We start from the raw sequence: 72089 nt of genomic DNA, 5'->3' as shown, positions 1-72089 counted from the left end.
ATATGTTTTCCCAACTCTTAAAGTTATTTTTGGTAGAAGATTTAGCTCAATATAAGTTACCTGTTGAATTTAGGGCTTGACAATTTATCCAGTGAAATTTAACTTGATCAATTTTATAATTTCTTTTTGTTGTTATAGTTGTTTTTGTTGGAGTCTCACTCTCTTGCCCAGGCTGGAGAGCAGTGGCATACTCACAGCCACCCCAGCGTTGACCTGGGGTGATCCTTCGGCTATCCTTCCGCCTCAATCTTCCAAGCAGCCAGTACTACAGAGCGCTACCCCAGCTAATTTTTGATTTATTGTAGATACGAGGTCTTGCCAAGTTACCCAGGCTGGTCTCGAACCCGCGGGCTAAGGCAATGCACCCACCTTGGCCTCTCAAAGTGCTGGGATTACAGGCTGAGCAGCCGAACCCTGCCAATTTTATAATTTCTGAATGTTATTTTTAATTTATTCTAATATGTACCCAATTATTTTTAATCCCTTCTTGTTGTAAGCTCACTTTGTCTTCCTTTAAACAGTTTATATGTATATATATTTATGTTTGGATTCTGTTAATTCTAAAAATTCTCTCTAATTTTTTTCTTTGTATGCTTGTAATTTCTTATATTCACCTCATATAAGCTGATATCAATTTGTGGAAGTTTTAAATTTCTTTCATTTTTAGAACTTAAAATCATTTTTAGAATCTTTCGTTTTTAGAAAACTTGTAGACAATGGATTATATACATTTCCCTTATTTATTCTGGGTCTGAGTTTAAAGTAAGAGGGACTTGGAGAGTTTCTAGCCTGACATGCTGCTTAAAGCAGAAAGTTATATATTTTAATTTTGAATTGTGGCTCTCTGGAAAACTTGAAAAACAATAACAATATTTAGGAATGAACTTAGATTCACTAGGCTTCTCAGACACTTACAAGCTTTAGTTGAAGAAATTTCAAACCTATCGTATTAAACTTTTAAAATTTATTTTATTTATTTTTTATTTTTTAAAAATTTGTTATAAAAAGGTATATATTTTAGAGGGAAAGCTGTCTACCTGTTAGTTGAAATTCAATTGATTTTAAAAGATTTTTTTTAATTTGGGGAAAAAGAGAATGACTTCCCCCTCACCCCAGGATGCAATAATTGAATAAGTGAAAATAAACTTTTTTTCAGTTTGAAACTTATGACAGATCGGTAGGTGAATCATTTATGAACTAAAATGAATTATCAGTAAAACTACATAAACCAGTCCAGAACTGTCACTTGGCAGATGACAAATTTGGCATGATTAAAATTGACATATTTAAGGCTGTATGTAGGCATGATCTACTTAATTATATCAAGACAAGGTAGAATAGGAAGAATTGAGATCTGAAATTCGGCATTTCTGTTAGGTTTAGGCAGGTTCTAAGAACTGAAAGTTTGAAAAAGAGTCCAGTCTAGAAGTCTATAGCCCCTTGACTGCTAGGCCATTTTTTTCGTTTTCATTGCTACCTCCAAAGTGACTGCATAGTGCCTATCATATAGAAGTTCTAAAAATATCTTAAATGAACAAAAAAAGAGAAATCTAAAGATATGACCATAATCACCTCAGTCTCTGATAAATAAGTTTCTCCATAAAAGGAGATATCTGCCAGGAGTACTGGCTATTTAAATTGACCCAATAAGTGGGCAGTCTCTCCCTTGATCAGTGTATGAGTCTGACAGGTTTGTGAACCATCTTAGAAAAAGTACTACATGGCCATTAGAACTGTCATTGTTATTTGTTGAGGTCTCACAACTAAGTTTGTGAGCTTGCCACCATGTGCTTACGTTGGCAGCACTGTACATATAACTGTATTGGAGCACCCTTCCTACTTGCCTGATCTGGCCCCTAATGACTTTTTTCTATACCCCAAGATAAAGGAAATGTTGAAAGGAAGACATCTGATGACATTCAGGACATCAGGGTAATATGATTACAGCTCTGATGGTCATTCTAAAAAAAGAGTCCTAAAATTGCTTTGATGGGTAGACTAGGCACTGGTGTCAGTACATAGCTCCCAATGGAGTACTTTGAAGGTAACTGTAGTGATATTCAGCAATGAGGTAGTTAGCAATTTTTCTAGAATGCGTTCGCAAACCTAATTGTCGGACCTCATACAAATGGGCATGTCCAACTTTGAATCTCTTTTGGCTGTAATAAATTAATATTTATAAGATCTATTTTTCCCCACCATAGTATCCCAATAATGGCAAAGTTAACTTTTTTTTCCTTTGGTTTGGTAAGAGCTTTCATGTATTAATTCATCTAGACTTCACATCAACCATACAATTTAGGTGTTATTATTACGAATGGTAAAAATAATATTTGACTATTTTTTTTTTTTTTTTTGAGTTGGAGTCTCACTCCATCACCCAGACTGGGAGTGCAGTGGCTGCTCCCGGCCACCGCAGCCTCGACCTGCTGGGCTCCGGCGATCCTTCTGCCTCAGCCTTCCGAGTAGATGGAACTACAGGCACGAACTACCACGCCCGGCTAATTTTTGATTTATTGTAGAGATGAGGTCTCGCCAAGTTGCCCAGGCGGGTCTCGAACCCATGGGCTCACGCAATCCACTCACCTCAGCCTCCCGAAGCACGAGATTACAGGCTGAGCCACCGAGCCCGGCCAATATTTGACTATTATACTAATTTGTTAGGCCTCGTGGAAGTGTGTCTGACCAGCCAGAAGATGCCAAATTACCTGAGAGGAAATTCTTCAAAGTCTGACCTATACTTAATACCCTTTTGACAAATGTCCCTGATTTCATTTATACTTCCAGACCCACCTTATTATAGCCTCATGTAGGTCACTATAAACTAGTTCTAAATTTCAAAGGCAAAAATGGCCAGAGATTTAATCTATAGTAGCATGAGAATATATTTCTGATTGTCTTTTGAGTTTTTTTGTTAAGATTAGAAGGAGATAGTGAAACAAATTCTGGATAATTTACTGCACTGGTAACCCTAGTAAGATTGACAATTATTTCTTGAACTGAAATCGTGTGTTGATCAATGAGTTTTATCATCGGTGTCTTCTTAATGGTCTCTTGAGAGCGTGCTTATCCATTAGTTTTGTCCTTGCCAGAAAAGAGGAACAAATGAATTAACAATTACTTCTTATCGTACATCAAGCACTATGCTAAGTGCTTTACATACAAAATGTGATGTAATGATTAGAACCACCCTGTAAAGTAGATATAATGATCCTAGTTTATTAGATGAGGAAACTGAGTAAAACTAACTAGCTTGTCAAAAGCACCCAGCTAAGATAAGAATTTTTTAAAAATAAATTCTTAAACTCAATTTAAATGCATATTTATTGTCATAAACTATGTTTTCTGGCTGTTTCTTTATTACGAGCAATTAGTGCGAAGATAAAACAAGGATCGCCTCTGAGCTGGTAATTACCTCAGTCAAGGATGGCTTTATTCCCCAGAACTGCAATATAATGTGCCTTCTTAACTAAAGCTTTGGTCATTTCCTGTGGAAAAATAATTGGAGTGTGTTATATTTAGAGAAACGACATATCCATGCTTATAAAAATATTTAATTTTCTTCTCTGTTATACTCCCTTGTATCTTTTCATCTTTTTTATTTCAGAACCCATTCCAGCTTCTAACCAAAAGCTTTTAGGCTTATAATTTTTGGCTATGCTACATATTGCATGACCATGGGAACCTGATGACTGCCTTTTGGAAAACAGTGTGATATTACTATAAAAGGCGTCTTTAAGAGAATACATAACCAGTGATGGCCTGTAGAGGATTGATTTCTTCTGGCATTTTTCCTTAGATAGTCCCTCCACACCCAACCCTGAGTTCTGCTTTTCATTCCATGGGCTGTGAATTGTAGTCTCTCTCAAATTCCTTCTTTTTCCAGTATGTACATGCTGTGAACTTACTTTGCGAAAGGGGCTTGACTCTATAGGGCTGGACAGGTAAGGATGGGGTGCTGGGCAGGGTAGGTAAGATGAACTCATTCTGTCTTTTCCAATTCAGTGGAGAAACTATCAGGAAGGAAAGGGCACTTCCATAAAGAGGGGAAAGGCACAGGACAACATGAGGTGAACTGTAAATGTTGTTTTGAATCTTCTCACAGTTTTTTACTTTTTCTGTCCTTCTTTTGGCATCTTCTTATCTTCTTCCTGACCTGCCCAATTCTTTTTGGGGTTTCTCATCCAGGGCAATCACTGGAGGGCTTGTTGTAATACAAATGGCAGAGCCTCTTCCCTCCTTCCAATTCAACAGTTCTGGGGTGGGTTTCAAGGATTTTCATTTCTAACAACTTCCAGGTGAAGCTGAGGCTGCCAGTCCAGGGCCACACTTTTGAGAACCACTTGTCTAGGGATTGTGCTTCACCATATTTATATTTTCATTCATGCAGTCACACATTCAATCAATATTTCTGAACATTCCTGAGCCTTAGACACTGCACACTGACACTGGCTTTAGTGACTGGCATTGGGTAGGTCTTTAATAAAATTTAAATTGCTGTACAGACCCAAGTCTCACAGTCTATGGGTACCAAGCATTCTTTGGCGGGAGTGACTCAAATTGCATCAACTTTTATCATTTCCTGAATAAAACAAGACCTCTAGCACCTTTCCAAAAAGCACTCAATTGTGTCTTAGAGAGTTGCCTGGACTTGCCATTCTTCTACTTATAATCCAGTCAGTTCTGGTTACCACACAAGCCTCTCTCTCATGTATGTCTTCTCTTTATGCAGCTACTTAAGGGCAACTCGCTGCCATGCCTGCCTGTGTCTGCTTTCTGTTGGAACCATGAGGTTCATGCCACTGGAGCTGCCTGCCAGTGCTGCAAAAGTTGCCAGTCTCTGAGGGGTAGTGGAGAGAATTAGATGCTCCCTGGCCCAGCATCCCACTTCCTGGCAGGCCAAGCCAATGGCTGCTGGCTCTTTGATATCTCACAGACTAATATATAAATACATCCCTGTCTATGCTTTCCTGTAATCCTTCTTCCTTGTGCTTGAATCTGTGCAGTTGGGGAAGTGGACATGGGTGGCTGACAGGGTATGTGATATTAATACACTCTGCCTTTTCCCGTTTCTCTACCAATTCATAAAACATGTATGTGTAGTTACACACCCCAGCAGCATATCAGATATACCACACATCTGACTCACAGTGGGTGACACAACTTAGTCTCAAAACTACCAGCTACAATTGAATAAAGGAGTCCAAATTTCTTTCTGCTTTTTTCACCTGCACTTTAAAGATGTTTACTTAAAATCCCAATGCATTTCTAATGTTCCAAATTTAATCTAGTATAGCTAGGGTCCTTCCTTCCTTTAAATGCACTCTGTAGTTTATTTTCTTTTACATAAACTGCATTAGGTGAGGAGAGAAGAGAGAATTCATAGCTCCGCACTAGTTTCTGGCAAGGAACCCAATTTTTACTCCTCTACAAAGGCAGAAAACTACTGCTGCATAGGTTGTTCTGTTGTTCTGTCTACCAAGAATGACCAAGGGCCAGCGTGTCATCCTGTTTTCTCCTCTATGCATGTGGGCTGGGGGTGGGGTGGGGGCATGTGGGCTGGGGGTGGGGTGGGGGCAGAGTATTGAGGCCTTCAGTGCCTACTTCTGAAATAGAGAAGCTTAGTTGTCTAGATTGTCGGGGGCTTTTTGAGGAAATTCAGGGTAGCTTCCAATTTACCTAATTCTGTTTTTACTCCATGAATTTATTAGGAAGTATAGGACAAATGCTAATTATTCTAATATGCATAAATCATCTAATTATTAAGAAGTGAAATAACCTTATAAATATTTATCATTTCAAATATGTCAAATTGGCTGTCACACCTTTTATCTGTTTACTATATTATGGTCTGTTCATGCACACATTGTTCAGTTTCTGGTCATGTGGCAGAATCTTCCTAACACACACACACAGCTATAAATAATGGAACAAACATTCTCAGGCAAAATGGATTATTGCAGGAGATTTCCATACTAGGAAATGGCAGTGTGGAACATACTGCTCTGACCAGGCATATTATTAGAAAGAGAACACCCAACGTGGTAAAATGGCAGGCATTTAATCAGCTGGAAATATGCTTACTTGGTGTACTCTTGGTCGTACATGAGACATGAAGCTATGGCAATTAGAGTTACTTCATAGATTTGTAAGGCCAGTACTGAGGAGACAGGTGGTTTTCTCCAAAAAGTGCTTCTCCTACTGCAAGTAGTTGAAGCTCTTTGCACTTAGCGACATCTCACAGATCACCTACTAGCAACACGTTCGCATTTTTTAACAAAATTGTGAAAAACAAATCACTTCATATTAAATAGTATAGCATTGGAACCAATTATTTTATTGTAATGATATTTAGGTTATAATGGAATTTTGGACATCGAGGAGCTTATTTATGACAAAAAAATCAAAATTTAATATCATATTTTTCTAACATGAGAAACAGTCACTAACATGCATTGCAGGTTCATTAATACATATTGTGCAATAGTAATTAGTTTGATGTCTTTCACCTGGCGTTTTTCTATTTGAGCAGACAATGCAATCTTGTTTTTTGCCTCTCACATTAATAATATGTAATTTATTGTCCAGTGTGTACACTACTGAAAGCACTTCACACATTCTCTTTCTATATAACACTGGCTGATTTTTTTTTTACGTTTACCTCAGTATATATTCCATCTCTTTATTTGCTTTTTTTGTGCAATTTGAATGGAAAATTTCAAGAAAGCGTGCATTTTTGAAAAATTTGCGCTAGCTTAAGTTTGTCCTGTATCACCACCAACAGGCTCTTTATGTCCCCTGAGAGGGGGACATCAGAGTAGTTTACTGGATTTACGATGACCTCTCAGAGAGGACATCCGAGTGCGAAGGGTTAGTATAATACTATAATAGGTCAACAGGAAAATTGTCCTTAAGGATGAGCAACCAAGTGTCAGAAAGAAGTGCACATATTTCTATAAAATATAACACAAAAATTACAGCTTCTCTTGCCTACAGTTTAAGAGACAGATACAACATAGAGTACTGTTTGAAGAACTACAAGCTCCTTTCTGCCAGTTAAACAATTTATGACAAAAATTCCAGGATTATCAGGCTAAGAGTTTTTTGGTGGCTGGATAGGAAAGGTTGGTGCTATCCAGGCCTCATATTAGAATGGAGAACAAAAGTATCAGCAAATTTCATATGATAAGCAGAGCAGAGTGTATATCCATGAACCTAGGATAAAGCCAGGATTCTTGTTCTAGAAAAACTATGGGTCCTTGAGGCTAGGAGAGTGGGGAACAATGAACAGGGACTCAGTGGAAGGATCTGGAAGGCAAAGAACCAGGAACAAGGTGTCCACCTGCAGGTCTGTGCAACAAGCGTGGGTCAACAACAGCAAGGGGAAGTTTAATACTTAGCTTTTCAGTGCATGGGGTCCTTAGATATTCCTCTTTCTGAAGGGCTCTCAGGAGGTGACATGCTACTATACAGCTGCAGCTAGTGACACACACCTGACAGGAGTGGGGACATGAGAGTGCTGTGGGTGGGACTTTTGAGGCTTCTTCATCATTTAATCTGTATCTGCTGAAGGCAAACTGCTTTACCACATTTGGATCTTACCATTGGAAGCCTTGAAGGATTTGCAGAACATTTAACTGTAAAATGGTGTTGATTTGTTTCTAGAACTAGCCATTTAACTCTTAGAGCAGAGTATCAGGGTTAGGGTTAGAGTTAGTATTAGGGTTAGGGTTAGGGTTAGGGTTAGAAGATTTTAAAGCCATAGATTCCTGGACTCTACTCCAATCATTAAATGAGAATCTCTGGGAAGATGGATGGGGCCTAGGCATCTACATATTTTAAAAAATTTTCAGTGTTTTTTTTGTCATTTTCAAATTTAATTTTTAAATGATTAAAGTCTTATTCTTCATTTTAAATAAAGGAGATGCAAAGAAATAATTAGTGTTCTACCTTCTTTCTATATAGATTTATAGTATATACAAAGTATAAAGAATATAAAATGAATAGCTACTTACCTACCACCTTTTCCACTTTTGTTGAAGGATAAGATATTTATATAGAAAAGTACACAAATCACTAATGTACAGTCAATGAACTATCTCAAAATAAACATCCTTTTGTAAATAGTATCTAAATAAAGAATTACAACATTACCACAATCCCCATTCCACTTGTGGTTTCTCCATCATACTCTTCCCTCTTCTGTCAAGGTATAAAAAGGTCCCAGGTAATTTAATGGGCCATGCCATTGTCTTATTGTCTACTTTTTCACTTTGTTTCCCTGATGGATTTTTTTTTTTAGTGGAAAGAAAATTCTTCAGGATGAGGATTATTTGTTTTTCTGATCTAATAATATTAACAACTGATATTTTGAGTTCTATATGTACATTCACAGGTTATATTATAAGACATATGTGAATGTTATATTATGGCAACACATTTTCAAATCAACACTCATTCAAATAATTTAGCTCAATTTTTCTAAAACTAAATTAAACTTCTCTTGAATCCCATACTACCTGTTGACAGAAAATATCTTTCTACTCTTTGTCAGCAGAGACCCTGAGCAATGGATAGAAATTGTTTCCATGTTCCAAAATGAGTTGTAGGTCCACTGTGCTAAGGAAGTGTTGCTGCCTTGGGAAGCCTGAGGTCTCTGGGGCAAAGGATGGTGACTGCGTCTAATGGGCCATTTGTGGCGTAATACATACAGGCCCAAGTGAGAAAGCCAACCTGTGGGTCACCTTAAATGCTGCACAGGAGAAGAGCCTAGAGGGATGAGGTGACCCAACAAAACAGTGGGCTTCCAGGTTCCAAGGGGTTGGGGGCCATCAACAGATAGCCAGACAGGGGCTTTGGTAGTGATGTCTTTGAAGTGACTGTAAAATACTCATCAGAGGATGAGCTGTACACACCCCTGCCAAGCTTGGGAAGTGTACACCAACTCACAGCAATATTAATGAGTAGCAAGGACGTCTCTGCCATTACCACTTGTCTCTCTCCACTACCCTTCAACACTGGAACAGCCAGATCCAGCCTCAAAGTGGAGTGAGTGGGTGGTTAAGGAATGGAAATCCCTAGACAGAAAAAAGAGAATCCTAACTGGCTCTCCTCTCCCCATTTTCAGCAGATTTTGGCCATGATTTTTTGAGGGACAGCTAGCTTCTGGAGAAATTCTAGAAAATTTTTACAAAAGAAATTCAAAAATTTTTGGAACTTGACAAGAATCAAACATTTAAATTAATTTGTGTGTATGGATGCGTGTTTGTGTCTATGATTGACTGGAGAACTTTACAAAAAAAATCTACGCATGACTAGAAAAGTCATGGACCTTCCTGAGTTTTTATCTAAGAGGTAACAAGAGTTACCAGGCCAAAGAACAGGTTTGAATGGGCAATGGGGGAAGTGATTAAAATTGTTCTCTAGCTGGGCTCGGTGGCTCAGCCTGTAATCCCGTGCCTTTGGGAGGCTGAGGCGAGTGGATTCCCTGAGTCCGCGAGTTCGAGACCCGCCTGGGCAGCGAGACCTCATCTCTACAATAAATCCAAAAATCAGCCGGGCGTGGTAGTGCATGCCTGTAATTCTGGCTACTTGGAAAGCTGAGGCGGAAGGATCGCCGGAGCCCAGCAGGTCGAGGCTGCGGTGGCCGGGTACGGCCACTGCACTCCAGTCTGGGCGACAGAGTGAGACTCCAACTCAAAAAAAAAAAAAAAAAAAGAAAAAAAAAATTGTTCTCTGACTCCATCTGATGAGCCTGTTTATCTACTGTATTAGTTAAACCAGTATCTTGGATACACTAATAATTCAATGTTCTTGTCCCCCAATTTTGCCATGATAGGTTTGCCATGGCACAGTGGTGATTCTGTTGAGGCCTGGACTGAGAGAGGTACCTTTCAGAAGTTTAATAAAGCATTAGGAGAGATAAAAAAACAAACACATGAGTATTTGAAATTGTCATTCCACCTCCACTATGTCATTTAGTCTTCACAAGAAACCGATGGGGTAAGTGCTATTATTATTTTTCTCTTATAGATGAGGAATACCAAGGCTTAGAGAGTTAGGATGACTTGCCACAGGTGACCACAGCTAAGAGCTGAATGAGGAGAACTCAAAGTCAGGCCTCCCCTCTTCACAGCCCATTCTCAGTATATCACCCACTATAGCCTCTGCTTATCCCTACTGTGACCATAAGAGGTGACAATGTTTTATTGGTCATTTCTAATAAGAGACATTTTCAGAGAGAGGCTTGGGAAAGTTGATCACTAACTGGCACAGCACTTACCTACTTTCTAGGCATTTCTCCAGTAACAAAGTTGCTTTAAAAACAGCTAGAGGAGGCTTCTGCTTATTATAACCTGGCCTCTGCCAAAGACTTACTTTTAACTTTTAAAGAGCCAGGTCAGTTATTCTTCTGACTGTATGAAAATAATCCGATAGGTATAAAAGACAGCCGTTCCATGGATTCCTATCAAGAAGTTCACAGTTACTATCCAAAAAAATATTCTGTGCTTATGAAGGCGGGTGCTTAAAGAGTTTTGGAGCACAATGAATATTACTTTGATGCCTAAATTCTCACGAAGTTTAGCCAAAACTTACAGGCACTTCTAGGCTACTGTCAATATTGGGATTGTTTCTTCTCTTTCCTCCATGTGGTAGGACTTTTAGAGAGGAGGAAGGGACTGAGTTTAAGAGTACTGAAATAATAGTCCTATTAGAATTTTTGGCATTTTACCACTTTGAAGTTTATTCTTTCCTTTATATATTCCAATTCCTTGCTGTTTTTACATTGTAAATGTAGTATTTTAAAGATTATATGTCATATGCTAATCTCTTACTCCCAAGTATCCCAACCTTCTTTCTCAGTAGGGAGAAAAAAAAATCCTTATCCTTTTCCACCTCTTTCTTTTGATTCTATTTGCTATGGAAGCCTATGTGAGACCCCAAGGTCATCAGCCCTGGTCTTTGTGCCAGGACATGCAAACTACATAGACCAATCACTAACCTGTTTTTTAAAAAAACCTCCAATCAGGGAGAGTCCACGACTTCTTTTTGTGAACTGTTGCACTGTGCAATAGCACACTATAAAAGTCTTTCCCTATCTCTGTGCACGCTTATCTCATTGTTCTATTTTTTCCCCCGTTTCTGTTAACTCTTTCTTACCTTTTTCCCCCCTGAACTTCTAGGTTTTTTCTTCTCAGAATTGGTGGGAGACAAATAGGAGTCTGTAAATGGCTAGGATGGTAAGGTGAGTCGTTCCTGGGAATGCTGGTGTTCTAATCCCGAGCTCTGTGGTATGGATATCTGAAGGTTGATGGCATTCCTCATTTCACAAGTCATTTATTTGGTGGCTGCTGCCCCACCAAGCCTAGCAAACACTCTCAGTCTTTTTAACTTCATGAGACTGACATTTCTTTTTTTTTTCCATCACGCCCGGCTTGGAGTACAACTTTTTTTTTTTTGAGACTGACATTTTAAGTCTGTTTGCAAACAGGACGCTAGAGGGCTCCCAGGGGTTAAAAATAAGTGGAAAGTTATTTGAATGAAAACTGATTCTGTACGGCATTTCTTTTTTCAGAATTTAAAATTAAAGTTTATTTTTTAACTATTGTTTTTTAAAACCTCATACATATTAAAACTCTGCAGTATTCAGCTTACAAGTAACCATTTTGCTTTTCAATCAGTGGTTTTTCAAGGGAGCTTTTAAAGCTGAACTGAAATGTTTGAGATGTAGAACACCCTTGACCATGAAATATGTTCTACTTACATGCCTCAGCCTTTAAAAGTTCTTTGCATTAGAGTCAGGGATTACATTCTTCCTGGAGCCAAGCATGGGGCCAGCTGTGTAAGTAAGGTTGCTTACGAGTTTCTTTTTCTTTTTAATAGTGAAAAAAATAGAACTAGAGATCCTTTTATTTTCTTTCAGCTGACTTTGGTGGAAAGAAAAGGAATAAAAAGCAGTCAGATTTGTGTTGTGTGTGTGTATGTGTGTGTGTATTACAGGATAAATGTAACTGCTTCCAAGTTATGGCTTTATATTATATTAACACTCCATGTATAATGAACATGTTATAAAGAAAAATGTGTACAGTTAGATTAAGAAAATATGTTTCTGAATTTGAATGTTAATAGTTGGTGCTTCTGTCCAATTAGTTAGTGCAGGATTTGTAAAAATAAATATGTGATAGCTGTAGGTTTTTAAAAACCATCTATTACTTGTCTTAAGTTATTTCTGAACTTCAAAAAGGAAAAGCACAGGTTTGTGACATTTTAATGCTTTTGCTTCATAATCAACTTAAATGAGTCTAGCTACAAGTTATAAAATATTCTTGGATTTTTGTGGCTTGTTTTCACTACTTAAAACTGAATATCAAATCTATGCAGCTATCGTATTTCCATTTCTTAAATTTGATTTTTAAAAAAAATTGCTGGTGATATTTATGAAAGGAAAGGGTTACTTTTTTCAGCACTCGGCAGAGGAACTGAAATGGTTTGAGATTGTGACTCAGTTAACTCTGTTTCCATTCATTCCCAGAAACAAGCTACATTACTCCTTGGAGAGGCTGGTAGTTTAAAAGGTCTGTTGTAGCGAGTGTCAAAATATTCCCAACTCCATCACCAGCCCTTTCCTGCCACCTCTACCCACGGGAGACCACTTAGATCCCGAAGCGGGCGCGACAGCTGAATCCAGGAAACCATGCATCATGTCAGCAGGAGCCAAGTGCAGGCTTTAAACTCTGTTCAACATGTGGATGCGGCAGAGAAATGACCTGTCCAGACAAGCCAGGGCAACTTATAAACTGGTTCATCTGCTCCCTGTGCGTCCCGCGCGTGTGGAAACTCTGGAGCAGCCGGCGTCCAAGGACCCGCAGGAATCTCCTGCTGGGCACTGCCTGCGCCATCTACCTGGGCTTCCTGGTGAGCCAGGTGGGGCGGGCCTCTCTCCAGCACGGACAGGCGGCCGAGAAGGGGCCACGCCGCAGCCGTGACACTGCCGAAGGACCCTTCCCTGAGATACCCCTGGATGGTACTCTGGCCCCTCCCGAGTCCCAGGGCAACGGGACCACCCTGCAGCCCAATGTGGTGTACATCACTTTACGCTCCAAGCGCAGCAAGCCTGCCAACATCCGTGGCACCGTGAAACCCAAGCGCAGGAAAAAGTATGCAGTGGCATCTGTGGTCCCGGGACAGGAGGCCTTGGTCGGACCATCCCTTCAGCCGCAGGAAGCTGTGAGGGCAGCTGATGCTGCAGTGCCTGGGCACGCTCGGGGAGGAAACCTGGCCAAGGCTGGAGAGCAACCCTGGAGGCTGCTGCGGGGTCCGGGAGTGAGAGCTGGGGGCTTCGACTTACTGCAGCCCAGGGCCAGGGAGAGCAACATCAGGATCTACAGCGAGAGCGCCCCCTCCTGGCTGAGCAAAGATGACATCCGAAGAATGCGACTCCTGGCGGACAGCGCAGTGGCCGGTCTCCGGCCAGTGTCCTCAAGGAGCGGCGCCCGCTTGCTGTTGCTGGAGGGGAGTGCACCTGGCTCTGTGCCACGCTGTGACTCCAGCCCCTGTGGGCTGCTGAAGCAGCCCCTGGACATGAGTGAGGTGTTTGCCTTCCACCTAGACAGGATCCTGGGGCTCAACAGGACCCTGCCTTCTGTGAGCAGGAAATCAGAGTTCATTCAAGGTAACAGAGTTGCAGCCTTCGTTATTTGCAGCTGTTGGGGATTCGCGTTCCTTTTCTCTTTTCCCTCACTCTCTTTTTTTAAATGATTTTTCTCCACCCACGTTTCACATTTGGACAGCAGCAGCAGCCTGTCTTTCCATACGCTTGGCATTCCTCATTTTCTCAGCCTGGGAGGATATGAGAGTTCTAGGGAAACACTGCACTGGACATGCAAGAGTAGGCCCACGCTGTGCAATCTTTGCTCTCCATTTCCCTGGCTGCCCTTCCCCGTGGCTTATTAAATCTAATTAAAGCCAACGGCAATTTGCATGATGAGGAGAGGAAGCTGGGTGGAGGCAAAGAACTTGCTGGCAGTCAGGCATGCTATTAAAGAAGTTACTATGGGAGGGAGGTTTGGAAGTTTTGAAAAGTAAGGAGGAAATGGGTTATCTTTCATGAGCAGATGGAGTCCTTTTAGCAAGCACAGAGCCAGACCATGTAAGAGTCAACTCCTGACTTTTTAAATAATACAATGGATTTAATCCCTATATTTGACAAATAAAGAGAATGAGGCCATAAAAGATGTTTTGTTCAGTACAGATACTAACTAGCCATGTGGTTTTTTCAAGCCTGTGACAATGAATCTGATTTCCAAAATTCTTTCTTCCTGGGTGTCAGATTCTAGGATATGTAGCCAGTTACTGAAGTTGCAGACAAATAGGGTGGGCTGTGGTCATGCCCATGCCATATTAAGGATATTCCCTGAATATCAAGGCTACTTGAGTGTTTGAATACAAAGTACACGGAATACAAAGTACAGTATGGGCTTGTGTTTGAATGCAGAATGATCCCAGCAGTTATAGTTATGAACCAGACTGGCTCAAGAGGCTAAAAAAGTGTCTGCAAAGAGATTATAAACTCAAAAGATACCACCTCCTTTTTCCCTGACACCATAAAATATAGCATTTCAGAGATGTTACCACAGGGAGCTTGGAATAAAATAGATTAAAACCCCTGGGAGTGGCTGAGAACTAAACTGCATTTTCAGTACCTTTAGTATTACAATTTAGTCTTAGAATGGATGCTCCTTGAAGGACCAGTGATTGTCTTAGAAAGTCTGGCATTCCTTACTCCTAGTTCATGACTAGGTGGTGTAGATTCACAGTTATGTTTTGATATCTCAAGTTCACACAGTCTACCACAATTATGCTGATGTAATAAAGCCTATCAAACATTTACTTAAGGTTGGTGAAAGTGAATTTTTATTGAGTGCTAACTCTTTGCTAAGGTTTATACTAATTGATTCATATAGTTCACATATGCATTGATTCCTGTAGTTCTCACAGCAGTGCAATAAGGTAGGTACTATTATTATTTCCATTTAGCAAGTCTGAAAATTGAGACTTATTCAGGCAAAATAATTGGCCTCAACTTCTACAGCTAGTAAATAACCAATTTGGTTTTTGAATGTAGTTTCAGCAAACTTCAGAACATAACTTCTTAACTACTGGAGTTAGGTGAATATGTAACTTGTTTTCCAAACTGGAACACTCAGGAGTGAAAGAAGATACTGATGGTTGTTGGGAGCATAGGCATACACCAAGACCATTCTGGGTAAAGTAGGGCACAGGATCACCCTCGCCATGCTTTATTGCCATTCATTTTCATGTCATAAAACCCAGACAAGAGAAGGTGAATTCTTAGATACATCCTAAAGTGGGGTTCTCTGATATGTCATTTGAATGCTCTTAGATGGAAGTCAGTAGAATAAAGTAGTGGCTGAGAGCCTGGACTCTGGAGCTGGACTGCCTGGGTTTGAACTTACCTGCCATATGACCTGGAAATGTTACAGTACCTCTTTATGCCTCAGTTTCCTTAGCTGTAAAATAATAATACTACCTACCTCATGAGGATGTTGTTGATACCTGAAAACACTTAGGACCGGTACCTGGCACAAGGCAAACCTTAAAAAAGTACTGACAATTATTGCTACACCAAGCAACATGAGGTAGTACCAAGTTCATTGAGTTACTCGCATGGTCTCCAAGTCTCATATATTATTTCTTTTTTGTTGTTGTTTTTTGAATTGAAGTCTCACTCTTGTCAACAGCCTGGAGTACAGTGGCATACTCATGGCCACCGCGGCCTGGACCTGCTAGGTTTAGGCGATCCTTCTGCCTCAGCCTTCCAAGTAGCTGGAACTCCGGATGCATGTCACCACACCTGGCAATTTTTTTTTTTTTAAAATTTATTGTAGAGACAGATCTCACCAAGTTGCCCAGGCTGGTCTCAAACCCCTAGGCTCAGGCAATCCTCTTGCCTCGGCCTCATATATTATTTCATTATGTATTGGGACTACGACTAAAACTGTTCATTTAAACTTTTTGTAGACAGAATTCCTCTTAGATATTTAATTCTTTACTCTCTAAATTTCCAGCATCTTTGAGAATAAAAATTCAATTTGAAGGAGGGATTTATAATCTCAATATGGCCTACATATTTCTGTCTCCATTCATAGTGAGTGATGACAGAAATAAACTAATAAGGTTTTGCTGATGTGACTCAATTTAATTAATTAAATTTCTAAGGTCATATCTCAAACAGCACTGGACCTTTCTTTGTTCTTTTTTTGATACCTTCTCCTCTTTAGCCATTTTGAGTCACAAAGTCAGCTAGTTTCCTCGGGGGCCCGTGAAAGCATTTACAGATAGTTATGAACACTCTGCACAATATAATTTTACTCAAGTAGACTGTCATAGTGATACACAGTACATGAATAGACCAGTTCTGGTCATGCTAGGTTCTCAGGATTTCTCTCCATTTACCTATTTTTAGTCTTTTCCTTACCTGTATCTTTCTTCCCCTGCTTTCCACAGAAGTGTATGTTTTTCTTCAGGCCCTTTTATTACTTTGCCTGAATAAAACCTCAGTTTTATCACCTGCTAAATGGAAACAACAGTGCCTACCTCATAGCATTGTTGTGAGAAATATAATCTGCTTCTCTTGGTCAAAGCTTAGATTTATTTGAGACTCTGCCCACTCAAGGGGGTAACAGATCTTACCTAGTTACCCAGAACCTTTTCCTGATGCACTTTATATTATCATATTATGTAATACATAGCTGTTTGTTTATATAACACATATGACCAATTGTTTAATAATCTGTTCCTTCTCACTAGTCTCAGGTCTGTGAAGGCAGAGATATTTTTTTTACTACTGCATTTCTGGTTCCTAGTGAAGAGTCTGCCACATGGTAGGTGCTCAATAAATATTTTGAATGAATGCAGGAATGCATTCTTAGCTTGTTCCAGTGACTAAATAGTAAATCTACATTGGAAGCTTCTAATATTCAGAACAAGTACTACCATTTTTAGTCCTATATCTAAGCTGGCCTTTCTCCTGGAAAATCTCATAAAGAGTTCATTGTGGAAGTAATGAAAAATGTTTTTGACAGTCTCTTTATAATGCAAATAATAAGTTTTACTGAGATTATTCTTGTAAAGACTATCAATATGGTCTGCTGGCAGCACATACCAGTGTAATTAGGTAATGAGTTTTCTGAGGGAGGAACAATAGGATTTAATTTAGGTATATGTTTCTCTGATGATCTGGCTTGGTCTAGAAGTAGATATTTTAATGTTCAGGAGAGTGGACAGCTAGCAAATCCTGTAACTAATCTTCCCGAAATGTTGTTTCTGTTCTCTGACTTTTGATTAATGTTTATGAAAATCAGTTTGTATCAGATACTAAGAAAACAATTTATTCATATTGCAAATTGAATGTAGATATTCAGGGTCTTTTAGTTATTATTTCCAAAAATCCTATGCAGTAGACCTTTTTAACTTCAATTTAGAGATGAAAGTAAGGTGGGAAGACTGTTCAAGATCATACAATGAGCTAGTTGTCAAACAAGGCATTTTGTTCTAACTTCCAAGTCTTTCCTTTTTCATTAATTTGTTTCTTTTAACAAATTATTTAACACACACTGAAGTATGTCTTCTTTCTGCATCACCACAGCTACTAGTATATTTAGTTATTTAATATAGTGAACCAAATGACATACACAGAGATACATCAGTGGGAACGTCTTTTTTCTCAAGGAAACAAGACTACCTTAAGCATAGCTAAGAGTTATGGAATGTTCCTATATACCAGGTACTCTTCTAAGTACTGTGCTTGCATTATTATATTAACTCCTTCTAAAAGTTCTCCCAGCTGTACCCAGGTGTCATAGAGGCTGGGCACTCCATGACAGAGATTTAACAGACATGGAAATTGAGGCCCAGAGCAATTAAGTACCTTGCTCAATGTCGTATAAATTTCCTGGATATAAATGGATATATGACATGCAAAGAAATATAGAAAAGAGGATCAAATGATGTGATTTAAATGATCTGCCTACCCCCAGCCTCTCTGATGAAGCTCTCTGTTGATTCAGTCCAAAGATAAAGAGTTCCAATTATAAAACTCATCTCCAGGGATTTCTAAATTGGTAAAACTGGTGTGGGTGAGCCACAAGCTCAGGTTAGGCCAGGACAAGTTCATGGTTGTATAACTAGATGAGTTCTCGAAGATTCTCCTTGAACACAAAAATATATATGTGAAATTAGTGGACATACTGCTTGTGTACTGTATAATAGACCTTGTGACAGGTGCTACTCCAAAGGTATCCTAGAAAATGAGAAACATGTACTTGGGAAGGCAAGGCTATACCTAAGTAGCAAGTGGCAGCAGTGCATTACAATATAAAACCCAGCAGTTATTGCTCAAGCAGATTCTCATCCCATATGTGCCTATGCGGGAAATAAAAAAATAAGTAGAAATACGACATCAAAGGACCCTTTAAAACTCTTTTTTTAAATAGTAATGAAGTCTTTTTCAATTGTGATAAATAATCTATAGTTATGCATTACTCAGCACCTATACTGTATTTGGTGTCTTCTGTCTGTTATACCACTTAATGATTCTACATAGCAGATGTTACTGCTATTTTAAAAAGAGAATCCTCAGGCTTTGGGAGGTTATGCAATTTTTTCTAAATCACCTGGCCAGTGTGCGGTGGAACTGGAATTTGTACCCAATTATCTCTGACATGGAAGCCTTCTCGTGCTGCTTCTGCTAACCCATACCACCTCTCAAATCAGGCTGGCTACAATTATGGGATAATGACAAAGATGTGCACATCTTAGCATGATGGTTTCTGATTTTACCACTGTGCCAACATTTCTATTTAATTTCTCCTTTTTAGTTCAATAATCTAACATTGATAATATTTTTACTCAAGGGTAGTATTGATATGCTATTCTGAACATTACTACAAGTTTTTTCTTTAATGCAAACCAAAGTGCCAATGCTTACCAGAGTTTTTGTTTACCACAATCATATATATGTTAATGTGACTGAACATATTAGTTTGTTTTCTGCCAAACTGTCATTGTAAGAGTCTCAAATCATTACAAAAGTCACCAGATTCTGTGTGGCACTGTGATATTTAGATAACTTTTTAAAACAAAATATTCTGGAGTATTTATCTAGGATTAGACAAAACAAATTACATTCATGTAAAAATCAAGAACATAAAAAAGAAAACGCAGCACCCTTCTGTGATATTTGATTTAGCAGCTTTGCCAGAGCTTCCCCTGTAGAATGCACAGTAATGTGAATGGATCTCAAGGGACGCCATTTTGGTGGCATTTAAGCATTGTACCATTTTTCATGCCCAGCATGAAAGATGCATTTTGTATGCTTTATTTTTAGGATGCTGCTTTATTGCCACAGAGCTGTCAGGCTGAATTAAGGTAGCCTGGTTCCAGGAATTCTGTATGTCAGGGCTGCTTAGATGACAAACTGCAGGCACCCCACAAACTTCCATTTAAATTCATTGTAGATCCCAAGTTGCTCACTGTTCTCCAACTTGTATTGCCTCTTCTTATTATAAAGTAGGAGAAATATATTGTGTATTTTTCATGCTCTTTTCAAGTCCATGCGAGCAGCACTGTGAGCTCTGGTGACAGTGTGGTTGCCAAGGCAGAGGGATGGCCATTCTGCCTTTCACATTGTTTCAGGTCTCAGGTAGGCACCAAAGCATTTTGCAGGAAGTATTGAGGATGACCCAGATGCCCCCGCAACTTGGAAACATGCTGGCTTCTGAATTCTGGAAGTCTTTGACATATCTGCAAGCTTTCTGAAAAATATTTATTTGGAAGTATATAATCCTATTTTGTTTTTAAAAATGGGGACTGAAAGCATATTGTGTTCTTCATCAGAAAAGCCCTAAGGCTCTTTCTTTATCAATCAAATTGAGCTGGTCAGCTTAATGCATTCATTCATCAGCGAACAAAAGTTTACTGAGCCTCGGCTCTAAGCAGCACTGTGCTCCAGCGTCCTTCTGTTTGCTCACTACATACCTTCATCTGCTAGTGGGGAACCCAGCAACCTCCTGTGCTGTGCTTCTGGAATTTGTCCTTTGATCCCATACATGGCTGGGATAAAAGGGCAATGAATGGTTGCCGCAGTACTAACAGAGTAAAAGATGCATGTGCTTTAACCCCATGGGATCTGCTTCCTTCTGTAGGATCACATTTATCTTTTCTTCCTTTCACGCATATTTTTTGAGCACCTGCTATGTGCCAGCCACTTTTCTGGCCACTGGGCTACATCAGTGAACACAACAGTCAAGAACCCCTACCTGTCAGTGTGGAGCGGACACTAGTGGCCATGTGTGAGTTCAGTGGCCTGGAGGAAATCTTATTGTTGCTGACGCCAGGATTCACTCGGCACCTTCCCGAGCTCACAGTCACATGACCTCTTCAATGAGATTGAATCCACTGTTGTCACTGAGTTGATCGAGGACCATACTGTTGCAGTAGAGCTAGCCAATCCTCCCTACATCAGTTGATGGGCAGACATTACATTTCAGTCCAATTCAGTTGTAATAAATTCAAGTTATGTGTGAGGCACTGTCCTAGGTACTAGGAAAAAGCAGTGTAGTTTCCAATTCAAATAGCTTTATGGTTAAGGGAGAGACTGGCAGAGTAGACTCCTTGAGTTTGAATATTGAATCTGCTATTTACTGCTGCATGACCTTGGGTAAGTTACTTAATCTCTTTGGACTTTATATTTAACTAGAAGAATAAGAATGATAATAAAAATAATGATGATAGCATTATGTAACTTAGAGTTGTCATGAGAATTAACTGAGTTGATATGTATAAAATACAACATTGACCAATACATAGTGACACTTTTAAATGTTACCTTTCATTTAATAAGCGAGTATTATAGTATTAGTCCAATTCAGTTGTAATCAGTTCAATTCGATGGCATTTATAATTACAAGCGAGGCACTGTCCTAGGTATTAGGGAAAAGCAGTAGTCTCCAATTCAAATAGCTTTGTAGTCAGGGTGCACACTGGCATTGTAGACTCTCTGTTCTTTGAGATATGTTTCTTAAGATTTTCCTAGTTTATCTAGGTGGATGTTTACTTGCATAAAATAAATGGGTTACCTAAGATGTTCATGTAAAGAAAGTCCTTGGAGTCTATAGTGGATATTAGCAACCTCTCTCATTTGTAAAGTGCTAAGCACTATACCTTCATCATCTCATTAAATTTCACAGCAGTCCCATACATCAGATATTCTTGTACAGATCTTCTGAGAGGAAACTGAGGCTGAAATAATGACACATACCCCCAAAGGCCCATAGGTAGTATGCAGGAGACCTGGGATACAGGTATCGGTCAGGAAGACTCTGTTACCTAGTTCATAAAAGCTGCACTTCCTGCCTCCTGATTTCCCTTCATATCATATCATGTGTTTGCCTCCAAGATCACAGCCTGGGGGGTCTCCCAGTTAATCACACATCCAGATCGCGTCCTGCTTTTACTGCCTTGTAGTCTCATTCCCAAATGTATCCATGATGCCTAATGCTCCGCTTCCCATGACAGCAATCTGGGGTAAGCAGGAGAGAAGCAATGGTGTTTCCACCATCCCTGTTTTCATCATCCTAGTGTCTCAGAGACTGATGGTTACCTAGGAGTGGATAGTTGAGAACAAGCTGGACTGACAAGGGCATGGAAACCTCTGCACATCCCTGGCTTTTGTTTCTCTAATGCTTCTCAATCCATTTAAGGTGAACACAATAAAACCACAGCTTACTAAGATGTTACATCTACCATTTAAAAATTCTGGTTTCATTGACACTAGAACCTAAGGGCTATACATGAACATTGGGAGATTCTGAAAATTTATTCACTCTTTCATTCATCAACATTTTTGAGTGCTTGCTTTGGTTTAGATACTGCATCAGGAGTTGGAGATCCAGAGTTCTAAGAAGTAGTCCCTGGTCTCCAGAGCTCTCATTTTGGAAGACAGGACGCTAAGCAAACCTACCTTACAAAAAGAGTCTGATTAAAAACTGCAATGGAGCTGTTTTTAGGAGGCCCTGCTGGTACAGAGAAGGAGAAGTTATCCTAGAATGTGTGTGTAGGAGCACGGGTGGAGAAACTATAAAGACTTTTGGGAGACATAATGCCAGAGCTGGTTCTCAAAAGTCACTGTGGGTGGAGTTGAGATGTAGTGGGTGAAGAAAGGGTAGAGAGAGGAGATGCAAGAAAACTTGTGACAGCAGAGTGTGCTCAGGAAACTGCAAATAGTCCTGAAAAATGAGAAATTAGGGTGTCGGGGGGAGGAAGTGAGTTAGGCTGTGGTGAATGGAGAATGAGTGTGTTTTGTGTCATGTGAGGAGCATGGACTTAATCTTATGGATAGTGGAAACTCACAGAAGGGTTTGAAGAAGGGCAATGATGTCATGGGCTCTACGTTGTAAGAAGGTCACTCTACTCAGGAATTCATGGATCCTTTAACTGTGTTCATAAACACTAAATTACCCAAGACTGGGTCACCCGATTTGACCAAGACTTCATCTGCAAAATGTGGTTGTGCAGCCTGGCACAGTGACCACATTATCACTACCCTCTGAAGTCAAATTCCATTCCTGTGTGTTTTTTTTTTTTTTTAATGGAATATTGAGATAGGAAGAGTCTGGGAGTTTCCACTTATATAGCAGAAGTCAGAGCAGACCTAGAAAGCAGAAGTTCCTGCTCATTAGTCAGAACAGAGAAGGACACTTTGCCTTTAAAGGAGAACTGGTGATTTAGATCATTTAAGCGGTTTGTGATGGAGAAAGTCACAAGACATTCTCTTTTCCTGCTTCCTCAGCTTCATACTTAGCTAACCTTGAGGAAATATGGGGGTTATTTTAACTCAGCTGAACCTAGAGAAAACAAGCTATGATATGGCAGACAGTTATATAGTAAATAGTAAATTTAAAAAAATAGCTCAATGCAGCATCAAACTCTTGGGCATAAGTGATCCTCCCACCTCAGCCTCCCAAAGTTCTGGAACTGCAAGCATGAGCCACCACACCCAGCCCTGTGATTTTTTTTTTTTTTGTTTGAAGGAAAGTATTCTATATCACCCAGAAATCTATTTTTTTGTGATTTAATTTATTTGTCATTGAAAGATAGTAACTATATATTTATGGGGTACAGTGTAATGTTTTGATATATGATTGCAATGTGGAATGATTAAATTGGGTTAATTAGCAGATCTATCACTTCATTTACTTAGCATTTTTTGTGGCAAGAACATTGTAAGTGTAATTTACAATGAGTACTACAATGAGTATTTACTAAAATACTCTTTTAGTAATTTTGAAATATGCAATGCATTCTTATTTGTTATGGTCACCATTTTGTGCAGTAGACCTTAAAGCTTATTCCATCTGTCTAACCAAACTCTGTACCTTTTGGTCAGCCCTTTCTCCATCCAACCCCTTCCTCCAGCCTCTGGTAGCTATTATTCTACTCCCTCCTTTTATGAGTTAAACTTTTTTGGGTTCACATATAAGTGAGATCATGTGGCATTTGTCTTTCTCTGCTTGACTTATTTAACTTAATCCATTGTCTCCCGGGTTTATCCATGTTGTTGCAAATGACAGGATTTCCTCCTTTTAGAGACTGAATAGTGTCCCACTGTGTATATATACATTTCCTCTCTCCCTTCATCCTTTGATGGACACCTAAGTTGCTTTCGGATCTTGGCTACTCTGAGCAATGCTACAGTGAACAGGGGAGTGCAGGTCACTCTTCAGTGTACTGATTTCAGTGCCTTTGGATATACACACAGAAGTGGGATTGCTGGATGGTACAGTGATTCTATTTTTGCTTTTTTAGGAACCTCCATGCTGTTTTTCCCAATGGCTGTTTAATTTAGATTTCTACCATTAGTGCTAAGGCTTCCCTTTTCTCCACTTCCTTGCCAACACTTATTATCATTCATCTTTTTGATAATAGCTATTGTGGCAGGTGTGGAATGATATCTCATTGTGGTTTTAATTTTTTTTTTTTTGAGTTGGAGTCTCACTCCGTCGTCCAGACTGGAGTGCAGTGGCCGCTCCCGGCCGCCGCAGCCTCGACGTGCTGGGCTCCGGCGATCCTTCCGCCTCAGCCTTCCAAGTAGCCGGAATTACAGGCACGCGCTACCACGCCCGGTTGATTTTTTGATTTATTGTAGAGATGAGGTCTCGCTGCTCAGGCGGGTCTCGAACCCGCGGGCTCAGGCAATCCGCTCACCTCAGCCTCCCAAAGGCGCGGGATTACAGGCTGAGCCACCGAGCCCGGCTTGTGGTTTTAATTTAAATCTATTTCTGAAACAAACCCTTGTATCCAGGGCTTGGTTGGCCATATAAAATTTGTACATTAGAATCTACAGAATCCTGCCTTTCCAACCCATCCCCCTTTTAAAAAAAGTCATACAAAGCCTACGTAAGTTCATTTATTTTTGCATTAAGGTTTTCTTTCGATACATGTTGACAGTTGTGGTGGATTCCAACAGAATTTGTCTCCTATAACCAAGTTATCCCTCAAGTTTTGACTGGTCTTTGTTTTCCTTAATGGATTTTGTGGAGTTGTTTTTAATGAAGGGCTCTGAGCTAGACTGTCACTTGCTTTTTGTCTTTTTCACAAGAAGTCTTGGAATTTGGCCCATGTAGTAGAAAGAACTTTTGATTTCAGAGCTCAGGATATTTTTTTCTTACATTTGCTCAGCGATAAATGCAGGCAGACATTCACAACTCCACCCAACATGCTTAGCATTCACCTGTAGTTCAACAAAACCAGTCAGCCAGTGGTTGAAGTGAAGGGCATTTAATACATCTAGACAAAGGAGATTGTGTATAGCATTTGTTCTCAGTGAATTTTCATGTTCATCTTCTCAGAAGAATGTCTTCTTTATGCTTTTGAATAAAAAAATGACTTGGGAGAATATAAAAATTCAAGGAAAATATTCATATTTTAGAAAAAAGAAGCTGTACAAGCAAGTCTCATTTTTTAGGACAGCTGTATAACCTTTAATTCACATGAACACCCACATATCTTTTAAAACCTGCTTCCTCACCACTCTGACAGAATTTTATCTCTTCACTGTGGAGATTTCTCTAGAGAGTACAGTACTGCATCATTTTGACAAACCTGAATAGGAAGAGATGAATGTTCCTCATCTCTGAAACACTTAAGGGTAAGTTGCTTTAACCAGTTTCCTGTTTTTGGAGGCTATTTTTCTGTCATCCCTTCAAATTTATCAAGGTTCATTTAATTCTCTTAAAAGCCATATTTTATAAGAAGTGGAATTCTCCTTGCAGTAGTACTCATTGCTGTGTTGTTGGAGTCACCCTCATTGCTGTTATTATCCACGAGGGCCACAGGGCCTCTTACGTAGCAAGAAGAACTGTGTATGGAAGGGAACCACAGCCGTACACGACTCCATCTGAGTTTGACTGCTGTCATTCAGAAGATTTGGTGATCTAAAGTAGAGGCATGGTAAACAAAATACAGGATTCTTGTGAACTAGATTAGGGGTTAACATACAGCAGGTGAGGCAAAAGCAGCCCACTGTCTGTTTTTATTTTGTGAACTGAAAATGGTTTCTACAATTTTAAATGGTTGAAAAAAATCAAGATTAATAACATTACTATGACATTTGAAAATCATATGAAATTTAAATTTCAGTGTACATAATATAATTTTACTGAAGTAGTCACAACCGATTGTGCATATGTTGTCTATGACTGCTCTCGTGCTGTAACAACAGAGTAGAGTAGTTGCCTGGTTGAATAGTTTCTGTGGAAACCACGTGACTCTCAAAACCCCAAATGTTTACTTTCTGCCCTTTAGAAAGTTTACTGGTCACTGGGCTAGATTATTACATCACAATCAAAGCGGTGCTATATAAAAATATTTAATTTTAAGACAAATGTTTATGATATAATATCTAATGAAACAATTACAACAAATAGTATATACAAGATTATTTCAAATAGTTTTTCTCTCTTTGCGTAATTTTTGCCTCTTTCCCCTTGATAAAATGCAAGTGCCATGAAAGCAAAAGGAAAAAAAAAGAAAAAAAAGACATTTATTAATTTATGTGTTTAGATTCAGGTTCTAGAACAGTGAGTGCTTGGCCTATAGTAAATATTAAAGAAACAATAAAGATCAGTTGAAGACTGATGAATTATGTGATTGTGTAATGTATATATGTACTAATAGTCACAGCAAAATATTTCTGGGGCATGCATCTATGATAGGCACAGTGTTGACAATTTTAAATGCATGTATCTCATTTCATCCTAAGAAAGTCAATTTGGGAAGGTACATTATTGACCTCATTTTGCAGAAGAGGAAAGCAAGATTTAGAGAGGTTACATAATTTGTCTAGTATCACAAAGCTAAGAAGTAATAAGCAGATTTCAAAAGGTCTGTTGGGTTCCAGAATCTGAACTCTAACCATAACCCCTCATTCCCCTGCAACTTAAAAAAAAAAAAAATTTCTAAAAGCAATTTATATATTCAGGTGAGAAAAAAAGAGATAGGAAAACACTGGAGGTAAATGTCCAAATAACAGAGCCAATTGTTGGGATATTAAAATTATAGATGATTTTTTTTCTTAGCTATGTATTTTTGTTTTTCTGCATTTCATAAAATGAGTGGATTTACTTTTAATTACTTTTACAATAAGAAACAAATATTTCTAAAGGGAAGAAAAAACAGCCCAGCAGGTAAACAGTTGTTTATGTAGATCAGTTCCTTGTTGCTCTGAGGGCCTTGCATGAATTGCTGAGGAAACTGCTGTCTGTCTGCCCCACACATTGATTTGTGTTGCTGAAGTTTAGTATTAAGTTTCAACTCCCTCTGAATACCTCTTTGCCGTGAGCATGCAAATGCTACTTGTGTATGTTTAACTTTGGTTCAAAGACACTGACAGATAGAGCTTCTTGGTGTTTGTCTTTAGACGCCTGAAATATGCATCTGTGAAAGCTGTGTGTTTTCTATTCATATCGACACTGGTCCAGGCCTGTCTTCTACCATGGGATGGACTGCTTTTACCTGGAATTTATACTTAAAAAAAATAGGTATTGTATTTGGGATATACACATATAAAATTATATCTAAGGAGATAATTGGGTCCTAGTAGCTCCAAATCATTCAGTAAAGTTAAAAGAAAAAGAAAGGAGAGAGAATATTACAAGTGAAGCTTTTCATTTATGACTGATGTTTCTTTCTCTACTTTTCTTATAATTCTGTGTCAATGATGGGGCATCTTTTCTGCAACCCAAGGACTTTTAACATGCCCTGACTTAAATTTCAAGGATAAAGGAATAAAGTTTTTTCTTTTGAACAATTATAAAGATTTAAGTGAACACTATTAAAACTATTGAGTTTAGTGTAACACCAAATTCAGGAGCAGTTATTAAGAGGTCTGTTACCTGTTGAAGACTGGAAATAAGAACGCTATAAGAAAGCAAGAAGGCAAGCAACACAGGCAGCAAAATAGATGTTTCTAGTAGACAATGAATAAAGTTATAGATTGAGAACATTCAAAACTATTTAAGAGGGGTTTTTTAAATTCCTGTGACATGTCTGAGCATTCCAGTCATAACTTCAGAGGCCTCTGTTGTTCCGGCGTGTTAAGAATGAGATAAGTGGCCTTATTCAGATTTTTGTAATTTAGTTGTTTTTATCAAGAGCATCATTTCAGATTTTTGACTTACAGGCAAAGCTGCTCAATGCCATCTCTTTGTAACTTTATTTGGCAGAAATGGGGGCTTGGAAGTGGTGTCACTGTTTTAAAGCCTGAAGTGCTGTTTAATATGCCCCAATTATGGTTTTCTTTGTTTATGAGGACATCACTCATCCTTCTTTATACAGTTTAGCAATGAAAGAAATTGCATTTCTAAACTATCAAGAATGAGACAAAAACAATTTGAATGATAGATTTAAAAAAATCATCTATGCACATGCAGTTGAAGAACTGACATTTGCTTACATACACTGTGAGGTTATGTGTGAATAAATGGTCCCTCACTAAGAGCACTGTTGGGCTTGCACAGTTTCTATCAGCAGAGAAAAATACTTCTTGCTTCTCCCCCCCCCCCCTTTGGAGATTATAGTGATTGGTGTGAACCATACAATTTCACTTTTAAATTTGCGACTTCTAAAAATTCTTTTTCTTCCTGACATCATAATGTGGCCTCAGAAAATCAGACAGTTGTTATTACAAATAGAGAGCAGCTCCACTCAGACATTCAATAGACAATTATAAATGTCTGGATTCTTTCCCTTTTTGTGGTGGCTGCTTTTAGATGTGGAATAAAACCACATTAACCAGAGGGTGTTGTTATAGGTGGCTAGTAGCCTATTCCTGCCACATGTATAAAGTATCTTGTTTTAAAAAAGTTTTTCACTGTCTAACAACAACTTTCTGCTTTATAAGACTTCTAAGAGGAAGCATTGAGGTATGAAAGTATTAAAACTTCAGAAAACAAAGGTACCACATAATGTAGTCTGATCAAACTCTCACATTTGACAGGTAAGCGAGTCAGACTATGAAAGAATGAATGACCTGTTCAACACACACACTGAGTCAATAGTGTGCTGAAAACCTGTTTGTTTTTCTGGTTCTATAGATGGCCGCCCTTATCCCATCATTCTCTGGGATGCATCTTTATCTCCAGCAAGTAATGATACCCATTCTTCTGTTAAACTCACCTGGGGAACTTATCAGCAGCTGCTGAAACAGAAGTGCTGGCAGAATGGGCGAGTACCCAAACCTGAATGGGGTTGTACTGACATACATCACCATGAATGGTCCAAGATGGCTCTCTTTGATTTTTTGTTACAGGTAAGTTTTTCAAATCAAGTAAGTGGTTATCTAAAACTGGAAGTGAGTTATATTAGCTTGACACTAAGGAATTTTCAGTACCTGGAGTTTTTATGAAGCCAGAGTTTACATTCTGTAATGCTGCATTTGACAAGTGTAGTCTCCACATGGAATTATGTATTATTTTGGGAAATAATAATAAATGTTTCTCAGCTCTATTATTAGTTTCTGAAGAAGTAATCTACTAATCATCCTACATAATTATACTCAATTTATTGAGCTACTTAAAGCTGGAGCTGGGATTTCTGGGACTTATTGATGGTTTATTTGTCTTCTTTTCATCATTCTGCACTGGATTTCAGTGGTTACTTGGCCATACAGCTTATAGTCACCATTTTATTTATTGCAAATTAAGATTCTACACTGGAGAATAATAAATATTGACCATTTACATAATTGCATGACTTCTGACATTTTATGTTTTTAAATAACTCTTTTCTCCTTTTGATAAAAATTTCATGACTCTTCCCAATTCCTTATTTTGATTACTGGCTTTCTTTTCCCCCAACTTAGAAAAACTAGTTTTCTGTTGTTATACTGTTAATTAGTATCTTGTGGAAATTTAGAACTGCCTTAGGACATTTGCAAAACATTCTCCTTTTGTTAGTTCCTCTGTGTGTGTGTGTGTGTGTGTGTGTGTGTGTGTGAGAGAGAGAGAGAGAGAGAGAGAGAGAGAGAGAGACTCAAAGAAAGAAACTGGAAAGAGACAAAAATGTAGGAAGAGACCCAGTTTAGAACAGTCACAGAACAGAGTCGCAGTCTAGGTAGGGAACAGGAACTTTGATGGAAAGAAGGATCTTTGGCATTAGTGATGTATAGCCACCAGTAAGGACTGAACTAGAAAGCAAGCCATTTGATTTGGCAAGGAGGCATTCAATAGTCACCAAATGTTTTCTCCATAAAGAATATTGATGAGTCTAGATATAAGGCTCTAACAGGTTTTAAGTGTAGTGTATGCATTATCTTATTTTGTTTAATTAACATACTAGTTCTATGAAATAGGCACCCATTTTCCATTTTATAGGTAGCAAAATTGAGGCATAGAGAGATTATGATCAGGAATTATGCAGAATCTGAGATTTTACTTTACTTGGGTCAGAGACAAATAACTTTATTACTTGTAATATAGAAGATAACATGTTCTTCATGCTATCTTGCCCTTCAAGTTCCACAGAGCTAATACAGAGTGGCCCTGGTGAATGCTTCAGATAGTGTATCTGTGTCATTGTTGAGGAACCTAAGCTTAGGAAACCGCCAATCCTATAAGGGACTGCTAGCAATTCTGCCTCACATTTGACATGGAAGGATATTTTGTCTGTACTATTCTTGTCAGAATTCAATTCTGCTTTCCATCTCAGAAGGAGACACTCTCTGTATCTTCCAAAGTTGTTTTTTATACTAACATTCTAAAAAATAAATGTAGTCGGTGAACTTTGGACATTTCTTTACTCTGTGGCAGAAGGGACATGGACTCTTCCTGTTGCTGCATTTAAAAAAATTGTCAGTGTAAACTTCTTGCACTTTGTTTGTTAAATTTATTTTTGGAGCTAGAGTGTGTTTCTCCTATGGTGTAAACTGAGATAGAGTTTGCTCAGTACACAAAGAGGAATAGGACTAGCAGCATGCCCCATGACTCATCAAAGAATTGATAATAGTGCAAAGAAGAGAAAAAGTAAGTGGCCTGGGCTGGAACTAGCCAGACTCTCCTCTGCCGTATGGCACAGACTACTGGCAGCTTCCAGATGGAGTAAGAAAGGTGTGAGAGAATTCAGGACTTCTGGGCTCCTGCCCATGGACTCGGAGGGCCTCTAAGTCTTGCAGGACTCCAGTCCCTCACAGGAGACTGTATTATCCATAGCCATGCTCTGTGCTCTGTGAGAGCCCACCTTGGAGTGGTGCAGAAAAAAAGCAAGCTTTGAGCAACTCCAACTGCCATATCCCAGGCACTTAACCCTTGCAGGCAGCTGCTTTCTAGCAAGCCTGGGAGGGAATGACCCCCAAGGGTAAACTCTCTGGCAGTAGACAGTTCCTGGCTGGGAAAGGATGCAGTGAGAACAATTGAAGCCCCAAGGCTGCACTTTGACATTCAGAAGACAGAGTGCCTGAGGCTAATGTGGGGAGTCAGATGGGACTCGTTGCCCTAACAACCTCTTACTCCTCTTATAAATTCTTCTGTGCCCACCCTGCACAACAAGGTTACCCCAGTGGCCTGTGATTCCCTCCTAATTGCTACTGGGGTAGTCAAGAATGCACGTAGGGGGGATGCTTCAGATCCTTCCCCCCCAATGCCCTTGAGGGCTCAGAGCAGAGAACTTGGGTATTCCCAGAACCCCAGGTTGGCTGAGCACTTCCTTGGAGCAACACTCTCCAAGAAACCCCACAGCCACCATCAAATTGGCTCCCTTCCACAAGTTCCGCCTCATTACTGGAGGTCAATAGCACAGCCTATCACATCTGATATAATACCTCAGTTTTGGGGAAGACCCGACCCCAGACAGGATCAGCAATAGACAGATCATCAAGGCAGTAGATTGGATCAGCAATAGACAGGATCAGCAATAGATCATCAAGGCAGAAAATCAACAAAGAAACGTTGGAATTAAACTGTACCCTAGAAAAAATGGAGCTAACAGAGATCTACAGAATATTCTACCCCAAAACTATAGAATTTATAGTTTTTCTCATCAGTACATGGAATATTCTCTCAGTGAGACCATATGATAGGCCACAAATCAAGTCTCAATAAATTTTTTTAAAAAGAAAGTATATAAAGCACACAGTGGAATAAACCTAGAAATTAACTCCAAGAAGAACTCATGAAGACAAACAGAAACATGGAAGTTAAGCAATCTGCTCCTGAATGATCCTTGGCTCAATAGTGAAATCAAGATGGAAATTTAAAACTTCCTCAGAACAAATGACAACAATGAAATAAGTTACCAAAACCTCTGTTACACAGTCAAGCTATGCTCAGAGCAACATTTATAGTGATTAGGGCCTGCATTAATAAAACTTAAAGATCATATATTAACAACCTAATGTTGCACCTCAAGGAACTAGAAAAATTCAAACAAACCAAACCCGAAGCTAGCAGAAAAAATAACAATTATTCAGAGCAGAACTAAATGAAATAGAAATAAAAAAAAAATACAAAGGATCAGTGAAACAAAAAGCTGGTTCTTTGAAAAGATAAACAAAATTGATAGACCATTAGCTAGATTAAGAAACAGGGAAGATTCAAATTAGCTCAGAAATGAAAATGGAGACATTACAAATGATATGACAGAAATTGAAAAGGTTATCTGAGGCTATTATGAACACCTCTGTATAAACAAGCTAGAAAATCTAGAGGAAATGAATAAATTCTTAGACTTATGCAAACACCCAATCTTGAATCAGGAAGAAATAGAAACCCTGAACAGACCAGTGGCAAGATTGAAACAGTAACTAAAAGTCTCCCCCCAAAAAATGTCCAGGACCCGATGGACTCACAGCTGAATTCTACCAGACCTTCAAAGAAGAACTGGTACTAGTTTTAGTAAAGCTATTCCATAAGATCAAATAGGAGAGAATTCTCCCTAGCTCATTCTACGAGGCCAGTAACACTCTGATACCAAAGTCAGGAAAAGACACAACAACAAAAACAAACAACAATAAACATAGATGCAGAAATTTTGAAGAAAACATTAGCAAATCAAACTCAACAGCACATAAAAAATAATCCATCATGACCAAGTAGACTTTATCTCATGGATGCAAGAGTGGTTCAACATACACAAGTCAACAAACAGAATTAAAAACAAAAATCATATGACCATTTTAATAAATGCTGAAAAATATTTGATAAAATACAGCATTTCTTCATGACAAAATCCTCAGCAAAATAGGCATAGGGGGAATATTCCTCAAAATAATAAAAGTCATATACAACAAAACCACAGATAATGCCATCCTGAACAGAATAAAGTTGAAGGTATTCATCCTCAGAACTGGAACAAGGCAAAGATGTCCACTTTCATCACTCCTATTCTCCATAGTACTGGCAGTCCTAGCTAGAGCAATCAGGCAAGAGAAAGAAATAAAGGGCATCTAAATGGGAAAAGAAGAAATTAAACTATCTCTGTATGCTGAAAATTATGATTTTATATTTGGAGAATCCTAAAGATGCCTCCAAAAGACTCCTGGACTTGATAAACACATTAATTAAAGTTTCAGGATACAAAATCAACACTGCTATACACTGATAGTGACCAAGCTGAAAATCAAATCAAGAACTCAATCCCATTTATATCAACAGCCAAAAAGCTAAAATATATATTTAACCAAGGAGATGAAAGATCTCTACAAGAAGAACTACAAAGCACTGATGAAAGAAATTGTGGAGGACACAAGTAAATGGAGAAACATACCATGCTCATGAATTGGAAGAACATTGTTAAAATACCATATTACTCACAGTAATTGACACATCCAACACAATCCCTATCAGACTACCAAAGTCATTTTTAGAATTGAAAAAAAAATCTTCAAATTTTTACAAAATTTTTCTAAAATTTTCAGAATTAGAAAAAAGCAATTCTGTAATTCATATGGAATGAAAAAAGAGCCAGAATAGCCAATCAATCCTAAGCAAAAAGAACAAAGCAGGAGACATCACATTACCTGATTTCAAATTATACTACAAGGCTGTAATAACCAAAACAGCATGATACTGGTACCAGAATAGACACATGGACCAATAGAATAGAATAGAGAATCTAGAAATAAACACAAATACCTAAAACCAACTGACCTCTGACAAAGCAGATAAAACATATACTAGGGAAAGGATACCCTGTTCAACAAATGGTGCTTGGAAAATTGGATAGCCACTTACAGAAAAATGAACTGTGATCCCTGTCTCTTCCCATATATAAAAATTAACTCAAGATGGATTAAAGACTTAAATGTCAAACCTGAAACCATAAAAATCTTAGAAGAAAACTTAGAAGAAACTCTTATGGACATTGGTGTAGGCAAAGAACTTATGGCTAAAACCCTAAAAGCAAATGCAATAAAAGCAATGATAAATAAGTGAGATTTAATTAAACTAAAAAGCAAAGTAAGTAATCAACAGAGCAAATAGACAATCTACAGAAAGAAGATATTCACAAGCTATGCATCTGACAAAGGACTAATATACAGAGTCTACAAAGAAAAAAACAACCCCATTAAGAAGTGAGCAAACAATATGAACAGACATCTCTCAAAATAAGATATACTAATGGTCAACAAACATACACAAAAATGCTAAACATAACTAGTTGTCAGGGAAATGTAAATTATAGCCACGATATGATACCACCTTACACTAATCAGAATGGCTATTATTAAAAACTTAAAAAGCAATAGATGGTGGCATGGATGTGAATAAAAAGGAATGCTTGTACATTGTTTGTGGGAGTGTAAATCTTTCTTTTTTTTTTTTTTTTTTTGAGTTGGAGTTTCATTCTGTCACCCAGGCCATAATGCAGGGGCACACTCATGCCACCCCAGCGTCAACTTGCTGGACTCTGGTGATCCTTCCACCTCAGCCTTCCAAGTAGCCACAACTATTGGTGTGTGCTATCACACCTGGCTAAGTTTTGATTTATTGTAGAGATGAGTTCTCACCAAGTTGCCTGAACTGGTCTTGAACCCATGGTCTCAGGCAATCCACTCGCCTCGGCCTCCCAAATTGCTGGGATTACAGACTGAGCCACTGAGCCCTGCTGGGAGTGTAATATAATGCAATCATTATGGAAATCAATATGGAGATTTCTCAAAAACTGAAATTAGAGCTACCATTTGATTCAGTAATCCCATTACTGGGTATCTACCCGAAGGAACAGGGGTTGTTATATAAAAAAAATGCCTGCATTCACATATTCACCACAGCACAATTTATAATTGCAAAGATGTGGAATTGACCTAAATGTCCATTAATTGAACAGTAGATAAAAATGTGATATATGTATGTTGGTGTGTGTACATGCACACACACACAAACATATAACACACTATGGAATACTGATGTCTTTTGCAGCAACTTGGATGGAATTGGAGAACATCATCCTAACTGAAGTAACTCAGGAACAGAAAACCAAACACTATATTTTCTCACTTATAAATGGGAGCTCAACTCAGGATCTGCAAGGGCATAGAGAATGATATAAGGACATTGGAGACTCAGAAAAGGGAGGGGGATAAGGGGTGGCAGGATGAATAATTACCTATTGGTTACAATGTGCACAGGTGGGGGTGGTGGGTATACTTAAAGTCCAAACTTTTTTGCCACTATATAATAAAACCATGTAACCAAAAACTATTTGTACCCTTAAAGCCATTGAAACACACAATAATTATAATTTTTAAAAATGCAGAACAAAACCTAATATAAGATGTGCAGAAATGCCATGAAGAATTGTTTCTCAGCAAATATCTAACTTGTTCAGTGTTTCATAGACTAGAAGTTCCTAAATAGAGATAACAGCAAGTGTAGCTAACTGTAAATTCCATATTTTTAACCATTGTTGTATAAGAACTACCAATTTATCCTTGGGTAATGAAACAATTTGGTATGATAAAATGTAATAATAAGTGCAAATGGATGAAATTACCTCAGGTAAAGTTAGGTAAAGATACTCCATATGAGGTCAGATGTTTGGGAAGTGGTTAGCATAGGTGTAGAAGTTCCTGATTATAATGACTAGATGAATGATGGAAAAGAAGTCTATGAACCTAGTGGTAGAGTATATGAGAAAGAAATGACCATGAGGATTGAAGCTAATGTACCTAAGAACTAACTGTAATGAAAAGCAAACCCTTAAGTTCTCTAGTGATACATATTTTAATTCTGAAACCTCAACTACATTTCATTAAGCCTTACTTTCTTATTTCCCTTTCTACTGAGAGAAGTTCCAACTACACTCAAGCAATGAAGATGTATTTTTGTAACATCTACTGTGAGTTATATTGTGGAAACCAACCATAAGGGTAGCAAAGTACTATAAGGTGATTATCCCCACTGCCCTACTTCAAGTTTTCTTTACTTTTTTTTTTTTTTAACTATTTACTTGAGAAAATAGAGTGTATGAAACAAAAGATGGATCCATGTAAGAATAGCTGTCTTTAAGTTCTAATTGTTATGAGAGCAAAAGAATGAGAGCACATTGCCATAAAATAGATAATGAAGTAGGAAGAGTTTGAGTAGGATTGCAGGCTGTCAATGATAGAGGATATAGGGAAAAGTATGAGTCCGCATACACCATTTGTAGCAGAGAGTTCATTTAGGACAGGGGTCCCAAACCCCTGGGCCACGGACCTGAACTCCGTCTTCGGACAGATCAGTTCAGGCGTTAGATTGGAGTGTGAACCCTATTGTGAACTGCACATGCAAGGGACAGGTTGCAGCTCCTTGTGAGAATCTAATGCCTGGTGAGCTGAGGTGGAGCTGAGGTGGTGATGCTATCACTGGGGAGCAGCTGCAAATACACATTAACTTGAACAGTGAGTTTTGACTGCACATCCCCCCTGCCCCATCTGTGGAAAAGTTGTCTTCCTCAAAACCGGTCGCTGATGTCAAAAATGTTGGGAGTAATGATGCTTCTAACCTCTAAAAGGTAGATGGGACATTCTTATTTCCCCAAGAAGTGTGTTTACTTTGTAACTTTCTATTGTTTACTACCATGACTGAGCAAACAAATTCTAGTGGAACCACAGTCTCCAGTTGAGAGTTATCAACAGCCTTTATCATTGTTGTGCATATGGTCTGTAGTCTTGAGGATGAATCTGTGCATGTGATATCACTATTAGGAATTTTCAACAAAGAAAAATATTTCAAATCTTTAAATAATATTATTCATCCAACATTCATAGAACACTTGCGATGTGCCAGACACTATGCTAAGCACTTTGGTGCTTAGCTGTAAAATATTACCGTATTTAACCCTTTTGTCTACTCTTAGACATAGGTACTACTATTATTTCTATTTTAGAGATGAGAAAACCAAGGCAAAGAGAAATTAAGTAACTTGACCAGAGTCGCACAGTTAATATGCAATAGAGCCTGGAGTCAAAATCAGGAGTTTCAGTTTGAAAGACAAACTTACAAGCAATGCTGCCTTCTATTCATTATATAGGGGAATGGTAGCATCATCATTGAATTTTCTAAATCAGAAATTTGGAAATAATCTAAATGCTTCTGTGATAGTTACCCCAACATCCATATTGAGGCCAAATCCTTGCTGTCTCTTAATTCCATCTTCTTTTAGGTATAGCTTGGTGCACCTGTGTTAGTTTAGGCTTTGCATTTCCTACTGTATGAGCCAAGATCACATTAGGCTTGTGATACTGAGCACCAGACTACCACTGCTTGCAAGGACTGTTTCCACTGGTAGCTCAGTTGTTGTAGTCTGCTCTGTTGCTTTCCCTTCCTGGGGTGGGAGCGTCTTCCTCCTTGATAATCCATAAGCTAGAGGTCTCTGCAAAGCTTTACTGACGCTTGCTCAAATTATAACATGAGGATTTGAGCTCTTAATTTTGACTGTTGCTAAAGTGCAAATCTAAAAGTCAGAAGTTGATCTGATTGTTAGCAGTTAATTTGGTTAGTATTCACAAAATTACATTAATCACATATACAAGGATGACATCTGAGAGAACAAAAGTACATTTTTTGCTCATTCAAAAGTTATTTCTTTCCCACAGTGCAACAGGCATGAGACTAATTTCCTCTAGAGGTTGTGGCATTTTGTAATTTCACCAGTAAGGATGAATGTACCTGTTTTCCTCTCTCCTGCCAACTGTGGGAAGTGGGGAAACAAAATAATGTTTTTGCTGATCTTATGGAGGATGATGGGTTCTTGTTTATATTTTGAAATTTTTCATTATGAGTAAGATTGAGAATATTATATTTTCTTTTTTTTTTCTTTTTTTTGAGTTGGAGTCTCACTCTGTCACCCAGACTGGAGTGCAATAGCCGCTCCTGGCCACCGCAGCCTCGATCTGCTAGGCTCCGGCGATCCTTCCACCTCAGCCTTCCAAGTAGCCAGAATTACAGGCATGTGCTACCACGCCCGGCTGATTTTTTTGATTTATTGTAGAGATGAGGTCTCGCTGCCCAGGCGGGTTTCGAACCCACGGGCTCAGGCAATCCACTCACCTCAGCCTCCCAAAGGCGCGGGATTACAGGCTGAGCCACCGAGCACAGCTATATTTTCAAATATTTATTCAATATTTATATTTTGTTTTCTGTGAACTGCTTGATCAAATCATTGCCCTTTTTATTGCATTCCATAGCATTTTTCTCATTGATTGAAAAAACACTTTGTATATATGAAAATTAGCTGTTATCAATCCTTTATTTCTCAAACAACTCTTCTGATTTTGTTTTCTTTTGACTTTGCTTGTAGTATATTATAATCCAGATGAGTTTTACATTTTTTATAAGATCATATATTAATTGATTATTTTATTCTCTGGATTTAGCATCATAAAGTATTTATAGACAGATGATAATTGAAAAAATTATTGAATAAATAAATAGCAAACAGGCCATTATTCATAAATGCCTTAATAAATAATTACTGTTTTTCTATACAATAGACTTTCTCATCCGATACATTGACAATTTTATTTTAAAGTCAGAATATATGCCTCATTTACATGGTGTTTAGGAAAGTTTTGGGTGGATTTTGTGAACAATCTTAGAAAAGTTATGCCTGAAGCAAAAAAAAATCACTTGCTCTATGATGCCAGAGCAAAAGCAAGGGAATACAGAACCCAGTTGTTAATTTTCTGCACACAGCATTCTTTTTGTTTCACCCAATTAACAAATCTACATTCACAAGAGGCTATGCCATTTTACTGGGTCTGTAAAATGTGATGGAGATACAAGTAATCTTTTATTCGTGAAGCGTAGGGGTATAAACTGCCTAGACAAAAATTCACCTCCATTAGGACGACAAAGAGAAGTATTCTAGAGCATGTTTGAATTTCCAACATTTGGTCAAATTTCTCTCAAAAGATTATATAAAATAACAAGAGCAAATTCAGTATATAGAAAACTTGCTTTTTGATCTCAGGGACATCATAGTATAATTGTTAGGGACCTCTAGAAGCAGTCTGATAAATTTGAATCCCCCAACTTTGCTTATAGTAATTTTTTAACTTTTAGGAGTTGCTTACACTTTTTTCTACCTTGGTTTCCTTATACTCAATAAAAAGAATAATAATGCTTATATAGAAGGCTACTGAGAAGATCAAATATTTTTATATACACGAAACATTTAGAATGATGTCTGGTACATAGTAGATGCTCAATTAGCATTACTTATTGATTAAACAATTGGTCGTCCAGAAAGAACAGTGAAGAAAATAAAAATTAAATAAACTGTTTTACTATTTTTATTTATTAAATTATAAATCATTCCCAAATAATTTCTTTTCTTTGTATGTTTATGGACTTTCATACTTACAGGTTCTTAGCATATTCTTTTTTTTTTTTTTTTTTTTTTTTTTGAGTCAGGGTCTAACTCTGTTACCTAGACTGGAGTGCAGTAGCACGATCACAGCCACCTGCTGGGCTCAGGAGATCCTTCTGCCTCAGCCTCCCAAGTAGTGGAAATACAGGTGCATGCCACCATACCTGGCTAATTTTTCTATTTATTATAGTGATGAAGTACTGCCAGGTTGCCCAGGTGGTCTTGAACCCCTCTTCAGTTTTAATTATTTTTGACTACTCTGTCTTCTTCAAGAAACTGTAATTTTTCTCAAGGGCAAGTCCCTGTCTTACTCAACTGTGTTACCATTCTATTAGCAACAGAGTGTTTGGACATGTCAGTTATTCAGGGTATTGTTTTTTGATCAAAGAAAACTATTGTTCTTCTGTTTTGTTTTGTTTTGAGTTGGAATGTCACTCTGTCACCCAGACTGGAGTGCAGTGGCACACACAGCCACGACCTGCCTCGACCTGCTAGGCTCAGGCAATCCTTCTGCCTCAGCCTTCCAAGAAGCTGGAACTATAGGTGCACGTCATCATGCCCGGCTAGAAAACTACTGTTATATTAAAATACTAAATCGAGTGCCAAATTAAAATGTTAAAAGTGTACTTGAGATACATATATACTTAATTTTGTTAAATTAAGATAATTAGAAGTCTAGAAAAAATAATTACATGAATAGAAAACATTTAATATTTGTACTATTTGATTGAGTCATCCATGTACTTGTATTTTCTAAAAATAACTGTTTATTCGATGAGAACTTAATGGGTGTTTACACAGAGGAGGACCAATATGTGTTTTGGGAAATATTTGCTTCTACCATCAATTAAAAAATTACATATTTTTTTTTCACTTGATCTTAACAGACTTTTTTGAGTTCTTATCTATTCCAGACACTGAGCAGGTTTAGTGCTGCTGATAAAAGATGAGTGGACTGGGCTTGGTGGCTCAGCCTGTAATCCTGTGCCTTTGGGAGGCTGAGGTGAGTGGATTGCCTGAGCCCTCAGGTTCAAGACCCGCCTGGGCAACTTGGTGAGACCTCATCTCTACAATAAATAAAAAATGAGCCGGGTGTGGTAGCTCGTGCCTGTAGTTCCAGCTACTGGGAAGGCTGAGGCAGAAGGATCGCCGGAGCCCAGCAGGTCGAGGCTGTGGTGGCCGGGAGCGGCCACTGCACTCCAGTCTGGGCGACAGAGTGAGCCTCCAACTCAAAAAAAAAGTGAGACCATTGCCCTTCCCTCAGTAGTTATGTAATTTAATAGAAGCAACACATAATCATAGCAGAATATATCAGTAACCATAATTGAGTTAAACTTAAAATTCTATAGAAAGACATAGGTGTTATTAATTTTTATTTGCAGTTAGAGAGTGTGGACAGAGAATGTGACATATTACCTAGAAATGGAAGAACTTGCAGAAATCAGGTGAATACAAGAGCGTTTTTAAGAGAGAAGGATCCTAGCAAAGTGTGTGAAAAGTGTGGAAAAGTTCATGGAGTGGGAGAAATGGTGCTTACAGAAGGGTCCTAGTACCTAAAGGTGGTTTCCTCTCAGATGGCTGTGAGTAATAAACTTATGTTCATAAATTCAACAAACAACAATACTATGAATTTGCATGCCTCACCCCCTAGAATTACCTCTTCAGTGAACTCTTCCTTGCTATCCCTTGCCTGACATTCTAAAGAATTATGTAATGAATCTAATGAATTAGATTAGGGGGTGTTCATCTTCGACTTACTCTCTCTTGCTTTTGATTCTGTTTATTTTTTCTACTTAATAGTGTGATAAAAGTCAAAGTAAAAATTAAAACCAAGTATCATCTAAACATCCTGTTCTCTGAAGGAAGGATATTGTTTCTGCAGGCAAACTCTATCTCTGTGCTTGGCAAAGAAAGATTCCAACTATGGCCCCCTTGTAGATTATGAGGTCTTCCCCGCTGTTCAGTACACAAGGGTCTTGCCTCCAGCTTTAGAGGACAGTAAGAAAAACACTCAAAGGTTGGTACTCTGGCTGCAAGAGTCATAGTGCTCCAGGGTCCCAGACATTGAGATTTCAAATAGTTTGAGTAGGTTTTATTGTTTTGCAGAATTAGAAAACTGCCAATCTAAATGACCTTTAGCCATGCATTTATTGGGCAAGTCCATGCAAGCTAATGAAATAGTTAATCATTTATTTTTTTAGCAAACAATGAGGGGTGATGTAGTTGGATACTGTCTTGGTTTCAAGTAGCAAAGAAAGTCTGGGATTAGTTTTGGCAGTATTGGTTAGCATGCTGAATTGATTGGGACTAGGGAGCAAAGATTGCCAAGGATCTGATGGTTTAAAGAACAATATATTTCTGCTTTCAATTGTTAGTTGAGGCATTGTCCCAAGTTCTTTTTATGGAGGTAATTAGAATTGTTTACTTGGTTACAAGGAGTCACTAAGGTAAAGGATACAGAGAATGTGTGATTCTAGGTGTTAAAAATGTCCAACTCAAAACTTTGCAGGTATGGATGTGCTAAGCACTGAAATGCATTATGGCTGTTATAGAATCTGAATTGTATAAAACTTAATTTTGTCATAAATGAAATTCAAAAATCTGACTTTGACACAGTTCTTACTATACATATTTTCATAATTTGCCACTGGAAATTATTTTAGTATTGATGATGCTACTGAAGATAATGATGATACTTAATAAGATAATGATATCTCATTTAAAGAAGCTCCAGAAGACTTTTCAAATTATGTTGCAGCACTCTGGTTGCATTCTTCTGAGTACTACTTGCAATAAGTGAGCAGATTGGCCAGAAATCTTGGTATTTGTTAGGCACCTACAATGTGTTTATTTTGTACGGTTAAGTGTTTAGAGACAGAGGAAGTGATGTAAAAGAAGTACATGTGCAGATCTACTTATATCAAGGAGCATAGAGATTTTTGCAGAGAAAATGATATACGTGAATGACTAAACCGTGCCAAGAAAGTATTTTTATTAAAGAAGGATTTGAGCTATTTTAGGTTTAGTTCTGAGGAGATTTGATGTATACTTTTATTTTATTCAAGTATTTTATTGTAATAAGTTTAATTTATGACATTTTATTTTTAAACAAGTTGTCACATTTGAGGAAAGAGCACAAAGGATATCATTTTTATGCATGTTCAGCTAAACAATTTACTTTATATAGCAAGTGATTACTTCATCCTCTCAAACTTGATGTCTAGAAGTAAATTTGTTACCTCATCCCCTAATGATTTACCCTCTTGACATGCTTATTTTTATTCATGACATTTTAAAAATATGCTGGTTTGAGATTTCTGTATCATCTTTTAATCTTCCTCTGCTTAGTGCCTCATATTTAAGCTGCAGCAAACTTCGACAGTTTTTCAACATCACACCTATTACTTTTTCCTTTTAATTCTTATTAATGTCACCTTAATTGGACTTTTGTCAATGTAGATCAAGATGCTTCAAGAGACTCTTGACTAATCTTCTTGTCTTCTCCCCCTGCCAATTAATGTGCAAATTCATCTTTCCAATTATTTGTCTTTTTATTAGTAAATGTATCTTTACTATTTCCCTTTTAATTATATTGTCATTTGCAAAAAAAAAATCTCTAAAGGTTTTCATTTGACTGGAATACAAATTTTAACTGCTTTAGTGCATTAAAAATTATTATAGAAAATTTGAGCAAAAGCAGGATATTTTAAGAAAACCATATGTTCCTCTCACCCAACTTCAACAATTATCAGCTCATGGTCATTGCTTCATCTCTGTCCCCATCTACTTCTCATGACACATCAATTTGAAGCAAATCATTGACATCATATTATATCAGTATTTCAGTGTGTATCACTGAAGATAAAACACATAAGCACATTAGTATTATCCCACCCAAAAGAAAAGTTAGCGATGATTCTGGTAAAAAAAATCCAGTGTTCACATTTTTAATTGTTTCATAAATGTCGTTTCATAAATATCATTTATATATTGCTATTTGTTTATTTGAATCAGGATTCCAATAAAGCCTACACCTTGTGATTGGTTGATATGTCTTTCAATCTATGGACTTGAGCTCTATGTTTTTTTTTCTCTTTGAACTTACTTTTTGAAGAAACTTGACCATTTGTTTTGTAGAGTTCACACTCTAAATTTTGCTGGTTGCACTTCTGTGGTGTCTTATTTTTGTCTTTTTATTGTTTATGTTCCATATATTATATTGATGTTGAATTTATTATTTATTGTCTGGTTATCTGGTTAGTCTTTCTTCTTCTACTTTGTTTTTGTTTTTGTTTTTGGAGACAGGGTTTTACTCTGTTACCCAAGAGTGAATGCAGTGGCACAATCATAGCTTACTCTGGGTTCAAGCATTACTCCCACTTTAGCCTCCTGAGTAGCTGAGACTATAGGCATGCGCCAACCTGCCTGGCTAATTTTTTTATTTTCATTTTTTGTAGAGATGGGGTTTTATCATGTTTCCCAGACTGTTCTCAAACTCCTGGGCTCAAGCAATCTTCTTACCTCAACAACTCCCAACCTCAACCTCCCTGGGATTATAAACATGATATACCATGCCCAGCCAAGTCCTTTTTGTGTTTTATTAGCAGCTATTAATGCTCTCATTTATCCATCAATTAACAAGGCATTGAAAAGTGATGTTATTCTAATGTTATCATTAACTCTTCATTTATTTATTTGAATGCTTTTTTAGAGATAAATCTTTCCTTATCTCCTGTTTGGTTATTCAGTGGTACAATTTATACACAGAGTAAAATTAGCATTACTTTGAAGAAATACCATAAGCGAACTTTCTTGCTTTCCATTCTTATCTGCCACCATTCCCTCAAGCAGTGTGTGTGTCATGAGTGTATGTATGGGCATGCATGTGCGTGTGTGTCTCCGTGTGTGTGTGTTGTAGTTTAGTACTCCCACTGTCAATTGAACATCCCTCTACACTTGCTCATGGTCTACGTACCACAGTAATACTGCTCCTATTCTTCCCCATTCAATATCCAGCCTGCTCGCCCCTCAAACTCCAGCTCGAATCTCCTCTCTGCCAAACCTTCTGGTACTACAGTAACCATATTAAGCTTCCTCTTTTTTGAACATCTAATCTATTTTTTAAATCTACAGAATTTTTGCATATTAAGTATATACAGAAACAATATAGAACAATGTTTACATAAAGCAGATTTGAGTTTAAATCCCAACTATTTAACAGTAGAATGCTCACAATCTCTTTGAGTTTTAATTTCTTTATTCCTTTAATGGGATAATGATTTTACCTCATTTGCCTATTTATTGTGAGAATAACAAAAAATCATGCACATGAAATACTTAACATAATACCTGGCAGATAGCAAGTCCTCGATAGACCAGCACAATAGTCATCTACAACCACCCTCTTTATAATACTTTGAATTTATTATAAGTATTTATATGTATAGACAACTAGACTTTCCTGAATTCTCCAAATACTCAAGTCTTTAGTGGTAGGAATCATGTAGGTCTTTATTTGAATGTTCTGTGGTGTGGAGCTGGTCATTACAGTATTTGGTTCTGTAAGAAACTACAAGATGACATAAGACCAATTTCCATGAACCCGCCTTTCAGGTCAGAGTAGGATAGGAGTTCTCATTTCTACAGGATAAGAGGAGCTACAGAGATGCTGCCTGGTGTATTTGTTTAACTTTAGGGTTCTCAGCCTACGGAAGTTAGGAGCTAGTTGGGATTTCAATCTCAGATGCTGTTCTTCAAGGTCTCTGTTCCTTTCATTGAGCCATAACAAAAAAATCCCAGGTCAAGACATTTTCCCTGTTTTGGAACCAGAAACTTAATGTAACATGTCATAGAGCATTTATTTATTGCTTTTGGCTATTTTAACACTATATAAAAGGCTTTGCTTGGCTTTGTAAGTGTTATATTTAAAAAGTTTGCTTTATAGCCATTTGTTCTATTTTTTCAGTTAGCATAGTTTAATTTTTTAATTTTACTTCACACACAAACCAGCAATTATAGACATATAAAAACTCATTAAGGAATTCAATTAAATTCAACAAATTTGAATTGAGAGATTTCTATGTTCTATCTAGACAATTCTCAATCAATCTGTGGGCTTCATCATTTGAGATTATGTAACTTGCCTCTTGAAACTGACAAAATGTTATTTCCGTGCCTGAGAAATATTGTCTTCTTGTTTCTCAGTGTGATTCCTCCCCAGATGTCCTCTTGGTTGATTTGCACATTCAGTTCCTCTCTGATCATTCATGGAATGCATCTCTTTTACAGTTGGCATCTCCTTTAGATTTCACACTTCTAAAGAGAGTCTGATCTAGGAAGTCTGTAAAATCTCCCTCTGCAGAAGTTGACCTGCTAGATTCTACCTTCCCCATGAGAAAAAGTCCTTCTCACAACCTCAGGGAATTTAGGAAACCAACAGTAGAATTACGTGGGCATATACTTCAAAAGGCAAGTAGTTTCACTTTTTATGGTTCTAAATGGAACATACTTCTGGTGCTTAAAAAAATTCTCTGTAAGGGTATGACAGAATAAGAAAGTTAATACAAAGGTACCGATCTATGAATCTCCCATTTGGCTTTTGACATCATTTCTTTAATGGAGACTTGACTCTTAGAGACCACATACAGTCACTTCAAAGCTATTTATTTGATTTTTTCATGAAGGCCACTTTAAGGAAAAAGAGTGTTCTACCTACGCTGGCCAATGTTCACGATAGAGGCATAGCTTGTTAGCTACCTGGCTACTATAACTAGAAAATGGATGCTGATCCATTTTCTTTTCAGAGTGATCTGTGTCTCAAAGCATCTCTCTCCTGTTAAGGAGTATACTGATTCCTCATATATCTGCTCCCAACTTCAAAGCCTTTAGAACTTTGTGTATTCTTTCCATCTGCTATCTAGCATTCATTCTCAGAGATTGTTGAATTTTTTCTTCTATAGCCTCATCTGCATAAAATGTAGACTAGGAAATTGGTTGACATAGGTCTTTGCTCTTTTATCAGTCTGAATCAAATGGGGAAATGTCTGATCAAACATGTTTTATTTATAACTTCATATTGCTAAATGACAATCAATTGAGCATTTCTGGGTCAATTCTAATTTTATTATTAGTCAAAAGCACAGCATGTGTTATTTAATTATATGTCCCTTTTGCTCACTTCCACCCTTGTGATGAATTTTATGGACTGTTGAAATTGATCAGTGCATAGTTAGTATGCTTCGATAATAAGTTTAGTTATATGCATAGCTAGGTTAGAGAGATCAGGGTTTTGAGGAAGCTTATGTGATTTCATAAGTGACTATTTGAGATTCAAAGATTATTTAACACATTGCTTGAACCAACTTTTGGGATTAGCTTCCTCACTCCTGTGCCTTTGAACCACAGACAGTCTGAAAACCAACTTTGACAGGTATGCTCTAGCAAAACAGGAGTTTCAAGTATTGAACCTCTGGATAAGTCTGCCAGGATATGAACATAAGCATTTTGGAAAAATTAACATGATAATGATTCCTTAGGCACATCTGAGAGGGCAGACAGATATTCATCAGGCTCAATATATTTTTTGGTATGCAAAAAATTATTTAAACAATGTTTATGGTTCATTATTGGCTAATGAAGAAGTAGACTCAGGATTAAGGGTTAAGTGAAAGCTGGCTCAACCAGTGCAAAGTGGGATAAGGATTCTGTTAGTCTCATGCTCTTCCCAGCCATATTCATGTTGTTGTCCATGGACACATATCACTGAGATATACATGGAGCCTCAAAGAATTGTTTCAGTTGTATGGTCAAATTGAATGGGACTGTTTGGGACCATGGTTTTGTGGGCCTTTCAAGTCAAAACTGACTTCATAATAATGCTGAGACTTTTTTAAAAAAACTGTTTTGATATATATAGATGGTGAATCTGTTGTTGCCTGAGCATGAGTCAGGGCAGGCATCAAACTGTATCAGGTCGTCATACTCTTCACTGTCACTGCAGTCATGGGGTGGAAAAAACACATGAGCAATAAAAATCTATTAATTTTCTTAAATCTTTCCCTGTAAGTACATATCTTTTTAATGTACTGTGTGACAAAATGAGAATATGTAAAGCACATCTACTGCATTCCATTGTGCAAATGGTTGTCTAGAGGAAAACCACTTATGCAATTGTTTGCATTTTAAATTAAACTAGTTGCCTTTTTTTCATTAAACGCCATTTTAACCTGAGAGAAGAATTCCATTTCGATCATTTTTTGGGAAAGTACAGCAATTTCTTATAAAATTTGTTTTTGTATTAGCATATAATTGGTTCTTTTAAAATAAACTTAATACATAACTATATAATAATTCTGAGCTTTAATTTTTATATGGTCAACAACCTTAATAAATAAATGAACTCTTTGGGAGTTCTCAGAAATTTTGAGGAGTATCAAAGGTTCGGAAATCAAAAATTTGAAAACCACTGTTCTAGGTTATCTTTTCTGAAATAAACTCCCCTTTATCTGTATAGAAACTCGTAACTTCAAAGGTGTTTTGTTTCTGTGATTTTAAGATTTTGAGATTTTTAAAAGACAATGGGTAGGGGCCCGTAAACCTTTTAGTAGTTAGCTGTCTGCATTATGTCTCTATGGGTGAGTTGCGTTGAGTCAGTATTCCTACTTTCATTTTTTTTTAACAAATATTTATTAAGTACCTGCAGTGTACAGAGTATTATGCTGGCTACTCTAGAGGATACACAGTGAATTGTACTCAGAGGAATTAGGCTTAATTTAATTGAAAATAATCACTATGTCAGAATTTATTTTTTAAAAGTCAACTGATTTCTATTTTAAAAGTATGAGTTTAAATAGCTATTGGATTTGTTACATTAGGTTCTGTTAGCCATAACCATAATTGAGTTTTAATATAGTTATTTTAGATAAACTATACCTATACTATAGTTATTATAGATAAACTTATTTTTTTCAATTTTCATTTGAAAAATGTATATTGTAGGGGAAAACAAAATTGATAGAAATTCTATAAAAAATTCATACCAAGTTAAGCAAAATAAAAGCTTTCAGTGACCATATTCCTTCATATGTAAATGAACACAATTTTTATCTTATTTATAATTCTGTTTACTGATTTTAGTTTAAAATGATGTGTCATTTCATTGAAAAAAGTGCTTGAACTTTTATTATAGTAAAGTTATTTCATTCCCTTGTATTGTTAATAAAAATTTATTCCATAAATCATAATTTCATAAAATGCAAGAATTAATGTTTTTCTTGGTTCAGAGTGCTCTTTTAAAATCTCTACAGGAAGGTGGGTGTGCCTTTGGCAGAGACTATTTTCATGCATCTCTGCTTGTGCAAATTATAGAACATGAATTTTCTTTCTCCCAAAATAGATTGTCACTTGCCTGGTGACTTTCTCCAGAGTCTTTCTTTTCTTTTCTTTTCTTTTTGGCAGAGTGATGTTTGGCTTCTGGTACTTATTCAGAGGTGCAGTATGTAGATTTTAAACATTGCATCTATAGAAATGAATTCAAATATATCATAGTATTAAAATATATTTACTTATACATAAATAAATATCACTGTGTCTTTACTTGTGACTCAGCAATGCGGAAGAAATTAGAGATTCTTCCATGAATTGATGTACATTGACAGTTATTTATTTTAAATGTGAAATTCTAAAGCAGTATTGAAGCTAGCAATGGTTGCTGTTTACAGAGAAAAGGCATGAGGGAGCCTATGTCCACTGTTAGATACATAGGTTGAAGTCTGTTTCTACATTTCTCACTGTTTATCACCTGCTCTGCTAGTTTCATTTGCATGCTCACTAATTTAACAGGCACCTGTTGTCATGGCAGCACAGAATAAAAATGAAATCTATTATTTTATGAAGTGAGAGTTCCCAAGTGATGCAGATGCAGGCAAAGAAGAACATCGTGGACTTCCAATAGCTCCCCAAATAAGAGGCTATGTCTGTATTAACAAGTACCAAGGGGACTGTGGGATTTGTCTGAATCGCCCTTCTCTATGGTCACATTGCACACTCATTAGACTACATGGATACAACTCTAATTCTATCAATAATATGGCAGCTATACACTGTTTTGCATCGAGACAAATTTATGCAGAAAAATTGTGCAATGTAAGTTATTAGTTGATAGATAAATAAGCTCATATGTTTCATATCTCTCTGTGTCTGGTGTGTTGCTGATAATAGCAAATCTCACTGTCTTTTTGCCTTTTTGAAATAATGAAGATAAGTATTGAAAATGAGACTATTTCTGCATACATTTTCTAAAACCAAATGAGATGTCCAATGAGGTAGATTAAAAAGAATCTTCCAGAAAACTCCTAATTATAGAAAAGAATTTCTCTTGATTATTTCTGTCATATCCACCTATTTTGTATCCATTGAATGTTCATTATATGCAGGGTGTTACAGTGGACTCTCTGTGAGATATGAGAATTCATGGTCCGTTGGTAGTAGAATTAAACCACCTGAAGAAGCCAACCAAAAGCAATTGACAAGCACAGGCAGTTTCAGTGTTTGCTCTGTCTAGCCCCCCTTTTTTGTAGTTTATTCATTGGATGATTCTTTTTGAAAAATTCATATCTTGAAATATCACCATCATTTTGTTACTTGACTCTTCCCAATACAAGACAGAGCTTTGGAGGAGTTTTGTAAATAGCCAAATACAAAGTGAGTACCAACTTTCAGCAGAGTTCATTCAATAATAAATATTTACATGTGGTAGGCATTGGGTAAATTACTATAGTGGATTATTAAATTTAACCAGTTACATGTTTTATTGCATATTTAAGCTCTCTCTCTCTTAAAAAGTGCAGTTTTCTTTCTAAAAATGCAGTTTTTAAATGTTAAAAACAAATAGTTTTTTTAAAAAGATGGCATAAATCTCAAGATAGTGACTTAACTAAACCAAAAATACACACAACTGCATACACACTCATGCATATACTCCCACTTAGATCCTTAAAGAGGGACAGGAAAGGCCAGCCTCGGTGACTACGCCTGTAATCTCAGCACTTTGGGAGACTGAGACAAGTGGATTACCTGAACCCGCGGGTTAGAGATTAGCCAGGGCAACTTTGTGAGACCTTGTCTCTACAATAAATCCAAAATTAGCTGAATATGGTAGTGCATGCCTGTAATTCCAGCTACTTGGAAGGCTGAGGCGGAAGGATTGCTGGAGCCCAGCAGGTCGACACTGGGGTGGCCCTGAGTGTGCCACTACACTCCAACCTGGGCTACAGAGTGAGACTCTGACTCAAAAAAAAGAAAAAGAAAAAGAAAAAAAAGTACAGGAGAACAGTGGAAAAACATAGAGGTCTATCTCATTTAACTAAAATAATTGATTGAGAACATCATTTGGATAATGGCAATTTCCTATATATGTTTAGAAGAACATCATCATTTTGCTCTCCCTTCAGCTTCAGAGTACATTCTGCCTTGGTTCCCTTACATTTTTGTATGGAGCATTTTTAATGTTTTCACCTGATGTCCAACTCCCTTGCCTTGTACCTTTCTCCCATCTCTACATGAGAAAATGATAATGAAACTCACAGATGCATCAGGTTTTTTATTAACTTTTCCTATGCAAGATACTTGTATTAATCTTTTTGCTCTAACCACTTGCCTGCACGATCCTCTTACTCTCAGCAGTGTAGTCTGTTCTCCTTGTGGCGTGCTCTTGGACCCAAGCCCCTTGTGCCAGCCCATGAAGAGGTACAAACAAACATTACAAGTGAGCATTTAGAAACTTTTATAGCAATTTGATAGTGTAATTTTGTCTGCTGAATCTAACAAACTATTTGATGTTTTCTATTTTTTAAAATTTTATTTCTCTAATAGTTATTTTTTTATTTACTTGACAGAACGACATTCCGCATGTAGAAACACTGGTCAAATAGACCCCTTGTTTCTCTAAAGATACCTTTGGATTTCTTGACATTCATGCCTTTGCTTATTTTTTAGCTAACACTATCTGACCCTCTCTTTTATGAGCTTTTCTCTGAGCTCCTACACTGAAATTCTTTGTATATCTGATGAAATCCTTATAACCAATGTCTGTTGAGCTCAGTGTAATTTAATTTTCTACACAAATACACTTGCTTTTTGGAGTATTTCTTTGTAGACTACACCTGAGAGATAAAATGAAGATGGATAAGAACATAGACCTTGCAGTCTTAGATACCTGGGTTGGAATCCTGAATTCCATCCTTTATGAGTTGAAGGACCTTGGAGAAGTCAACTAGCCCTTTTGTGCCCCAGTTTCCTCATTTGCCAAATGAGACTATTGGTAGCACCTATTTCTTTTTTTTTTTTTTGAATTGGAGTCTCACTGTGTCGCCCAGACTGGAGTGCAGTGGCCGCTCCCGGCCACCGCAGCCTCGCCTGCTGAGCTCTGGCAATCCTTCCCCCTCAGCCTTCCCAATAGCCGGAATTACAGGCATGCGCTACCATGCCTGGCTGATTTTTTTTAAAATTTATTGTAGAGATGAGGTCTCGCTGCCCAGGTGGGTCTTGAACCCGTGGGCTCAGGCAATTCACTCACCTCAGCCTCCCAAAGGCACGGGATTACAGGCTGAGCCACCGAGCCTGGCTAGCACCTATTTCTTAAGGTTACTATAAAGATTAAATTAAATAATATATGTAAAGCATTAAGTGAGCTGTTCATGGCACATGCCAATCAATACATGACTGGTATGAATGTTTTTCATTATTAACAGAAGCAGCATTATATGATTTATATATACTTAATATATAAATATAGGCTTTAAAAATTGCCTTTGTTCAGACATTGCCTGAAATTAGTTGTTTAATCACATTGTTTTGAGGTAAAAGAAGATATGAATAAACTAGCACAATGGCTTGTTAGACACATTTTTGAAGACATAGCTAGCGTGATGGTGTGCATAGGGGTGGAGAGTCATTGGGCTTTTGCCGATTTGTAATGTGTCATGGGAAGCCAGGGTGGTGCAGCAGGGCAGCCCTGTTAGCATAACCTTAGTAACTCATAAGGTACTTTTTTCCTACAGGCAAAACTAACACTACCAAAGGAAAATAAAAATTTTTAAAAAAAGTTTAAAGAAGGAAATATATCTAAAAATATCTCACCACCAACAACAAAAAATTTTGGCTGGAATACCTGGGTTTTTCTGAGTATAATTTTAGTTAGGTAAACATTGAAAAGATATATTTTCCTAAAAGAGGAAAGAGTGATTTTATGGAAAATGGTGGTTGGCAATAATCTTCAATACAGGAGATCAGTTTTGAGAAAGATTTTTCTTTGTTTTAAAGAATGAGACGATGTGAATTTGGGTTATGAGGATTAACACAATTCCTTAACTGACAGAATTGACCCCCAAATAGCTCTCTTTGTAGGATAAGCGCCTAAGAACATATACCTGTAGACATGAACTATAGTGCTTAATCGTGGAATCGTTAAATGAAGTGATTGTCTAATGTGTGCACTAAACAAGTATATTAAAGCCACATTATGTATTCATAGCTATGTAGGATATGCTTTATTAGGCTTTAAAAATAGGTAAGTTGTGCTAAAAGTGTATAGAAATATATTCAATATATAACTAGATGAACTGCTAAACAAAATGGCACTGAATTTAAGGGAGCGGATTATGGTTTGGTGGTTAAATTATTTTTGGTATATTGAATGTGAATTCAAAAGTAAGTCTATAAGCAAAATTCTGAGAAGAGTGAGAGGACATGACTTAAGAAGTACATAAGTCCTTGCTAGACAAGGGCAATAATGCAAAGATATAATTTACTATAGTTGAAGGATAAGGAAAACATAGTGAAACTCAGATTATTTGAGGCTTTATACATCTGTAGGTGGACACACACACACACACACACACACACACACACACACACACACACACCTAACACGTGTTAATATTCCCATCAGGTACCTACATGGATCTGAATAAAATGAGTGGTAATGTTTTCTCAAAGAGAGGTTGAGCTGAACAGGCACACCCGTTTTCCGTAATAATATCTATTAGACTTGAATGGCAAAACTGTCTGTCAGGGAAGTGGTGAAATCACCACAGACTGTTGAGTGATTTGATCAAATGAAACACTTTAAAAATCCACTGTAGGAAACAATTTAATGTTGGTAAGGCAATAAAAAGGTGACCTAACTCAACCTTTTCTTCCTCTAACTTTTAATGCTTTCATGTAGCTTAAAAACAGAAAATAATATATTTTATATTCATGGCTTTGTTGTAGAAACAAATGTGGCTATGTGTCTTAGTCCTTTTCCCACTGCTATGAAATTAACAATGAAGCAAGAGCTTAGGACTTGAAGCAGTATTTAAGAAAAGGTTGGTAGATTTGTCCTTAAGGTTAGATTCTAAACACATATGCCCAACATAATAGACTTTGATGTTGTAGTAAAAATTAAATAGGACTTAGTTTTTTACCATATATAAATGTTGATATATCTGGATATAAACATATGATGATAAAATCTTACAGAGATTCTTTGAGAATTATTAGCTAATGTATATAAAACAGAGGAAACTGGATGGGAAGTAGCTTCTAGAAAAGTTATGTTTCATGTTCTTTGTGAATTTAGCTTAAATAATTGGCTATCAGATGCAGTTTTTAAAATAATCACTTGATTTCTCATATATTCAAAGGCAATGAAGATGCTACATAAAATGAATGAAATTGAAGTGAAAAGACTCAATACATTTTTCTAAAAGTTTCTAATGTATGCTTTTTTCATTCCATATGCTCTTCCAACCTGTAGTGATTTGCTTGAGACAGTCTTGTTCACCTTTGGGAAACCTTCCTGTGCTCATGTCAAACAAATACACATGAACAAGTTATGGTAATTTACAGTTCCTGGAGCCAGGCTATGTGACCTTTGTAAATCATGGGCTTGACTTATGGCCCCATGGAGCAGCTGCCTGGGACACGTCCTTACAGCATCTTCCCTATCTATCGACTGTTTCCAGACCAGCAGTGTACACTCCAAGCTGTGCCAGTGCGTGGTTGCTTGCTCACCATGTCTGCTCCACAAGACTGGCTTTACACAATTCATAGACAATTGGCTTATGCTGACTTCCTTTACAGTCCCTGCTCTCAAGCATGCTATTTGATACAAAGTCCACCTATATGCAGAAAACAGAAAGGGGAGGTCATTTGCTTAGTTCTAGATATTTGCTATGGTAGCAAAGCAAAATTAAATAACCACTTCATTTTCCTTTGAAAGTGGTGATGGTGGAAAGATGCTGGCCATGGGCAACACTTGCATTGGCATGAAGTTCATCAATAGGACACAGAAGATGCTCAATAAATGTTTGTTGGATGAATGAATGATCACTTCAAAGTAGGCTAAATTTTGGCACTGTTTTTTGGTGTCCCTTTATGAATAACTGGCTTCCTGGAGTAGACAGCCCTATGGGAACTGCAAAAAACATGTGGAGGAGAAAAAGATCAGAATTTAATGTCAAAAGAATAAAAGGAACAGTGTTCATCTAGCCATCTTTTGAATCACGCACACATACAAGTCTTTGACTAACCTTAAAATATTCAACATGATGTACTTGGGGGAAAAAACTGGAATTTTAGAGACAAACAGCTGTATTTCTAAATTCTAACTTTGCTGCTTACTAATATTAAACTGAGAGCAGGTTACTTAATCTCTTTGAGGCTCAGTTTTTCTTCATTTAAAATGGACGAAGTACCTCTTGCCTTTTTTGAGTAAATCACTTCATATGGTGTATATGTGTGTCACAACAAAAGTAATAACAATTTTCAGTTTTTGAATATCTTGTAGAGGCTTGGGCTTGGACTGGAAAGTGTCCAGGTATTTTTTTATTACTCTATCAACTATGCAAGGTAAAGAGTATCATTCCCATTATTCAGGTAACTAAACAGAGTCAGTGATGTGAAGGAATCTGTATGAGGTTACAGAGCTAACATATAGGAAAACAGATTGGATTTAAATGTATCTAATTCCTGAGCCCAGCCTTATTTTACCAGGATTAATAAAATTAAATAACCACTTCATTTATTTAGTTCCCTGTCCTAAAGAAATGAAATTATACAATTCTCTAGTGACCCTTTTCTTTAGGGCAGTACCCCAATACCTACAAGAAAACCTAATAGGTTCATTTTGTTTATTCTGCTCAATTATTACCAGGGAGATAAACCATGGGTTTGACTTATGGCCCCGTGGAGGAGCTGCCTGGAACAGGTCCTGACAGCACCTTCCCTGTCAGTCCACTGTTTTTAGACCAACAATGTATCCTTTGAGCTATGCCAGTGCATGGTTGCTTGCTCACTTATTCAGAATCTAGCTGTGACCTCCATATAAGTCGTGTTTTTTGTTTTCATTATTGGATCTTACATCTTTTCAGTAGCTTTCTTCTATGTTATTTCAGTTAGATTACTGTAACACTAAAGCCAGAAGAGGTTAGAGAATGCAATAAACTTTAGTGCCAATGAGGTAACTCAGATTTTCCATAAACCTGCCCGAGGCAGAAAACAAGATATAGCCTTCTGTGTCTGTACAAGTACCATGGTGTCTCTTCTGTCATGAATGGAGTCAGAGATTCTGCTGGCTGTGTGTCTGTATGTGATGTCAGTGGGAACTTTGAATATTAAGGGTGGAGATGCCTAACTTGAATGCTCTGGCATTGGAGCTGTTCGCAGAAGCTGGAAATGCTTATAACCATGGCTGAGTCAGAAGGATGTGAACCTTGGACTGGTTCTCACAGTTGCCTTTAATTAAATGAGCCCAGCCCTCTTAGATTCTGGCAAGTCAGCTATTCAGAAAGCACTCGTCTTTGGAAAACTTCTAGCTTTCCCAAGTTTTGCTTTTACTCAGCATCTTGGATTTTGTTTTCCATTTTCAGATATATAATCGCTTAGATACAAATTGCTGTGGATTCAGACCTCGCAAGGAAGATGCCTGTGTCCAGAATGGATTGAAGTCAAAATGTGATGACCAAGATTCTGCGGTTCTAGCACACATTATCCAGCGAAAGCATGACCCAAGACATTTGGTCTTTATAGACAATAAGGGATTCTTTGACCGAAGTGAAGATAACTTAAACTTCAAATTGTTAGAAGGCATCAAAGAGTAAGTTTTAAATGTAGCAATGTCACATTTCTATTACATGAGTAGCAAGGTTCTAAGAAACCCACTCCCTACATCTGATCACTTTAACCCTTGGAAATAATTGTGAATGTAATATGAAATCTGGGAATGGAAACCCAGAGAAGGGAAATAAACCCAAGTAGAACAAGCAGATCTTAGCCATGGCTTCTCCATCACCGGCTCACACTATCTACAAAGCCCTTGTTACATCTTACGTTCATTATGCTGCTTGGCCCTCATTGTGAAAATCTACGTACATAAGACTGGAAAAATGCAGGAATCTTTGGAATAGGAACTGGCAGAGCAGGGACCACCAGAGCAGGTGGCAGAGACTTCATTATTAGGCATAGGGTAGGACATGGGAAGAACTAATAGACATGCAAATATTGACACACAGGATGTGCAAATTCATAGTGAACTCAAGTGACTATTATGGATGCAGTGGAAAACGAGAGCCAATCTGCTGAAGATGGCACAGTATTAAGGACAGCTGACTGTTTAATTCAAGAAAGAGGATTTTTGAGCATTTGAAAATCATTCCAGTTGCCGTAGGTTATGGGGGGAAAGAATCTAATGCCCAAGAGGAAGGTCTGATGGAGGCCAGTTAGGGTAGAAGTATTTCTGTACTTACGGTTGGTCAAGAATCCAGGAGAGACCTCAACGATCTGGGGACATCTGACAGGCCTCAGGAAGAACACAGAGTAGTAAGGGGACCAATGTGGAACTAAAGAATTGTGTACTGTAGAAGTTAAAACACAATGACTGCTCATAGCACACTTGATCTTATGTCTGTGGAAATAAAGGAAACTGAGACAGTAATGGCAGGAATTCAGCTATAAAGTGTGAGCTGTCCAACCTGAGCTACGGAAAATGCATCTAGATTTCAAACTCCACCTTATAGTGGGCAGAGCCACCCTCCACATACATAATTCCTACCTTAGTTGGAAATCAGATTGACTGCGTATCGGGTAGGTTGGAGACTTAAAAATAGAGGGTACATTAGTATAATAGCTAGCCATCTGTCTGAAGCTCAGTGACTCCTAGAAAGCACACATGCAAATCTAACTTGGGTTAGAATCCAGGTCTTCCAAATCAAGTCTAGTGATTTGGTTTTTTTTTCCTCTAATAACTTGTGGTGTTCATGCTCTGTTTCTGTTACTCTTGTTAATAATATTCTGGAGCACATTACAATCGTTCTTCCTAAACAATCGTTCTTCCTAAACTTCCTAAGTGTTAGGAAGAACGATTGTAATATGCTCCAGAATATTATTAACAAGAGTAATATGGATTTATACACTTAGGTAATATGGATTTATACACTTAGGTAATATGGATTTATACACTTAAACCTTAAAAGCAATACTGTTTGTTCCTGTGAGAGTTTCATGAGGCCCAAATGCGTGAGTTTTTACTATGTCCTGCTCTTTTGATGCCTGTTTCTCACATGTCTTTATGGATTAAAGGCAGAATATGTTGTTGATTCTCTCTTTGAAGTGTCTAGGCTAAAGAAACTTTACGTATTGAAAAATTTACATTTCTAAGACATCACTTACTGAGTTGATATTTCAGGGCCTAAATTCCTCTTAGAATTAAGAGTACCTGGAGAATATAGTTTATCCATTTCATACATTCATATAAATATAAATACTCTTGTTTAGTCTTTCAAAGAAGATTTAACTTTAAATGCATTGTGAGGAGTAATGGGTTTGAAGTTAAATCTTCTTTGAACATATAATTCATACATTGAGAAGCAAAAATGAAGACTTTGCTAATCCCAGATTTATGCATTGAATATTTTTATTAATCAGTGTAATGCAAAGACAGGTAATATTTTTATTTTCCTTTATAAAAAGGATTAGCCACTAAAGAGATTCACAATTTTAACAGTTTCATCTCAAGCATTCTGCCACAGCTAAATGAGTAGAAGAGCTATAGAATTTTATGTCATGGATTATTAATACCTCATAGAGCAAAAATGCTGCTTAATACTATAGCCACTAAACTATATAGTAATGTCTTCAGGGGACTCAGAGCATCTTATTAGCATTCTTTCATCCCATTCCTACTCAGACCCATTAAGCATATCTAGCTCTGCGAACTTTGGTGCTTCAGCAGCATCAGAACCACTATAGCATGTGAACCTCTGCATTCAGGTACCCTGTGCACATCTCCACTGTGCTCCATTGAAACTTGGAAGAAGTGCTTAAAAGGCCTGAAATTCTTGACCAAGTGTGCTCTTTAAACAAGCATGGAAGTATATTCTTGCTATAGTTTTCTTTTTTTTTTTTTTTAAATTGGAGTCTCAGTCCGTTAACAAGGCTGAAATGCAGTGGCACACTTATGGACACCCAGCGTCGACCCGCTGGGCTCCGGCGATCCTTTCCACCTCAGCCTTCCAAGTAGCTGGAACTACAGGCGCGCGCTACCACACCCGGCTAACTTTGGATTTATTGTAGAGACGAGGACTCGCCGAATTGCCCGGACTGGTCTCGAACCCGCAGGGTCAGGCAATCCACTCGCCTCAGCCTCCCAAAGTGCTGGGATTACAGGCTGAGCCACCAAGCCTGGTCCTTGCTATAGTTTTTAAGGGACAACTGAGTTTATTTGAAAATTACCTTTAATCCTCAATATTTTTTACTGTGCTTTCCTCAGCATTTTAGTGAAAGTTGGGAAAGGTCAAATTGAGGATTTAGCAAAATATTACTTACAATTTTGATCCAGAAATTTTGCCAAGTTTTTCAGATAATGTTTGCTGGATTCTTGGCTTTCTGCTTTCTAAGTGAGGAAAAGCAATGAGGAAGAGACAATATAAGTCTCTTCAGGCAATTCAGCAAGGACTTTCTACACTGGCCTTAGGTTTTCCAGAGAGACATTCACTGTGGAATGTCCTGGCTCTAAAACTTGTGTTTTACTAAATTTATTTGAAAACAGTGTAATACTCCAGTAAAATAAAATGCTCTCAAATCCTCAATATTTCTGAAGTATCATCTGAATTAAAGGCAATTCTTTTTTTAATTGGGCATTTTTGAATGATTCTTTTCTCATTTTAGTACACACATTTTGGATTATTTTACATTAAATTCAGTTGTGTAACTTCTGCTCAGGAAGAGTACTTTTCTGAAATCATCATAATTTAGCCTCTCATATTTGTTTGCATAAAACCTCATCTTGACAGTTACAAGGATACTATTCTACTTGACAGATTAAAGGAGGTTTCTGTGGGTGAAATGAGCTTAAGATTAAGGAAAGTATTTTTGTCTGTTTAATAGACTCGTTTTCTAATTCTGTGCCTCTATTTGACTGCATATAATGACCTTTAGTAAAATGTTAGTGTGTCAAGTTCTGAATGATATAGAAATTCAGTTTACTTGAAACACATTCTTCTAGTATATCATTATTAAAAATAGTGTCAATTTGGCAGTGACAAAATTTTTTTGTTTCTCAAAGATACCGTTTGCCAGATTAATGAAGGGTAGAGCAACTGAGTAAGGAATAATATTCCCAAGCAATCACTAAGAATGAAATATCCCAAGCAATCACTAAGAATGAAATATCATTTTATCTTTTCAGGTTTCCCGAATCTGCGGTTTCAATTTTGAAGAGCCAGCACTTACGGCAGAAACTCCTTCAGTCTCTGTTTCTTGATAAAGTTTATTGGGAAAGTCAAGGAGGTAGACAAGGAATTGAAAAGCTTATTGACGTAATAGAACAGAGAGCCAAAATTCTTATCACCTACATCAATGCGCATGGTGCTAAAGTATTACCTATGAATGAATGACAAAAGGATCTCCTGGCTACAGTGCTAGATATATTTATTCATTTTTGTTTTTGTTTTTAAATTAAGTACACCAATCTCAAGTCCTTTTATGAATGAGACAGTGTAGATGAATACATAAAATAAATGTATTTAACAAAGTTGCTATGATGCACTGTATGCAGACTTAAAAAAAGGTTTTTAGAAACATACCGCTTGCCAGACGTGTCTGTAATCCCAACATCAGGGGAGGCTGAGATGGAAGGATTGCTTGAGACCAGGAGTTCGAGACTACAGTGAGCTGTGATTGGATCACTTCAGCCTGGGTAACCTGGTCTCTAAATATATATATGGCTCAAGAAATATTTGTTTATATTTTTCTTTAACGTGCTATGTGAATCTCAACATCTGATTACAGAATAGTTCCAGTTGTTATTCTAGCTAACGTTTAAAAACATTTGTCATGTTATTTAACAGAATAGTGTGAACCAGAGGTACTGACTCCATTTTATTTAGTTTTGACTGTTCTGACCAAATACTAATGAAAATGATTCTTGATGTACTTCTGTTGCTGATTGTTAAAACAAAGCAGTCCCACACACTACCAGAGGTCTCTCTTCAGAGTCTACAATAGAAATGCTAGTTTATTTGCAAAATCATCAATACATTTTCTATTATATCAATAAATAGCCATTTAAGCAGCAAGAATCATTTTTCATTCTTTTTTAGAAATCTATTTTCTTGTCAGTATAGGACTCATCCTTATCTGACAGTTTATATATTAAATTTTTTTTTTTTGAGTTGGAGTCTCACTCTGTCGCCCAGGCTGGAGTGCAGTGGCCTCTCCCGGCCATCACAGCCTCGACCTGCTGGGCTCCAGCGATCCTTCCGCCTCAGCCTTCCGAGCAGCCGGAATTACAGGCATGCGCTACCACGCCCGGCTGATTTTTTGATTTATTGTAGAGATGAGGTCTCGCTGCCTAGGCGGGTCTCGAACCCGCGGGCTCAGGCAATCCACTCACCTCAGCCCCCCAAAGGTGCGGGATTACAGGCTGAGCCACCGAGCCCAGCTTATATTAAATATTTTTTTCTCACCATTTCAGTTAAATTTATGTCTAGTGGCTTAGCAATAAACACATTTAAGCTATGAAGTTACCTATTTGAAAATGTACTAGTAGAGTATCTTTTTAAAAATGATGTTCTTTTTACAAAGATATACTATAATAACTGTATATTTTTATTAATAATAGTAGATTTAAAAATGTATTCTATGTAATTATGTTTAATTTGATTCAACTGATACTCCCAGATATTGAGAATAGGTCCAGATGTTGAGTGTGTTTAAATATATTTTCTGGCTTATGCAAATATGGGAAATGTGAACAAAATAAATTAAATTTGACTCTGATCAATTCTCCTTGAAAGCACATGACTAAAACAAAAACAGTGAGTTTTGGCAATATTAAACCTCAAATAATTCTTTCCAAACTCTCTCTACCACTTTTTAAATGAGATTGGAAGGGTATTTATGTTGGGTATTTATGTCTTTGGACACCATCCAAGATCATCATGTACAACAGATATTCATATAGAAGTTTCAAATTTAGAACAAATTGTCATTATCTTCCCACCCTTACACACTCTCTTATTTAAAAGCTTGTATAGTGACTTTCATTTCCTGAAAGTTTAAAAATACAATTTGAGGATGCTTATAATGTATTATTTCCTGTTTTTTTTCAGTTCTGTTATTGTTAAAGTGCCCCACATTTCCTGTGTTCTGATCAAGGGTAACTCAATATCAGTGGGAATTAGAACTATTAACAACATTACTCTAGAGGCCAGATTTTAAAAATTTATCTATAGATTCTAATTTATCAAATGTAGAGAGTAAAATGTCAAAATAACATAGAGAAGATGGGCCAAGGAGAGAGCAATCATTTGATCCCTAATTATAGTTTTCTAGGCTCACATTCAAGTGCTACTCTTAGCGCCCTTACTTGCCTTGCTTGCCCTAGGTTAGCTTATCTCTCTGCAGCCCTGAGTGCCTCTTTCTGCCTCCTCAGATTTATAGTATTCCTTGACTCTCCTGACTTGCCACTTTTGCTTGATGTCTCTGGGCTTTTTAAGATCCTTTTCTTCATCTCATAAATCATCCCTCTGATGAAAACTAGCCTACCAAAAGCTTGGAGCCACTGGCTTGAAAGACCTCTTTTGGCAAGTTGCCTGATGCCTTGTCTTATCAGAGTGACATATTTGCATTTTAACTTGTTTTATAAAATAATATCCCTTCTCAATCCAAATTTATGATATTGATGGTGGGACTTACAGGCTTCTTAGAAGCTAGCTTTCATTTTGTGTCTTAAGCTACACTGCTTTTGGGTAGCCCAGCCCCTCCATGTGAGGGTCTAACTTTCTTTATTTGCCTTCAGTTATTCCAAAATGCTTAATGTTGAATGGAAAGCCCAGTAACATATGTTTGTTTTAATCACCTTTGCTTTTTAACAATTTATTTTGTTTTGTAATCAATGAATAATTCACAAATTATTTGTTACTAATGGATAGCTGAAGGCCAGGCTTTTAATTTTAATAGGTAATCTTTTTTATTGAAACAATGAGAATACTCTGTGCATTTGAAACGTACTTAGGTTATCATGCTGTGATTTGGTTCACATAAGTAGAATATAGGGTTTATTTGATAACAAATTTAAAATATAGTAGTTTACTTTAGCAGACATGCAAAAGCTTATTCTTGGGGTGACTTATTTTCTTTAAGCTAATGATATTAAAATAAATATGTATCTTAAAAATCTATAATAAATCATTAGACATCAAAGATGTGTACTTTGTATTTTGTAGATGGGTTTATTTTCTTTTGTAGATGTGTTAGTTTTTAAAAGCTAGGCATAGAGTTATGTTTGCTATTCATCCATGAAAAAAAAATTGAATAGTCAAGAATTTTATAGGAATGTGTTTGTGTATACATGTATTTGATATAGTCATTAGTGATCATTATGTTTTCTCTTGATATACATGCAGCATTGTTTTAGATATGAAACTAGTTAACCAGATGTCATAAACTTTGTGAAAATATTTAGTTTTGGGTTCTCTTTGCTTGGAGTGAATCTTACAATTATGTGTAAAGTTTTCCTTATGGCATTCATAGTTATTAGGTTTATTAGGTACCTGGGGACTATAACTTATCAAAATATAACTTATCTTAGATTTATTCTCTTAGATAATCTCTGGATTTACATAGTAGCCTGTTTATTCTATTGTTCCTTCAAATACACTTTACTTTATATAATGAATAAAATACTTTCACACTGATGAAATTCTTTTTGTTTATTTCAGTACAAAACCAGGTAGGACACATTTAAAGCGCTAATCTGAAAATGCTATAGAAACTTGAACATGGCTTTCAAATAAAGATGATAAAGACTTTTCTTTAAAAATTAAGTAGCATAATAAACAATTATGAACTTTCATTCATGAAAGGTAATTAGACTTGACTTGTCAGAAAAATTATCTGAAACTTGGAAATAGCCAGAAGAAATTTTTGGGTGTTATTTCAGTGCAACGCTGGCCTCAATTTTCTGTTGAAAATTTAGCATTTAACAAGGTATTAGGGCAGAGGTTAACTTGTAGATTTTTGTTCCATAGAGATGAAAATAATTTCTTTCTGGTGGAAGTGATAACCCTAATGATCGCACTGTTGGACATTAAACAGTTTTAAATCTAGTACAACAATCTTATTCTAATATTGCTTATAAATGTTTAGCTTTTGATGTACTCCTTTAAATGGTTTTACTGTCTTACTGGTTCACTCACTAGTTAATTATTTGAATAAGATCTTAAATCTATATGCACTTTACATTTGCCTAGGAATCATATTTTAACCTTTCTGGAAATTTTACTTTAATAAACTTCTGGCCACAGAATCATATAATTTTATTTGCTTGAGAGTCATGATGTTAAATTTTTAAAAAATTGTATTTTATTATAGGAACATGGGGTACAGTGAGGATTAGCTGCATAAGTTGGCCGCCTGCAGGTGAAGTTTGGACTTTTAACTGCCCCTCACTCCCCTAGTAATGAACCAAGTACTCTTGTGTTGTCACGTGCTCCTCACCTTCCTTCCTCCCTCCCTCCCCTAGCAGTGCCCAGTGACTGCTGATCCCTCCCTTGTGCTAATGTTACTAACGTTCAAGGCCCACTTATGAGTGAGAACATGCAGTATTCACTTCAAGAACAAAATCATGGACTTGGCAGCAAATTGGATGGAGTTGGAGACCATTATTCTAAGTGAAGTATCACAGAAACAAAGGAATGTTCAATGTCTGCAAATTTTGCATTAGCAAACTTTAAAAACATAGACCTGCAAAATTTTATAATCGATTGGTCCCTTAAAGTTAGCATCTTGTCCAACAACAGTTAGCATCTTGTCCATTTTCTTCTGGATGACGAAACTACGGTTTATCGAGGCAAAGTGACTTGCCCCAGTTTACACAAATGGTTAAACTAGAATCTTCAAAGTTGGAAGAGGCTTAGAAAGTTAGAAAGCCAAAACTTTCTCGGAGATTCATCATCTACCAAGATAAAACAAGAAACTCCAACTTCATAAATTCTGGAGGTCCTACATTGGCATATTCCTATGCAATAATAATTTTAGGGCACTTTTTGGGTGAACTTTCAGGGAGCAGAATAAACAAGGAAGCTACTTATTCTATGAAACTTTTGATAATCATGTTGCACAGTTGATTGAGAATCTATTATGCATTAGACAATGCAGATATTCAAATTAATAAGTAAACTTTTAATGTTTTGACCATCAATTGGGAACTGTAATTGGACTTTAAGTATCTTTAGCTGCAAACATTTAGAAAAGCAATTATAGCCGGGCTCGGTGGCTCAGCCTGTAATCCCATGCCTTTGGGAAGCTGAGGTGACTGGATTTCCTGAGCCCGCGGGTTCGAGACCCACCTGGGCAGCAAGACCTCATCTCTACAATAAATCAAAAAATCAGCTGGGCGAGGTAGCGCATGCCTGTAATTCCGGCTACTGGGAAGGCTGAGGCGGAAGGATCGCCAGAGCCCAGCAGGTCGAGGCTGCGGTGGCTGGGAGCGGCCACTGCACTCCAGCCTGGGCGACGGAGTGAGACTCCAACTCAAAAAAAAAAAAAAAAAGCAATTGTTTTGAGAAATGTCTAGATATAAACTCTTAGCCTAGAGAGATGTTTTGATACAGTAAGAGTTTGACTCTATCTGTGTATTGTTGATTATTACTGCTCAAAATGATAATTTGGAGTCTTGGGCCTGGGCAAATATGTCTAACATCTCATTATGTCCAGTGGCCATCATTATGTTCCAGTGCGGTGGTGCAATAGTAGATGCTTGTAATGAATACATTGATTAATTTTAAAATGTGCTGACTTAAGTTCTGTGTTGGTTGTACTAGTGACATTTCACCTTTTATGAGATCTGGGTCATTTTCGGAAGCTGATCAAAAATTCAATTGTCTATATAGTTCTTCATATAATTTTAAGGGCTCTCGGATCTGTGGGCACCCATTTGTGCAACTCTTCCCTCCTAGGTCTGTGATTTGCCAGGTTAAGAATACTTGCTTTCCAGTGTGTTTTAAGAAATGGGAAATTATATTATGTACATTCAAAAGATCTTCATCTAGTAAATGCTAAAATTTTGTTTTTATACAAAGGTGAAAACTTAGGTTTTGGAAAAAGTATGTAATGAGATCTACTTTATTTCCCAAGGAATGTTTCTTTGAGATTCCACTACATGCATATTAGAATAGCTAAAATTAAAAATTTCAGTATAGTCATACCTTGGACACATTGTGGGTTCAGTTACCACTGCAATAAACTGAGCCACATGAAGTTTTTGGTTTCTTAGAGTATATAAAAGTTATGTTTACATTTTACTGTAGTCTACTAAGTGTGCAATAGCATTGTGTCTAAAACATGTACATACCTTAGTTTAAAATATTTTATTGCTAAAAACTGCTAGCAATCATCTGAGGCCTCAGCAAGTCATAATCTTTTTGCTGAGGCTCTTGTCTCCATGTTGATGGTGCTGAGATGATGCTGACTGATCAGGGTGGTGGTTGCTCAGTGAAGCCTGGGGTGGATGTGGCAGTTTCTCAAAATAAGACAACAATGAATTTTGCTATATTGACTAACTCGTTCTTTCTTTCTTTTTTTTTTTTTGAGTTGGAGTCTCACTTGGTCGCCCAGACTGGAGTGCAGTGGCCGCTCCCGGCCACCGCACCACCGCAGCCTCGCCTGCTGGGCTCTGGCGATCCTTCTGCCTCAGCCTTCTGAGTAGCAGGAATTACAGGCATGTGCTACCATGCCCGGCTGATTTTTTTTTTATTTATTGTAGAGATGAGGTCTCGCTGCCCAGGCGGGTCTTGAACCTGCGGCCTCAGGCAATCCACTCACCTCAGCCTCCTAAAGGCGTTCTTTCACAAACAACTTCTCTGTAGCATGTGAGACTGGGTAAAATGCTACATTTATCCAGAGTGGAAATTGTTTCACAATTGAAGTCAATCCTCTCAAACCCTGCCACTGTCTTTGAGCAATTCTTCAACATTTTTAGCCCAGGTCATCTCTCTCAACTTCACTACTACTTACTCAATCAGCTATAGAGTGAAATCTTTTGAGTTCATTTTCATTTAATGTCTTCAGTTACTAAAAATGATCAGGTACCTGATTTATTTGTTCTGATATACTAAAGATCCCAAATAATCACTTTTTTAAAATAGAGAAGTTAAGTCAATGTATACTATGAAATGGAGTCACTTGATTTACTGCCAGTGGTTTTCTGGTTATTACCATAATGTTTCTGCTTTTTATAAAACAATTTCCTAAACATGAATGAACTTTTCCCAATGGAATTATTTCCTTGACTTTTGTGCAAAGAACTGTAACCCTTTCTTGCTGTCCTTTGGCCTTTCAGAGGAGCCGAGACTGTCTATGCTCCTTTCCCATTCACACGCAGCTGCCTTGTGTCAAAATATGACATCTTCTCTAATTTTTAAGCTCTTTAGTCCTCGGGGACAGGACTCTGCTGTAAGAAAGCTGTGACTCAAAAGGGTTTCTGGCAGACTGTTTCACAACCTAAAAATGCACATGGTAAGTGAATGAAGTCACAGAAATCCTTTCTTAAAATGGCATTGCATGTGGTTAAATTAGTTCAACATTTTTTTCATCATAGAAACGTACCTTTTGATTCTTATCATTCGAAAGTGTATTTAGTTTGTTGATTAAAAAATGCACTATTATAGTGTGCACATTAAGAAATCCCTATGCATCTCCTTTCTAAAAAAAAGTAATCTGTATTTCTTCACACTACTTGTCAAGATTTCTAAAGGTTTTGAGACAAAGAGCTAAAAAATAAAGAAAACCTCCCTTGTCAGTGGCTTTAATCACAGGCTGCAGAATAGCTAGCTGTGCTATATTTCAAAAGGCAAACTGGGCTGCAGAGAGTGGGACCAGTCACTAAATGAGACAGAAACAGCTGTGATTTTGCAAAATGTGCCAACATTTTCTTTAGCTCCAGGACACCAGACATTATTTGGTTTATAAAGTACCCTATGTTATTGGCTCCACTTCTGTTTGGGAGAATAAGATATCGTGTTCCGTATCCTCATTTTAGGCCCTCAGGAATATTAAAAATTGAGGTCAGCATTAAAAAAAAATAAACTAGGATCCAGATATCCTCTCTAACTTTCTGAGAATACATCATGATTAAGCTTGCAAGATTCAGACCTTTTAAACAAGAAAGATGAAATCATTTATAGCTTCTCCTAGTCAGTCTTCCTTTCTTTTAATCAGGTAACAAATGACAGTTAAGATATAGGACCTTCTCAAGAGTTTTGGTGGCTATTGTGACAATGCTATTTGCTGTTAGTAGTGTGTCATTTCCTTTGTCCTACTCTCTTACTCATATTGTGTCGTTTCCTCTGTTGGTTGCAATGCCAAAAGGATTATCTCAAGTACAAAGAGTATGTTGTGTTTAGAGAGGAGAGGTGTGGGGATATCAGAGTAGTGAATTCCTAATTAAAGACATCAATTTCTAACAAAACCCTGATGTTAGCCCAGGCTTTCTCAACTCCAGCACTAGGAACATTTTGGTTCAGATAATTTTTTGTCATGGGTAGCTGTCTGGGCATTGCAGGGTGTTTAGCAGTACCCCTGGCCTATATGCACCAGATGCCAGTAGCAACACCCTTCCAGTTGTGATGAAGTCTCCAGACATTGCAAAGTTATCCCGTGGGAGGCCCGATCATTCCTTAGCTGAGAACCACTGCTTTAGCCCACTGGTTAAAAAGTCCTTCGTCAAAGCCAAATGTACTTTTTTTTTGTCCTCTCATATTTAGTGTATGAAGATCTTCTCTGTCAAATTCTCATATTAGAATTTATTGCCACATTGTATAATATCAGAAATAGCCCTGGGAGGTCCGATGGTTCAGGAAGAGGGATTCTTGAAAGAAGCCATATGAGACAGGAGGAAGAGACATCTTGGGCACTGAAATAAAATGTTTAGGTGAAGAATAAATCTGGGAGCATATGACGAATAAGTGTCAGGGCTAAAATTTTATTTTTTTGAGTTGGAGTCTCACTCTGTCGCCCAGACTGGAGTGCAGTGGCTGCTCCAGGCCACCGCAGCCTCGGCCTGCTGGGCTCTGGCGATCCTTTCGCCTCAGCCTTCCATGTAGCTGGAACTACAGGCGCGCACTACCACGCCCAGCTAATTTTTGATTTACTGTAGAGAAGAGGTCTCGCCAAGTTGCCCAGGCAGGTCTCGAACCCTCGGGCTCAGGCAATCCACTCACCTCAGCTTCCCAAAGGCGTGGGATCACAGGCTGAGCCACCGAGCCCGGCTGAGGGCTAAAATTTTAAGGTAGGTTGTGATTGCCAGAAAGAGTACTCACAGATCTGTGCTTGACCGTCCTCTGTCCCAGAGTTCAGGATCTGAATTTTTTGAGAAGATATCTGGAATAGAAAGAAGCTGACTCCCTTCAGGGCCTCAACAGCATTGTGGGAAACTTCTCTGCAAGAAAATCAAAGAAGTGGAGAGCAAGCAGCAGGAGAGGGAAAGGAGCAGCAGAATGCCCTAGAGTAGAATTGTGTAGTCATGAGACAGCAGCCAGGGCATGGTGCAGAGTCACAGTAGGAAATGCAAGGAAAGGATGGAATCTCAGTCAGGATAGGCTAAGGATTGCTGTGGTAACAAAATGCTGTAAAATCTCTGAGGCTTAAAACACAAAACTGGGTTTCTCATCGCACATGTGCATCACAGATTGGCAGGAGGGTTTTGCTCTCTGTAAATACCAAAAGACCCAAGCTGATGGAACAGCCTGAATGCTTCTATCTCTGTGCCTGAGTGAAAATATGTTCCGAAGGGGCTTTTGCTTCCATGTACAACTCGCTGGACAAAAGGAGCCAGGAGAGGAGAAACACTATGAACAATATCTAGAAAGTTACATTACCTACGACATATGGTGAAAAATACTGGTGGTGTCTCTGTAGCTGAGACAAATACAACCTAAATTTATTGTTGTTTTTCCAATAATCTTTTCCCACCCTCCACCCTCACCTCACCTCTGCCCTTGCTTTCAGGCCATGGTGGATGGGTTCAGTGATGCATATGTGACTTAAGCTCGGCAAATCACAATCTCTTTATTCAGTTCTGTTTCCTATTATAATTGATTGGTTAAAAATTGAACACCTGACCTAAGCAGACCAATAAGAATACTTCTTTTAGAATTTTATTTTATTTTTTTATTACAGTGGTAAAGTTATTTATTGATTATTGTACATAATCTTGGGTTTATGTGATAATTAATACATTCATGCAATGTATGATGATCAAATTGGAGTAATTGGGATATCTGTCACCTCAAACCTTTATCATTTCTTTGTATTGGGAAACATTTCAAACCTTCTCCTTTAGCTATTTTGAGATATAAAATAAATTACAGTTAACTATAGTTGCCTTACTCTGCCGTCAAAATGTAGAGCTTGTTTCTTCTAATCATATGCTTGTACCCATTAACCTACCTCTCTTCATCCCTCCCCCCACACACACACCCTTCTATACTCTGGTAACTGTCATTCCACTTTCTCCCTCCATGAGAGCAACTTTTTTTTAGCTCCAGTATCTGAGTGAGAACATGTGACATTCGCCTTTCTGTGCCTGGCTTGTATCACTTAACATAATGACTTCCAATTCCCCAGTTCCCTCAGAATATTAGAACTGACAATGAAAAAAATAAAACAGGGTTGAAGTCTAAAGTAGTAATGAATAATATTCTGGAGATATTAGTCATACTTTCTGTTATGTGGAAATATTCTGGAGGAAGTTAATTGGAGACAGAGAGAGAGAGAGAGAGAGAGAGAAAATACGGAAACATATCCACAAAGGATCAGTGTTACATATCAGATTTATTGGTGGCTCTGGAGGACCTCTCTAGTTCTTGGTTTCCATGAAATACTTCAGTAACTTTATAATTCACCTTGTGGCTCCCACTTAATCTAAGCTGATTGTTTTTCTGATACTTGAAATAAACTTAACATCTGTAATTGATTTATAAAGCTATTTTTTTCTTTTCTTTTTTTTTTTTAATTTTTTTTTTCTGAGTTGAAATCTCACTCTGTCACCCAGACTGGAGTGCAGTGGCTGCTCCCGGCCACTGCAGCCTCAACCTGCTGGGCTCTGGTGATCCTTCTGCTCAGTCTTCCAAGTAGCTGGAACTACAGTGCATGCTATCATACCTGGCTAATTCTTGATTTATTGTAGAGACGAGGTCTTGCCAACTTGCCCAGGCGGGTCTCGGATCCACGGGCTCAGGCAGTCCACTTACCTCAGCCTCCCAAAGCGCTGGGATTACAGGCTGAGCCACCGAGCCCGGCTGCTATTTTTTCCTTATTTATCCATTTTAGAATGTATATTATAATTTCCTACTATGTCAGATAAAAAAGTTTGTACTCTTTTTATGGAATAATTTGAGTTCCTCTGGGTATATTCCCAGAAGGGGGATTGCTGGGTCATATGGAAGGTTGATTTTTAGATCTTTTAGAAATCACCACATTGTTTTCCAGAGAGGTTGTACTAATTTACACTCCCACCAACAGTGAAGAAGCATTCCCTTTTCTCCACATCCTCTCCAGCATCTGTTGTTTTTTTTAGTTATTAATGATGGCCATCTTGACTGGAGTTAGGTTGTATCTCAGTGTGATTTTGATTTGCATTTCTTTGATGATTAGTGAGGGTGAGCATTTTTTTCATGCATCTGTTGGTTGCTCATGTGTCTTCTTTTGAGGAGTGTCTATTCATATTTTTTGTCCATTCTTTAGTAGGAGTGGTTTTGTTGTTGTTATTGTTGTTTTTGGCACATTTGAGCTCCTTGTATATACTGGATGTTAGGCCTCTGTCAGAGGTATGATTGGCATATATTTTTTCCATTCTGTGTGCTATCTCCCCACTCTCTTAATAGTACCTTTTGTTTGCAGAAACTTCAGTTTGATGAGGTTCCTCTTGTCTATCATATCTCTTATGGTATGGGCTTTTGGAGTTTTGATAAGGAATTGTTTGCCTATTCCAATTTCTGTAAGGGTGTCTCTTGCATTTTCTAAGATTCTTATAGTTTGAGGTTTTACATGTAGGTCTTTGATCCATTTAGAGTTGACTTTTTGAGTATGGTGCTAGGTAAGAGGGTCCTGTTTCAATCTTCTGT

General features: G+C 37.6%; 1 protein-coding gene across 1 annotated transcript; it reads left to right on the top strand.

Moving 5' to 3' along the window:
• The first annotated feature begins 11459 nt into the window (after positions 1-11459).
• On the top strand, positions 11460-60620 carry FAM198B (family with sequence similarity 198 member B). The gene is made up of 5 exons (XM_008066574.2): positions 11460-11842; positions 12533-13672; positions 28674-28888; positions 56337-56563; positions 60152-60620. Exons 2-5 carry the CDS (start codon positions 12763-12765, stop codon positions 60357-60359), a joined length of 1560 nt encoding a protein of 519 aa, XP_008064765.1. The 5' UTR covers positions 11460-11842; positions 12533-12762; the 3' UTR covers positions 60360-60620.
• The last annotated feature ends 11469 nt before the right edge of the window (positions 60621-72089 follow it).

This window comes from Carlito syrichta, unplaced genomic scaffold (genome assembly GCF_000164805.1).
Source record: "Carlito syrichta isolate Samal-C Ts95f unplaced genomic scaffold, Tarsius_syrichta-2.0.1 Scaffold309010, whole genome shotgun sequence".
NCBI classification, from domain to species: domain Eukaryota; kingdom Metazoa; phylum Chordata; class Mammalia; order Primates; family Tarsiidae; genus Carlito; species Carlito syrichta.
Note: the sequence above shows the minus strand (reverse complement) of the source record. Positions and strands in the feature narration are given on the sequence as shown.

Excerpts from the sequence above, each read along its gene's own strand:
- FAM198B (XM_008066574.2), top strand. The coding sequence starts at position 12,763 with ATGACCTGTCCAGACAAGCCAGGGCAACTTATAAACTGGTTCATCTGC. Across the intron at positions 13,673-28,673 it reads GAAATCAGAGTTCATTCAAG|ATGGCCGCCCTTATCCCATC; the intron begins GTAACAGAGTTG and ends CTGGTTCTATAG. Across the intron at positions 56,564-60,151 it reads TTGTTAGAAGGCATCAAAGA|GTTTCCCGAATCTGCGGTTT; the intron begins GTAAGTTTTAAA and ends TTATCTTTTCAG.